Here is a 52291-nt window from a genome sequence, read left to right as displayed (position 1 = left end):
TATTTCAAGTAAGTCAAAATCTGAAGGCCAGACCATTCAAAACCTACATCGTAATTCTAGGGCCTGAGGAGGCTCTCTGGAGTTAGAAGGTCTGAAAGAGCATGGGCTCCTGGTTGGCTTGGTAGTGGGTTTTTGTCTTTCCAAAGAAGTGTAACTGCATTAGAGCTGGTCAGACAATGTTCACTGAATAATTTATCAGAAAAATTGGTCTACAATTGAGTGAATATTTTCTCACATTTGCCTAACTTTATAGAACACTTTTTGCATCAACAAAGCTGACAGTAAAACCTTTGTGTAAACCTACTGATTTAGCATATGTGGGATTATGGCAAAGTGGGATTATGACTTTACTAGTGGATTTCTACCCATCTTGCTAATTGCTGACTTTAGGATACTATTAAGTCCACTTGCTACTTGTCCAATTAATTATCCTCTCCCTTTACAGGGATTCTACTGTATGGATCTGAGTGATGAATATGATCTGATTGAGTTTCACTTTACTATGCTCCAGCAGTTGTGGTTCTCTCTGCCTGGTGCCATCTTTGTGTATGCAGTTACATAAGCATTTACATGCCTCAGTCTGACTTGGTTGGTTTAAAACTCTATTAACTTTCCAAGTTTGGATCCAACTGCAGGTTGATTCTCTTGCTTTCCTTCATCATAAAGTTGGAAATCTGGTTCCAAAGTACTGTTATCGCCTATGTAAAGAAAGAAACTGTCTTTCACTTTTGTACTGTGAGACCTGAGGTCTAAAAGCAACCAGCTTGAACTCTTGGAAATGTTTTGGAAACAATTTCAAAAGCTATAAAACTCTGCCATTTGAGGCCCTGATCTGGAATCTGATCCATATAGATGCACCGTTGTGCCCACGTAAAGCTCCATTACCTTCAGTGAGACTCTGCATGTCTGCAAAATTAAGATTGCAGAACCTAACATGATACATGCTCTAATCAGCAAACGTTGTAGTTTTAAGCCCCAGTCCTACAAAGAGAATCCTTGGGCCTATGTGGAAGTAAGTGGGGCTCTGGAAGTGAAGAGGTCAACCTGACAGTCTCTCTTCACAGTATCAGGAGGACCATAGGTTTCAGAGTCCCTCCCACACATTGTTTGTAAGAAAACATCCTTATAATAAGCTCTCCCCAAAATATTAAAATATATTGCAACACATTAGACTCTGATTCTATTCCTTTATCCTATTTCCTTTGATTGTTAATGTAGTGTCTAGGCAAAATGAAGAACTAGGCAAAACAACTGACTCTCCTCCCCCACAATTCTACTGTTCTGTCCATGTTGACACAGATAAATAAATACACATGTTTAAATTGTGTTGAAGTACCTATAGTAAAAAAAACAAACAAACAACCCCCCCCCCACCCTCATTTAAAGAGATCACATTCATACATTGTCTTGGCAAAGGGCAGGGTGCCAATTTCTCCCTATGCTATAATTTCTGCTTGTTCTTGCTGCCCAAAGCAAGTAGATTTAGACTCCCATGTGATTGAGGAAACAGGATTTCAGCTCCCGGCAGGGAAGACACTACACAATATAGCATATAGTCTGTGTGAGTATCTTTCCTGAGTTCCCTCCTCTGTACTTGGCTTACTAGAGGGTTCTTACTCTTGTTTAGGACATCCCAGATAGGAAAAAGCTGCACAGAAAAACACTAATGTCCACAGATGTTCTGCTCCAACTCTTGGATAAATTGGTTGTTGAAGTTGGATGGCCTTAACCAATATTATGAAACAAAACAATGTCTTAAATGTACTCAATTCTTAATTTATCTGTGTCATCCCAAAGTATTTTACAAACATAGGCTCTAACTGTGCAAGCTGTTCTGTGCTGACGGACCCATGTGCCAACACAAAGCCGCACTGATTTGAATGAGGCTCTGTACAAGCATGGGGGAATCTACCTGAATGGAACAGCTTGCTGGATCTCGGTGGAGGCATTAACTAAATTAGCTGGAGGAGGGAGGTGGCTTTAGCTCTTTCCATTCAAACAATGCTCTGGGTGTTCTTCCATGCTAGGGAGAGAGACGGGGGAAGAAAAATAGTAGGGAATTCTATATTGCTACTAAGGTTTTCTCATCTATGGGGTACTTAAACTATAGTGAAACTAGGCAACCTCTTAATGACCCACTGTAACTTCAAAGTGTTGCACAGGCAGGGCAGACAATATATGGAGTAAAGAAAGTTAAGCTCTGGCTAGGTCATAATAATATTTTAAAAATCAGTGCAGGCTTGTTAAGTCTTGTTCATAATGATGATAGGGCCAGCTCCTGCTTCAGCTGAAATTAATGGGAGTTTTGCCATTGACTTCAGCTGGAGCAGGATTGGGGCTGAGGCCTTTATTTTGAAGGCGGAGCCTTCCACAGCAGTACATTTGTTGTCTGTTTTCTGAAAAGTATTGCTAATTGCAACCTCCCAGACCGTGGGAAGGCTGTCGTTTAAAGGCAATCCTGAGTGAGCCTCCTTGTGACATATAAAGAAGGCCCAAAACATATTTTTCATTTCTGTTGTTTTTTCCCCCATTAGAAATGTAAGTGTGGGCTACCCAGTGTTTTCTGGCCAAGTATCAAGACAGTAAGACCTGTGCATGGGACGGAGGGGAAAGGGGTTTTAGTCAGCCTCTTTAAAACTTATTTTTGATTACTCCCTATGTATTACCAACACCAGACAAGGTGGGGAGGAAAGATTGGGTACATGCTCCGGGTCTCCATAGATTGGATGGAGAGAGTTAGGTGCCAAGAAGGGGATATACTGAAGCCAACAACCTGAGTAAGGGGCTGCCTAAGCTAGCTGAGGGTGGGATGCAGAGGAAAGGGATGAGGCTTAGGGTCCAGATCCACTAAGGCAGTGTTCTTCACTGCAAGGCCCACAAGCCAGTGACGGCTCCCCTTGACCCCATCTCCTTGTCATCCGTGGTTGAGAAACCCTGGCTCTATCCAGTGGTTGGCTTTCCAAGAAGGACATTCAGGAGCAAAAACCCGTGAAGACTTGATAGTGCTTAGTTGTTTTTTAAACCCCAGGCCCCATCTCACCCAACATGCTCAGGCCAGCCTGCCTATCTTGCCCCTGTGTGCCTCAACCCTCAGTTAAACCAGGCAGCTGTGTAGGGCTGCTACTATTTGTGCAGGGGGCAAAGTAACCCCAGCGTTACTCCCGAGGCCCCGCTCTCTGTCGGAGCCCAGCATGGCCGAGGGGGAGGGGAGAGGACGCAGAGACCAGCAGGGCCCTTGGCCCAGCGCGCGAGGCGAAGCCGGCCTGAGACCAGCTCCCTGGGCCCGGGGGATTCCAGCGCTGGCCGCCCAGCAGCGGGCTGCACAGGCCGAGCTCGGCCCGGCGGGGGCGGGGGATGTGACATGAGCACCGGGCGTGGCCGGCGTTGGGGGGGCTGAGGCTCTTCGTTGCTCCGTGTAACTCGTAGCTGCTACAGCGCGCCAGGCTCGTGTCCGCACCCGGGGACCTCCGCGGTGAGTAACCGGGGCGAGCGGCCGAGGCAGGGGATCGGGGGTTACCAAGGGGCGCAGAGCAGCCGCAGCGGGGCTGCCCTCCGTCTCCCTGAAGCCCTTTGACGTGTCCTCCCTTCCGCGCGGGGAAGACGGGAGCGATGGGGGTGTCCAGGGATGGGCGTTGGCCCGGGGTTCCTGCTTCATTTCACCAGCCTCCCCAGCTCACATGTTTTTGGCTTGCAACCTTGCTCCGGCTTTGGAACGGAGCCGGTCTCCAGTGGGCTGCTGCCCTCTTGGCCCCGGGCTCCGCATAACTTGTCTCTCCACTAGGCTGAGCTGCCCGGGGGAACGCAGGACGCGCACAGTCTCTCTTGCAGCCCTTGCACGCTCGCTTTCCTGCCCACTGATCCTCAGGAGCCATGGCAAAGGTGAGTCACTTCGCTGCTCCCCTTATTTCGGGCTTGCTAAGGTTAAAAGGCTTCTGTATTGCCGTGGTAAGTGCTTGTGTGCGTGGCAAACCCACGCTGAAGGGGCATTTGATCAAATCAATGATAGTTCCTGTTGCTTTAAATCCATTCTAGCTTTTCTTTCCCGGCTGGTGCTTGTTTAATAATCACAGCTCCATTTTAGTGTAGTGGGAACACAGTAAAAGTGCGGGAGTGAATGACGTGGGCTTTCTTAGACTTCTCCAAAACTAGGCAACTTTCTTTCTAAACTGTCCTTCTTTTCCTTTTTAAAAACGTTTGGCCTATCTCTAATAAACTCACACCAAACTCCAAAGATGCTGAAACAAGAACTTGGACAACTCATCATAACCATTGTGAAATAAACATCAGACAAAGTTTTCCTTCCAGTTTCCTTTCATTTAGCCAAGTTTTCTGTAGTGCATATTTCTGATGTGCGTGGGTGTAGCCTTTTTCTACTGGAGTAAAGAGAAGAAAAAAATTTCTTGATTTTTTTTTTCTTTCCCCCTTTACTCTCTTCTGCCATTTAAATTGTGTGGCTTCTCAACACAGACTTTTTATGCTGAACTTCTCTGATAGATCCGTAAACTGCAAATCTATTCTAATGCTTTTTCAGCCATTTTTTCCCCAGAAAGTTTTATGCCTTTCTTATTGGTCATTTTCATTTTCAATGTTTAGTTTAGTTCTGTAACATTTTTAGGCCAAATGGTTGTTTGAAAAACAACCATAACAGTAACCTCCCTATATGTTTATACAATCACATCAAACATAAATACTCCACAATGCCTGACAAGCCAAAAAAATAAACTTAAAACTGCTGCTCCATAACTTCCAACTGTTTACACAAGTTATCAAATGTATGAATATGTTCCAAGTGTGTAGTCTGGAATTATTTAATTATGCATCAAGTTGATCTTATATTAATGAGACTTACAGCAGTAGCTTTTAGCCTCAATATGCATTTTTTAACATCCCTCAATATTTACATAAATTAAGGGAAATCATTACTCATTTAAACACTCTTCTGCTAAACTTTACCTTTTTGGTAAAGTTTGGATTGAATTGCTTAGGCTCTTGTTATAAAACCCGTTTTCCTAGGGGTTTGGAATGGTTCCAAGATGCTGATTCTGCTCATGTAGTCCAATTAGGCACACGTAGGGCTTAATCATGGAAACAGATCTCTTGCACCTTTACAAAACCCCACTGACTTTGTGCAGAACTACCTTTAGCATATTTTTCTTTTTTCCCTTTTTAAAAAGCCATAAGAGGCCATTCAATTTCCTCAGTCTACTTCAAATGAAAACTACATTTTATGTTGCCATGCTCTAATAAACGGTACCTCTGTGAAAATGCTATATCGCTCTTCCCCAGTGTAGACTGATTAACAGCGAGACTTAGGTATCTAAAGAGGCAGATAAGCACCCAATCTGGCATTTAGACGCCACTGATGTTCGCAAAACCACTATTCAGGTGCTCCCTAACTATATAGATGCTTACATTTCTGCAGGGAGGCGTGAGGGGGAGAAGAGGGGGAGATGTACAAAAGCTACCAAAATCCTGCCACTAAGCTGCTCATTGTCCTTGCTCACTCCTAACTGCCAGGGGTGTCTCAAACTAGACGTTCCCTGGCCCATCTTGCTTGCAGGGCCTGAACTGGTAGGTGTGCTCAGAGCATGCCTAACCACACAAAAGACAGTGGGGGTGAGCAGGCTGGGAATTTCGGGGTACTTGTCCAATTTTACCCAATACCCTAGTGATTAGGGCACTCACCTGGTATGTGAGAGACCCAGGTTTGAATCTCCAGTCTGCCTGTTTTGGGGCAAGGTCTTGAACGCACCTATTATGAGGGTGCCGTAATCACCAAGCTATATAGGCTATTCTGGGATGAGTCTCTCTCTGTTTCCTTTTGAAGGTGTTTCATTTTGTAGAAATGTTTCTTGAGCAGAGACTTGAACCACAGGCTTAGACTCACACAGAGGACCTAGGCTTTGCGATGCCTGGGTGCCCTGCCACTATAGGTGCTAGAACTGGGGGTGCTAACGCACCCCCTGGCTTGAAGTGATTTCCATTATATACAGGGTTTACAGTTTGGTTTAATGGCTTTCAGCATCCTTACTGTAAAAATTGTTCCAGCCCCCCTTCCTGCAATCCAGTGGAATTCACAATCCTGAGTTACGTGCTCAGGGTCCCCATAGATTGTACGGGGAGAGTTAGGTTCCAAGAAGGGGATATACAGAAGCCAACAACCTGAGTAAGGAGTTGCCTAAGCTAGCTGAGGGTGGGATGCAGAGGAAAGGGATGCGGCTTACAGTTCACCTCCACTAAGGCAGTGTTCTTCATTGCAAGGCCTACAAGCCAGTGGCGGCTCCCATTGACCCTAAGTGCGGCTCGCTAAGTTCCCTGTAAGCCGTGTGGAACCTAGAGAGGTTGGGGGTGGGCGGGAACTAGGGAGGGGAGCAAGTTGGGGTTTCCAGGGCTGTTGTGGGCCTCTGCCTCAGAGCTCCCTGCTGCCAGAGGGGGGAGAGGTGCCCCTCCCCTGGAGTTCCGTGCTGCCTGCCGGTAGGGGGAGAAAGGCCCTTCCTGCTGCCTGCTGGCAGGGGAGAAAGAGGCCCCTTCCCCCAGAGGTATGTGCTGCCTGCCTGCAGGTGGGAGAGAGGCCCCTTCCCCCAGAGCTCTGTGCTGCCTGCTAGCAGGGGGGAGAAGGCTGGGGGGGGAGCCTGCTGCACCCCAAGCTCCTCATCCCTGGTCCCACCGCAGAACTTCCTGCCAGCCCATCAGTCAAGCACCTATCTCTGCTTGCAATTCTCGGCTTAAACCCTTTCCTGGAGTTAGGTAGAGGTAGAGAGAGAGAGACTCTCTCTTCTCCCCATTATAGCCTATAGCCCAGTGTTTAAGACTCTGTCATGGATTGTATAAATGCAAGTTCAAGTCTGTGCTCTGCCTAAGTTAGATCAGGTTAAAAGCACAGGGCTGTTCAGTATTATGTGGAAACACACACACGAAAAATTCCTGACAACTTTCCTCTGGTTGGCTTTTGTGTGAGGCCTGATATGGTAGGTGTACTCTGAGAACACTACTGGATCGAGCCTGATTGGGGAGATAGGATGGAAAAACACCTAAGCTGACAATCTCGTTAGGGCTCAGAGCTGCTCATTAGTTGTGGGGAGGAGTCAGGATTTAGGTGGCTTTGCGCATGTCGTGTGGGGCAGACTTACGCATATAGGGGACATGAGGTACCTACAGAAAGACAGCTGAGTGATGGTTTTGAAAATGCTGGTGGCACCTAAATGTTGAGCGTAAGCACCTTAATACCTTTGTGGGTCTAGCCCTGAGATATGAGCTGAGCAGGTCCTTGGCTGGTGTAAATTATCATTGCTCTCTTTGAAGTCAGTGGATCTCTGAACATTTATATCCACCGAGGATCTGCACCTAGATCTCTAAGGCCTGATCCATCTTTCACTGAAGTCAAAGGACATCTTGGACATTATTCCAGGGGCTTCAACCATACTGGACTGGGCCTCTAGTTTTTACATGTTGCTGTTTTTTCTCTGTGTGTTTATGCAGCCATGGAGGGCTGTATTTGGAAGTGTTCTCAACATGTTTAGCCATAATTGATCCCAGAGAGAGACAGAACCTTTTAGAAAGTGTACAGAATAAGCTCCATTTCATTGTGCACACATTCATATGTATATATACAAGTGCACACCATTTTCTTAGTGTCTGGCCCAGATAACTTCATAGCATTTTTGAAACAGTGCTATTAAATTAAAATGCAAATCAAAATAAAAATGAAATGTAAATAAAACTATTGCCTTCTAATTGTATGTGTGTGTTGAACTGAAGGTTCACAGAGTTTGAAATAGTTATACAGTGCAACATAGTCAGCTTTTAATAAAAGTGTATATATCCTTAATCACAAATAGTTGAAAATGTTCAGTAATATATTTTCTTCAGTGTTTCACCTAATCCTTTAAATATTTTGTTATGTCTAGTAATGGCAGAAAAAATATTTTAGTTATTAGCATTTTTGTATGCTACCCTTCCAGTAGAGGAAGGTTTATTTATCTTGTGGAATAGTTGTAATAACATGGCTACGCTGTAGTGTAGTACAATTTCTAGATTGAACTCTGGGCATCCTTGTTCACAAGGTGCCTTTGTAATTGGAGGAATGCTGTTGACCTTAAAGGGTTGGCTTTCCTCACACTGCTGCACTCACTAAAACTGAGAAGGGGCAACAGGGGATGGATCACTTGATCATTACCTGTTTTGTTTATTCCCTCTGAAGCACCTGGCATTGGCCACTGTCGGAAGACAGGATACTGGGCTAGATGGTCTGACCCAGTACGGCCGTTCTTATGTCATTGTACGCCAGAAATATTTTCCTAGTTTTCAGTTGACCTAGATGCACTGGAAACAATACCTACTGATGTGGGTTTATTTAAAAATAACAATTTAAAAAATGGGAGCAATAAGAAACCTTTCTGTTTATAAAATAATGGTTGGATCTGACAATCCCAATATACTTGGGTCCCAGTCCTGTAAACTGTCATGTGCTTTCTTTCAAGCACATGGGTAATCTCATTGAGTTCAATATCATTCAGTGAGATTATTTTTCATGTGCTTAAGTACATGTGTGTTTGCAGAATTGAGCCTTGACTAGTCTCACTGACTTCATTGAGGCTACTTGTGTAAGGACTCTGCATGAACAGATGTTTCAGAGTAAGCCCCTAAACGATTGCATAATTCGGTTTCTCTCCACTTCTGTTTCTTTGGGCAACTGGTGTCAGGATCAACCTGCACATGTTCTGTGCTAATGTCCAGGAACTGACTCATTGACTCCCACTTGGATACTGTGTAATTCTTTCCTTTGTCAGAAGTTTAAGTTTAGTAGAACAAACATGGGTGGAGTCTATTAACTGGAGCTTAGCTTTTCTCCTTTAAACCTATGTGTCTAGATGGCCAACATGAAAAATGACAAGAGCAGTGTTTTGTAAGTGTCTTTTTTTTAAAAAAGCCCGGCGGTCAGGGTGTTCCTCAAGGAAGGGAGACCTCTGTTCAATTTCCTGCTCTAAATCAGGCAGAGTAAGTATTTGAACCCAGGTCTCCCACATTTTGGGTGAATGGGCTATGGGTTATAAGTAGGCTAACCCTGGGCTATGGGGTATGTCAAGGTTCCTCCCCCACTCTGAACTCTAGGGTACAGATGTGGGGACCTGCATGAAAAACCTCCTAAGCTTATCTTTACCAGCTTAGGTCAAAACTTCCCCAAGGTACAAAATATTCCACCCGTCGTCTTTGGATTGGCCGCTACCACCACCAAACTAATACTGGTTACTGGGGAAGAGCTGTTTGGACGCGTCTTTCCCCCCAAAATACTTCCCAAAACCTTGCACCCCACTTCCTGGACAAGGTTTGGTAAAAAGCCTCACCGATTTGCCTAGGTGACTACAGACCCAGACCCTTGGATCTTAAGAACAATGAACAATCCTCCCAACACTTGCACCCCCCCTTTCCTGGGAAATGTTGGATAAAAAGCCTCACCAATTTGCATAGGTGACCACAGACCCAAACCCTTGGATCTGAGAACAATGAAAAAGCATTCAGTTTTCTTACGAGAAGACTTTTAATAAAAATAGAAGTAAATAGAAATAAAGAAATTCCCCCTGTAAAATCAGGATGGTAGATACCTTACAGGGTAATTAGATTCAAAAACATAGAGAACCCCTCTAGGCAAAACCTTAAGTTACAAAAAAGATACACAGACAGAAATAGTTATTCTATTCAGCACAATTCTTTTCTCAGCCATTTAAAGAAATCATAATCTAACACATACCTAGCTAGATTACTTACTAAAAGTTCTAAGACTCCATTCCTGGTCTATCCCCGGCAGAAACCAGCATATAGACAGACACACAGACCCTTTGTTTCTCTCCCTCCTCCCAGCTTTTGAAAGTATCTTGTCTCCTCATTGGTCATTTTGGTCAGGTGCCAGCGTGGTTACCTTTAGCTTCTTAACCCTTTACAGGTGAGAGGAGCTTTCCCCTGGCCAGGAGGGATTTCAAAGGGGTTTACCCTTCCCTTTATATTTATGACAGGGTATAAGACCTGTGCCACCATTTTTTATGGGAAAGGACTGACCTAGGTTACGTGTCTAACTTCAGGAGAGTTTTTCACGGTTGAGAATCCTAAGCAGAGGGAGGCATTTCCTGTTAGGCACCTAACTCCCTGTAAGGGGCAGGGCATAGGGAGTCTGGGCACCTGACTCAGGGCTGTGGCTTCTGCTTGGTGGCAAAGCACTTAAACATTAGACACTGTAAAGTTGAGTGTAAAGTCCCCTTTTGTGGATATAATCCTTGGTGTCTTTCAACCCCACATCTCCCAGTGAGATCTAGTCCTTTAGCAAAACTTGCAGCCCAAGTTTGGGAGTGCAGAAGAAATAAAAGGATTGTTACATAATACACGATGGAAGCAGAAAAGATTAACTTTTAAAAAGTTGTTTCTTGATATTGTGGTGTGTGCGCGAGAATTTAAAGATAAACCATCCACTTATTTTGAAACTTACATTATCCCACTTTCCCTTGTTGCTGTCTGTCTGCAGGCATCTGTGCTGGAATGATCTAATTGCAGGCATGCCTCTCGGAACTTGCTGTCTCTTTAAAGCGTAGCATTCCTATTCCATACAGATAATTTGAGCTGGTACATGTAATTTCTAAAGAACTTAGTGAGTGAATTGGTGAACTTGGTAGGATTGAGAATGAGAAGAGCGTTTAGTGTTGCTATCATGATATTCTGTCTGTTCAAACCCTGGTTGTTTCATATTTTACAACCTACAGTGTAAGTTCTTGTTTAGTAAGAGATCACATCAGATTTCAAATAGGTTTATAACTGAAACTCATGTTGTTTGTGATTTCATTACTACCCATATACTTAGGGCTCTCTTCCTAATACATGATCTAGTGCACAAAATAAAAACTTATTTTTGATATATTGGTGTTATGATGAGCCTTTTGTGTGTGTGTTTGCAGCAGTGTACACAAGAGTATCAAGAAAGGCACCTAAAATCTTTATGGAGCTATAGTAGAAAATAAACACAAATAGGTTATGAAACAGAAGTCCCATATGAAATATTAACTGTCCCTTAATTCACTGATTTTAGATTCACTAGTGAAAGTCTGGAATTCATGAAATCATGTTCCATCTAAAAGAGCTAGACTGCTCCTTTATGAATGTTAAGCTCTATTTAATGCAAAAACTTTTGTCTTCTGGTAACAGCTTTAGAGTGTCATACGTTTGCATAGGGCTATAGTTTTTTTTTTTGTTTGGGGGAAAAAATTGTACATCCCTGATTGGAGCTCAGAGACGCTCCTAATTTCCTGAACTTTATACCCTTGGGGGAGATCCTCCTCTCGTGTGACTTGTCATAGTTTCACTGAAGTCCAATTTTATAGATAATTGACTTCAATGGAGCCATGGCAGTTTACACTAGGATCGTCCCTTCAGTCTTCAATGTTCCATGTCTGTGGCCATCATCTTTCCAGGTGAGAAAAACTGAATGTGTTTCCATTTGGAGCCTGTCAATGCCCCTCCTTCAGTGGCCAAAATGAGTCACTTGAAAAATGCAAGGCACTTCCTCCGTCCCCTGGCCTGAGTCCACTGTCACCCTAACACTCTCAGCCCTTGTCTGCTGGCCTTGGGAGTGAGAAACCTGGACTGAAAAGTCAAATTACTAATAGACCGCAGAACTGGCCACCTGTGGAAGATTTTAATATAGAATTTTTTATTTTTTTTTTTAAATCTAGCATGCTCACATTAGCTTGCCACAACATAGTTAGATTGCTGGGTCACACTGATAAGTTCTAAAAAGGTGAATGAGTAGGTTTCTATAACACAGGGCTGAAAACACATGAGTTCTGTTTTACATTAGTGCTTGCACCATTGCTGGAAAATGATTTTGTATTATGGGTACACAATTTCTTACTACAGATGCAGCCTCTAAGACTGGTATAAGTAAGCTATGTAGAAGGGTAACCCTGCTTCTGTCTAAAAGGCTGTGATATGAGCTATGTGGCAGGGCCATTTTATAAGTCCAATAAATACATACAGTGGCAGTATAGGCTATAGCAACTTTGCTTCAGAGTGGAATGTGTAGCATGCAAATTAACTCTAATACTCAGAATGTTTTTCTAGCTTACATCTATGCCAAAAAATTTCAGGAATCTTTGGGCAACCTCAGTAAACCCAGAGACTTTCTACAGTACGCTTTGCAAGTGAGAATTATGAAAGATTTGCTTTCGTTAACAAAACTAAAAAAAGATACTGGAGAGAGTGACTCTTGATCAAAGATACTATCTTTATGTTTAACTTGGCTAAAAGATGACTAAGGAACTTAGGATCATTAAAAGGAGGCTTAGAAATTGTTCAGGGCCATTCCAGTTAGGTATAATTGGATAAGCAAAGGAAAACCTGAGGCTAGAAACCAGAAACCACTTTCTAAATGTGAGGCCTAAGAGACTGTGGAATAGTCTCCCAGGGGAAATGGTGATAGTCTTAGATAATTCAAACCATGGAACTACGTAAAGCCCTAGAGAATATTCTGTTGAGTAACCCTGCATTGGCAATTGGTATGGACAAGGTTACCCGATGGAGGTCTTTTTTTTAAATCTGTCTGATTTGCTAAATTAACTTCTGTTTGTTAATGTGATCAGTAGGGACTTTTTTCACCCACTTATTTCCAAGGGCTATTGAGAAAAGACAATGAATATATGCTGTAAACCTTATAGTAGAAACACTGCCCATTGTTTGAAATTGAAAAAGAAAATGCTACAAGGGGAGTATCTCATCCCTCATGTATGTTGTGAACAGAAGTCTATTAGAAATGTTGTATTGTGCTGTTAAACAAGGTGATTCTGTATATGTTTAAATGCTGATATGATGGTGGTGAATTTGTTTGTTTGTTTACCTTAGTGCTTCTCAGAGTGTGAGATGAGATTAACTTGAGACACATGGCAACGCTCCCACTAGGGCATGATGCAAACTTGGCTTGCGAAACTATTACTTTCAGTGTGCACTGAGGCTGGTTACAGCTCAAATGCCAGTTCTATGCCTTCTCCTTTCCATTCTGGCAGATTTCCTCCCTCCACTCTCCACCCCCCCCCCCCCCCCCCGCCAATGCAAAATCACTTCCACCAATTTGTAACAATAGCATAGCACTGAGTAATTGAAATTGCTAAACTGAGGTCAGGACTTCCTCCCAGAAGCCAGGTGGCTATATGGCTTGTAAAATATGGTTGAAGAGAAATAAACAAATTATTTTCTGGGTTTCTACTGTATTTGTATGTGTTTGCATGTGTCCTTGTTGGTATTTTGAACTGTACCTGAATATTGACTGGAATTTTTGGGGGAGGGAATATTCAGCTGATGCACAGACAGCTTATTGACAACAGACTGGGCTAGAATAATGAGGAGCAGGATTTGGTATAAGAAACCATGTCTTTGAAAAGGCCCTGGGATTATTCAATACACTGCTGAAGGTTATGTGAAATGAACATCTAGAATAAGACAACATAAATACTTGCCCTGGGAGTAAAAGTGTTATAAAATTTAATTGAAAATGTACAGCGTTTTTATAGGTGTTGTTTTTTTAAGCATCTGATTGGGGTTAATAAAGGATTATATCCCTACTATGGAAACCTGGAAGATAGTCATGTACAGCAGGGTGGATTTGATTTAAATGACTAGTCAGGAAGACTCGATTTAATCATGGTTTTCTACAAAAAGTGCATTCTTCTTGATTGTTATAACCTTAATACATATTCTTCACAACTCAGAGATAGATGTAGGTTTCATTTTTAGAAGGTACACACTAAACACTTTTAAACACTGATTTATTTTGAAAACTTTTCAGATTCGTTTTATAGCTATATCAGAAAATGAATGATTGTTCAGTTATTTCATTTACCAAAGGTAATTGAAGCAGATATTTATGAAGTCATTGGGAAGTGAATATCTCCAATTCAACAGGCTAATCATTAATATTTGGAGGATTTTCTTGCCATGCTGTATTAGGAGGAGAACATCACCAGACAGACATTTAAATTGTTTTATTTAACTAAAACAACAACATTAAGTATTCTGGATATTTTTCTTCACAGCAAACAGAATATTTTAACAAAACAAACATATGTCCCTTGCTTCTCACATTTATCTCCAGACTTCTTCTCCTTGTCCTGATCTATTCCGCCTCCAACAATCTTATATTCGTTGAACTTTTTGAAACTTTGCACTTTTAGAGAGAGGTAAGGGATTGACTCTGTGTACACAAATTTGCAGAGGGACAATAGAGTTGAGGTCCGTTATTTCTCACCTCTACTTATTTAAAAACATTTTTGCTGTTAACAAGCATGTTATCTCTGGAGAGACAAATCCACAGTTCGAGAACTGCAAAAACTAAGCATCTCTGATGGCATCTTCTAGACTGAACACTGAGTCCCACTGAGTAGATAGAAAGATTTTTCTAAATAATCTATTCAGAAGCCTGTGGAGTCCCATAAAATTGGGTCCCTAATCTATGAACTATTGGAACTCATTTACAAAACTTTTCTTAAACATTACATAAATATATTGTCTCGTACTATAGAATTAGAATGTATAATCCCTATTCCATGATGAGATATCTTTGAGCTATAATGATCTTAATTAAAACTATCTTTAGATAAGTTTTTTCCTCAAAAAGCATTTTATCAAAAAAATCAGATTTATTTTTTTATTTAAAAAAAATCATTGATTTTTTTTTTTATCCACCCTGATGTACAGGGAGATTAAAAAAACCGAGCAGATATTAGTTTTTGGGTTTTTTTTAATCAAGTTGGTTTTCAGAAGAAATTCTAGAGATTCCTTTTGGTTTCATCCACTTTCACGGCCCTTTATAGCTCTACCCTTCTCGACTTGCTCATTCCTGTTTCTTACTACGTCCATCCACCACCTCTGCTCTGCCAGCAGTACCAATCTCAATTGTCCACTTCTCCAATAAATGCCTTACACGTGGGATGTCTTCGTCATGCTGATCGCTGCCTTTCTGCTGTGATGCCTACAAAGAAATCTCCCAGTGAATGATGCCTAGGCTTGGGGTAGAGGGGAAAAGGAAAAAAAAGATACATATATATATATATATGTATGTAAATTGCATTTGCTCTGGTGTTTCCTCTCTTCCCATCCCTAGTATGTCACTTGTCTTACAATTGCAAGATTTTGAGGACAGGGATTTTGTCTACCTAGCACAATACAATGGGTTCCTGCTCTGCAGTGTTTAGGGGGCCCAATCAGAGATATAACTGCTACATAGTAACTCCTATTAAATTATATGGGACTTTTCCATAAGGATGGCTAATTCTCATGTATTTGATTCTAAAAGAGAACTTCTGAAGGCGATGTACCATGGAAACAGTGTAATCATTTGTGTGTGTGCACATGCCCATGTGCTGACCCTTTCATTCTTATGTTATGACCTATATTGCCTATTGTGACTTATTTCTTACCAAATTTAGCTGGGCCATTCAATAACAAAAGTGCTCATGTGAAAGGAAACAGGAAATATAGTTGAATACAATTGTAGATTTTAAAGTGTCATATTGTTTTTTAGAAGAGTATCATGAAACTTCTTAAAATGTGGTGCTGTGTGGCAGATCTATAAAATCTTGTTCTTCAGATAAGTGATGTACCTCTTGCTTTCTATGTCTGGGGTCAATTCTTTTAAAACTGCATGAGTGTCCCTAGGATTCTGTGTACACTTCTTCCTAGGACATGTCCTGTATGTAAATATAAAGCCACAAATGTTAGAGGTGCCATGCCACCATGTTGCTTTCAGGTGCTAATGTTTAAGGCCCTGGTCTTGCAAACCACTTCACACAAATGGACTCATGCTTTTGGTAGCTCCTGCGTACACTGAACTGAAACTACATTAGCATCTGTCTAGTAAGAATTGTGTATAGATATTGTAGTGAGAACTGGTTTAAACAGCATTTTTCTAGCAAAAAATTTAACATTCAGATCTCCATCCCAAATCACAGCTGGGATCCTAATATGAGCAGATATGCAGTGGACTCATTAAATAAGCTGGTATCTGCTGCTTCATGGCATTTTTCTCCTCTAGCTCTCAAGAGGCACCGTGAAGGACTTTGCTGGTTTTGATGCCAGAACTGATGCTGAGGCTCTTCGTAAGGCAATGAAAGGATTGGGTAAGAATTATGGATATGACTGCTCAGAGGGAGTTATTTCTATCAGCTAGGTGGGAAGCACTTCGTTTTCCTTTTCTGACACAATATAATGGCTGTGTACTGAAGTTTTACATTAGCTAAAACAAACAAAGATAAGAGATTTTTAATTTTTACATCTGATGGAATTATAACCCTGTGAACACAGGAGTCAGGGTTTATTCCAGTTTTGGTTTTGCTATCCTCAAGAAAGTTCACCCCTAGCCTGACACAGGGAGATGCAAGTCACTTCCCTTATTCAAAAGCAGGGGCGTCTGCAGGAAATCAAGTTTGGCCCCTTTTACAGGGGCACATTCTGTTCCCCCATTCCCTGCCCCAGCTTGCTCTTCTCTCCACACCCTTCCCCCTGGCTCCGGAAGGAGCTTGTTCTTTCCTCATGCCCGCCCTGGCAGGAGTTCACTCTTCTCCCTCCACCCTGGCCCTGGCAGGAGCTCACTTCCCCCCTTTCCATCCTCACTCCTGGGGCTGGAGGAGTCCTGTGCCCCGGACGATTGCTGGGGGGTGTCCGTGCCCCTGCTCCCCCCCTCCCGCCCCGTTTGTGCACGACCCTGTTCAAAAACTGCTGCCCTAGCTTGCATTCCCTACTCCCTTGGTCTTTATGAGGCTAGTGGCAGGAGGGAATCAGTGGAGGTTTAGGGAGTTCCTTACTACACTTCTACTGCAATCCACCCTTTCCCTCCTCTAACCAGACCTCCACATCAGGAGTATTTGTGGGGGTAATGCAGAGCTGGAATAAGTTCTGTATCTTACAGAGAAGCCCCCTTTCCTGGTTTTACAGAAGTACAGAGTATGATTCATTTCTGTGGCTGCTGTCTGTCATGTTGGGAGCTGTGCCTGCAGTGGTATCCTGCCTGAGAGCAGCATGTTAAAACTCCATCCATTTTATTCTCATACCAGTGTGTCAGAATCTGATGGCATGGCTTGAGGTGTACTGAAATTTTCATCAGTGGCTAATTAAGTACACTGCTGTCTGCTTTTTATCTTTGATTTAGTGACTCTTCATAGTGTTCAGCCCTCTCAAAGTTTACACCATTAGATTTTTAGAAAAGTTTTTATAGCTGTTCATGTTCTTTTTTTTCCTCCCTCTTCAAATAACTTCAGGTACCGATGAAGAGGCTGTCCTGAAGATCCTTACTAGCAGAAGCAATGCTCAACGCCAACAAATTGCAGCGGCTTTTAAAACCTTATTTGGCAGGGTAAGAGGAGGAAGAAAGTACTTTAACAAATCAGACACTCTCACAGTCCGTCCACTCTTCCGTAGAATGTTCATTTAATGAGACCCTGTGGTTCTGTTGTTTTGTCTGACTTTTCCTTTAAAACTATATCTTAATCACCAATGAAATAAGAATATTCAGTTTAGATTATCACACAGACATTACATTCTCTTTTCCATGTGCTCCTCCTGTGGAGTCTTCTGACCCAGTATAGTCCAAACAGCATCTTCACTTTCCTATTACTCTTTGTGTGCTTCAAGCATTGATCCTCATTCCTGATATACAGAGAATATAAGAGTATTTTGATGCCAGAGGTGATTCTTGATCTAGTGGGACAGAATTCTCTGGTGCCTTGATTTCTGTCACATTTTGTAACTATCCAGTATTGCAAAAAGAGAGTAAAACTTAATTTGTTGGTAGATTAAAAGCAGTGCATTTAAGACAAACACAAATAAGTAATTTCCTTATCCTGGCACTGTTGGATAAAGTGCACCTCTCCTTAAATCTTCGATCTGTTTAATCTTTATTTCAAATAGCAAGTGCAGTTAGAGAATACATTTTTTGTTTTGTTTTTAACTTTCTACCCCACCCATCTACCTGATAGCAATCACAGTGCTTTTTTATTTTGTTTAGCTACCAGTCATGCTAAACTCTACTTCCTAAATAATTGTAATACTGGAGGTCCCTGGTATACATCTCCCCCTTATCTGTTGTTTCGCAAACCTGTCGCTCATCAATGGGGGAACGTGTTCCGATTCACGTCTGTCCCGATCTGCATATGCGTTGTTTGAAGTACTGTACTGTAAGTTGCAAATGACAGATATATGGACTGATGTGAAGTGGAACACATTTCCCTATTGATGAGCGATGTATGTGTGACAGATGTGCGTAGCCCCAGTGGGCTGCGGCCCACCCACTTAACATCCAGGCCCACCCCACCCCAGCTCTGTTCCCGCCCCAGCACTTGCCTCACTATGCCTGCCCAGCGTTCCAGCTGGGGAGGGGGGTCAGGATGTGGGGGCTTCCAAGCCCCTGACCCTGTCTGGAGCGCTCGGGCAAGCCCCTGAGCCTGCGGAACAGGACAAGCCTCTGTGCCCAGAATCCGTTCCCTGACTGGAGCACTGGGCGGGCGGAATGGGGCAAGCCCCTGACCCCACTCCCTGGCTGGAGTGCTGGGCTGAGCAGGGCTGGGCCGAGCGGGGCAAGCCCTTGTGCCCCACTCCTCCGCCGGAGCCCCGGGAGCAGCAGGGCAAGCGCTGAGTGCTGGACGGGGTGTGTGGTGGGGGTGCACTGGTCCACATTTTTACTGGGCCCCCCCATTTTTCCAGGGGCCCCTGGCCAGAGCATCTATCATCCACTCCCTTCCCCCCCCCGCAAGGCTGGCTGGTGGGAGGGAGAGGCCGCCAAATCACTCCTATCCTTCCACCTCCATCATTGCCCGCCCACCCAAGTGTCCCCTCCTCCCTATGCCACTGCTGTTCCAGCAGGTCCCTGGTATACGTCATTTTGGTATCGGTATCTCTTTTCCAGAACACAACCCCCAACATATACCGGGGACCTGCTGTAATTGGCATGTAAGATGCTAAAAAACTAAGAATATCTGTGTGCATTATAGGTAACAAGGATAAATAATTGTTCAAGCATTCTAAAAATCAAAAGCTTGTACTAGGAAAACCAGTATACAAGTAATGAAACAAACAACCGGTGGTGACTAAAGAGAAGGGATTGTGGGCCTCAGTTTCAAAGTGCCAGTGACTCCGTTGACTCCAGTTGGAGTGATGGGGGCTTGAAACTTCGGAAAATTGGCCCTGCCATATGAAGTCTTCTCCAAAGCTAGATAGAGATTTCCAGATCTGTTTGGGGATTTAGACACTTTGTTGAAAAGCTCAGCCATTGTTCTTGTGTTCAGTATGAATTAGATAGTTCAGTTGAAGAGGAGGGTGAACATTTAACTGTTAAAAACAGTATTTTTTAATATGCAAAAATCTCCTCCGTTTGCTGAAGTTGTATTAGTTCATTACTTTTATCCTGTTAGTATCCTGCTTTTTGCTTTCATCTAATAATTTTAGTCCTCAAATGAGGACCACCAGAGTATTTTCTAAAGCCCACAGACCAAAATGTATTAGTGTTACAAAATACCTGTGCATTCTCTACCTTAGACTTTCAGCTACACTTCCCCCGTCTCAAGAAACTTAGCAACAGCTCAGCTGTTCGCTAGTTTGCATGCCTTTTGAAATGATTTCCTTCCTAATTGTAGCACTGTTTATTCTGTGAGTTAGGATCTTGTAGATGACCTGAAATCAGAACTGACTGGCAAATTTGAAACCCTGATGGTGGCTTTGATGAGACCAGCGCGACTTTTTGATGCCCATGAACTGAAGCATGCCATTAAGGTAAAAGGAGTGTGAGGAAATGAAACAATTGAATGAAATATTTCTTGCTCCTATCTTGTTGCTTTAAGAATGCTTCTGTTTCCTTTATTTGAGTTAGAGATTTCATATTAATACTAATAACAAATACTATAATGATTACATTCATGTTTCTAACATTGATTTTCATGGCTTGAATTGTTTTTAACAACTCATCAGAGGTAGGTAGGTTAGAAATCAAGAATTACAAAAATGTCAGTGTTTTCAAAGAAACACTTGATGTTAAAAGATCAGTGTTAGTGCAGTTGGGCATTAAAAGGTATGCACCTTGAGACTTGTCTTACTTAGTAGCAGTTAATTTCAGCATAGTGGGTTTTTTTGTGTGTTTTTTGTTTAAAAAAATAACTACTCCTTACTGCATTGTTCAATATAATGTTTTATTGTGCAGCACGCAGAAAAGACAGTTTACTCACGTTATACTAGGAATCTCAAGGTCCACAGATTGTTCAGGGCAGTTGATAAAAGTTAGGGCAGTGGTTTCCAAACTTCTATTATTAACCGCTGTTTGAGAGAGTCTCTTGTGCACCGATATGGTATCAGCAGTGGTTGGTTGGTTTTATCCCTTCATTGGGTATCTGTATTACTTACTTACTTTCCTTGTATAGATCTGCACTAATCTCTCCAGGTCCCTCTGTAGTATGGTCATATTCTCCTCCATGTCTCCCTCTGCCCCCCTTCCATTTTTAGTATGGTCAAAAGTTTGACAATGGGTGAATTTACATCAGAGAGTGATGAAGCTGTATGTTGAGCAAAGATGGGTTAGTCAGTGACATGCTCTTGTAAATTGGTGCTCTAAGTAAAAATTTATGGGCAGGTGTTCATCCTTTTTGAATCAGGTCTAAAAATGTACTATTAATACATAGGAAGAATTAAACTCCTGGAAGTTGGTAACAGTTCTCCTTTTGGCTAAATGCATTGCTTCCTTTTGGGGGAGAAAGAATCAGATAGCACCAGTTTAATATTTTACCTATCTAGTTGTACAGTATAAGAATGTTATTCAGTGTGCCTTGACTTCTTTTCTGAAGCACTGTTACTATTTGTCCCTGACATCATCGACCTTGAAGGTCAGGGATTAGACTATGGATGTCTCTGAATTGTTTGTAGAACTTACTAATTAAACCAGAGAACATTGAACTTGACATGGTACTATCTAGTGCTTGGCCAAGTGACCTGGAAAGGTAAACTCCCAAGATCTTTGTTAACACACTTGCTAATAGATTAGCTATGTAAACTGCTTTTCCAAGGACCTTCCTGCTGAGTATAGTATCCTAACCAAATATGGACTTTGAAATATGGGATTTTTTTGTAACCGTCTCAAATAATATTTGGAGAGGGAAGGAGAAGGGACATTGAACATAGAAACAAGTAGAAGCCTGGCTGAGAAGAAGCAAAAAAACCCATGTCCTCCCTCCCCAACCCTGATTGATGTTTTTTTTAAAAAAAAGGGGGGGGGGGGAGCAAAGAAAAATTGGCAGAAAGGAGGGTTGTAAGAGAGCAGAGATGAATAGTGAAGCAAGATTTTTTTCTTTTCCCTCTCACGCTCAACGTTAAAATAGAATACATGATTTTAAAAAAAGCTGGTGAGATTAACATTTTTTCTTTTTAAAAATAAGTGGGCTAGATTCACAAAAGATACCTAACTGCCACTTTAGGTGCCTAAATCCCAGAATCAGGCATCACTGGGATTTGCCAACCTCCCACTCAGATGCTACCGAGACCTATGGGCACCTAAACTTGTTCATCACCTAAATTTTTGCAGTAAAAGTTCACTTGGCACCTATATTTCTGCCTCTCTCTGCATACGCTCTGCTGCCTCACCCTAGGCATCTGGATGCCTAAGCTCCAGTGTTATGCATGAACTGCAGGAAGACAAGTGCTCCTTCGCCTAAGTTGCTTGCAGGGCCTGGTCTGGTAAGCATGCTCAGAGCTCACCTGCCAGATTAGGCCCTCATAGGTGAGCTCATAAAATGGGGGGAGGGGGAGGACTTGCCTTTTGTAACCTTTAGCCCAGTGGTTAGAACACTTACTTGGAATGTGGGAGATGACCCCACCCCCGGATTCAAGTTCCCTATATGCCTAATGAGGAGAAAAGGATTTGAACTCTCGGGTGAGTATTGTAACCACTGTCCTGTAGAATATTCTGATGGGTGATGGAAGGGCCTCCCTCAGTTTCTCCTGTTGAAGCTGTGGATAAATAATGAGTGATGGGGTTGGCAGGGAAAAGAGAGCGTCATTTTCAGGACTGCATTCTCTGTAGTCTGGTAGTTAGGGCACCCGTGTGGGAGGTGGGAGATCCAGGATCCAGTCCCCCTGCTCCAATGACTGTGTTTTTATTTATCCACAGCAGAACAGTTTCAACAGGAGAGACTGAGGAAGCCCAGTGTCCGAGTATCCCATAGCTCACTGGCTAGGGCTCTCACCGAAGAGGTGGCAGATCCTTTCTCCCCCTCAGGTGGCAGGGGGACTTAAATCGGAAGCTGCCCACAACCCGGGTAATCCCTCACCTCTGGGCTAAAGGTTATAAGGGAACTCCTTCTTGCAAAAACGGTGCAGGTGCCTAATGCCAAGAGAGGGTTTGCAGGTCAGACTCGCAAGCAGAAAGAGGCGCTTCCTTGTAGCCCAACTTAGGTGCTGAGCACTGAGTGGGGTGGGGCTTAGGACCTACCCCTCACCTTGGCATCTCCTTGTCTTGTTCTTAGGTGCTTTGGCTGCGTAGGCAGGGAGCTGCTGGCTTTTGTGCATCCCAATCTGAGGTGCCTCTTTCCACATTCATTATATAGAGAGCCCACATGCTTAAGTCAGGTTTTGTGAATCACAGTGATTTTTCTAGGTGGCTAAAAGTTAGGCATGGTGACTAGGGTGACCAGACGTCCTGATATTTAACTCTTTGTCTTGCGTCCAGACCGATGTACCATCGGGATGCCATTTGTCCTGATATTCAGTAGGGTTCCCAGGCTTCCAGTCGGTGCAGGGCTGGCAGGCTCCCTACCCAGCTCCGTGCCCCTCCCCAGAAGTGACGACATCTCTCTCTGGGTCCTAGGTAGAGGAGAGCTGGGGGGCTCCGCAGCTCCCATTGGCCAGGAACTGCGGCCAGTGGGAGCTGCGGGGGTGATGCCTGTGGGCAGAGGCAGCGTGCAGAGCTGCCTGGCTGTGCCTCTGCCTAGGACCCATAGGGAGATGTTGCCGCTTCCGGGGAGCCGCTTGAGGTAAGCGCGACCCGATCCTGAACCCGCACCTGAACCTCCCACACCCCAACCCCAGGCCTGAGCCCCCTCGCGCACCCAAACTCCCTCCCGAAGTCAGCACCCTGCTTCCATGCCCCAACCCCCTATCCCAGTCCTGAGATGGCCCCCGCCCTTGCAGCAGGGGCCAGAGCCGGGGCCGTGCAGCTCTGACCCACGGCATGTGGTGCGGGCCGGAGCCAGAGCTGTGTGCTCCCCTCACAGCTTCCTAGGGCTCTGCACCCCCCTTACCCATTGCTCCAGTGGGGGCTGTGAGCCTGTGGCTGCCCTCCACCTCCCATGTGTCCTGATATTTTACTCTTGCAATCTGGTCACCCTAGTTGCCACACCTTTGTCAATCTAACTGTATGTGTTCGGATGATGGTTCATAACCTGATTGACCTCATTACTTACAAATATATCTCAAAATTTCTGTTTAGAATTTTCTCATTTCAGAGGAGTTGTAAATGCCTGCTGGGGCCAGGTGGCTGACTGTTTCTTGTTTGAAGAAAATAATTTTGAGCTAGGGCTAATTAGCATTCATTTTGTATCCCCTACAGGCACAGCCAATCCAGGCTTGCATAAATAAGGTGTTGCCTTGGGTTTTGTAAATATTATACTTAAAGGAGTGGAAAGTGACTGTTGTGCACATTGTAATGAGAGCACGTGGACTTAAAATTCTTAGGTGCTTGAGTAGGCAATTTTATTTAAAAAATGTGTTCATGATGAGTAAAAGGTTGGTTGTAAATGTAGTGCAATTGAAGTGATCTAGCCATAGTTCCTGGGTTGACTCTGTGTATGCGGGTGATCCTAGTGAGACCTTGTAAGACAAGGTGAGTACCAGAGAGTTGCCCAGGAAGTACGGTTACATTATTTCAGCTGCACGAATGTTACAGATCATGTTACCTAAATAAAATAGAGCTTGGTGTGCTTGAGCACTGAGGGTCTCATTCAAAGTTCACTGAAGTCATAGAAGTCTTTCCATTGAGTTTTCAATCAGGCCCCATTTAAAGTCAAACCAAACCTTAAAAACTGAGGTTTTTTTCAAATAGAAGAGTACACAGCTGGTAGAAAGAAAACAGTGTGCTCTCCCCACCCCAAAGTTTGTAAGGTAGAATACTGCTGTTGGGGTTGTTTAAGAAATAATTATCTTTTCTCTCAGTTACTGAATCCAGTGCTTTGTATTTGTGCCCTTAATGTAGGGAGCAGGGACCAACGAGAAAGTGCTAACTGAAATTCTTGCCTCCAGAACAAGTGCAGAGCTGCGGAATGTAAAACAAGTTTATCTGGAAGGTAAAGTTCAGTCAGTGTTTAAAATGTGTCCTCTCTTTAGCCCTCTTAATATTTTTAGTGTCTGTGTTAACACTGCATACTTGATAGCTGAGGGAAGAAATGAGGATGGCAGTACAAAAAGAAGACTTATCTTACAATTGGAATTGTATTCTGGTGGGATGGAGACCCTTGCACGGCCAGAGGCTAGTGCTCAGACACAGCTGTACAGTCCAACTTTTTTGGGCCAAATTGTCGTTGGGATGTAACGTTTAATATTTTTCCTTTTTATAGTGGGATTTCACTTAAATTTGGCACTTTTCTGTTGATTTTATTCACTCTAAAGTGTGTGTGGGGGAGCCCAATAATGGGGAAGGAGGAAGTTGGCACCACATAACAAACTGAAACTCTTATCTAAAATCAACTGTTTGTTGTTAAGATTTTTGCTGAGCACCACCCAGGGCTATCTTTCTTTTGTGCAATCTAAGGCTATTCATGCTAAAGCTAATGCATCTCTTCCTGTGTTTCTAGGGATGGGATGAACCACAGAGAGTACAGTGACCCCAATAATGAGTGATGGGTCTTTTCCCATCTCCAGGTGGCTTTTCCTTTGATTTGTAGAGACTAAACCTTTTTCTTCCATGGTTAGGGGGACTTCCTAAAAACAAAGATAACTAGCTAAATTAACTATGTATGCATCCAGGCTCCTGTATTGGAGGGAAGGTTTCACGTCTGAATATGACTAGACACTCCCTGCTTAGTACAGAATTCTACAGTATTGTTTGCTTTTAGAGCATGCCCTGACATTGGAATGAGAACAGAACCTGGGTCTGACTTTGAATAATAGTTGGCTTAGTGATTTTATGCTGACAAAGGCCAGATTGTACCTTCTGCCTCATCTTCTCAGTGCTATTGGGTTATGCAGATATAAATGAAGGCAGCATACAGCCCTTTGCTTATAAGGCTCCTTAAGGCTGATTAGACATGATGATGATGATCAGATTAGGTGAGCCTTTAACTTCCTCTGTCTCTTGGGGACTAGTGAGGGCATCACTTCTTTCCATTAGAAAGAGTTGAGAAATTCTGTAAGGTGGTGTTCTCTTGCAGAATATGAAGCCAACTTAGAAGATCATGTCACAGGAGACACAACAGGTTACTATCAGAGGATGCTAGTAGTCCTTGTTCAGGTAAGTCTTCATTTTGTATGTGCGTGAGCATCTGTGAGATTGCAGTATTAGACTGCAGAATTCAGGGCAGTGTTTGCTTATTTCACTACTGATGAATAACTCGGAATCTAAATCTGTTTTACAAAGAGGCCACTCTGAATTATTTTCATACACCTATGGACATAAATCTTGGAGATTGGTATAATTGCTTGCTTACTCCACCCAGAGAGTTGGTCTACACCAGAGCTATATGGAGGGGCAGCAGCAGGGTGCCGGATTGACCCCAGTGAGTGGATTGGAAGTGATGGTGGTTCAGTTTTAGGATCCAGTTCTGCTCTGGTACCTCCAGTGACAGGTGTAACTCACAATTTGCAATGGTGTCTTGAGAAGCTGTTAGATAACAGAGAGTTTGATACGTACATTTTTGTTTATAATTGGGGGGGCAGAATACTTAATTCACCCTGCTGTGTGCTAGCATTTTATTGCTGAGGGAAGGGAAATAAGACTGCAGAAAAACATAAATTACTGATTATTTATTTGGCATTGAATCTTATGCTCATTATTTTGGACCACATTGTTTTGGACTAAGCATTGGATATTATTTTTAGGCTAATAGAGACCCTGATGGAAGAATTGATGAGGGTCTGGTTGAGCAAGATGCTCAGGTAAGTGAAAAAAAATGTTAGTGTGTTTCATACAAGTTAATATACAAATAAAATGGGTGCACAAGTGGGGCCCAGATGTGAGAGAGACTTGATTTTGGAAATAACTGTTGCTTCCTTTCTGTTGCAAGTGATGTGAAAACAGAGGTGGTGCAAGCTGCAACATTCAGATCCAGATTTCAAACACGAGTTTTAGGACTCTCTTCCCCTCTGTTCCACGTCTTCCTCAACCCAATTTTGCCAGTTATAAAATGAGAAGCCTAAATAGTATGGCAGTGGGAACTACAAATGTCTGAGAGAAATGGATGTTTCTAACATTGGATGTTCAAATGTTTGTCACTTGCAAAATTTGAGGGCATTCAGATTCATTCATTCAGATCTGATGTTCTGATACAGGCCAGCCTTGACATAAAAGATTTGTGTAGGACCTGCAATTTACTAGATGATGCAACATGAGCATTACTCATGTTTAGGGATGATTCAAAAGAAGGTGGAGTTCTCAAAAGAGAAAGTGTCCCAAATATGTTGCTTTATTGTAACCACATGAGTCCCAGAGCTGCCGCTGCAGATACGACTGTCTGAACAATTTTCCAGAGAGTGGAATACTGCAGTGGAATTATATTTTCCATAGCTCTGCCTCCGACTCTTAGAACTGCACTCCAAGGAGGAGTAGGAGTAATATAATAATTGAAATGGTACCTCTTAGCAGATCCAGTTGGGTTTGTTGTTAATTATAGTAGTGGTCAGATTCTCAGCAGTTTGATTGCAGAGTTCGTTTAATGCATGTTGCATCTGGGCTGTTTCACATAGTTTTGGGCTGAAAACTTTGTCCTGCAGGTTGTGGGCCTAGATCACAGGTGGGCAAACTGTGGCCCGCAGGACCCTCCTGCCTGGCTCTTGAGCTCCTGGCCGGGGAGGCTAGCCCTCGGCCCTTCCCTTGCTGTCCTCTCTCCCCCCATAGCCTCAGCTCGCTGTGCCGCCAGCACTCTGGGCGGCGGGGCTGCAAGCTCCTGCCAGGCAGTGCGGCTGCGAGAGCTGCCAGCCTGCCCCAGTGCTCTCGACTGCGCAGCGGCATTGCCGGCTCCGGCTGGGCGGCACGGCTGCCAGTCCTGCTGCTCTGAGTGGCATGCTAAGGGGATGGGAAGCAGGGGGGTTGGAAAAGGGGCAGGGGTTCCCAGGGGCAGTCGGGGCAGGGGGTGGTTGGAATGGGTGGGGGATCGGGATGGGGAACAGGATGGGGTTGGATAGGCATGGGAGTCTTGGGGGATGTGTCAGGGATGGGAGTGTGGATAGGAGTTAGGGCAGGTAGGGAGGGTTGGATGGGGGTTGGGTGATAAAATGATCTATATAATTAAAATTAAAATTTTAATCAAATGAGGACATGAACTCCAGTGGCTAGGAGCTGTGGTTTTGATGCACAGGACTGGAGATCTGGGCCTAGGTCATAAATCAGGTCAAGAATATAACACAGGCAGAGGAAGAATATGAGAGCTTGTTAAATTTATGTCAAGAAATTTGTGTGTGTGCTTTAGAGTGCATGTTTTTCTTGACTTTCTGATGCAAAATACTTGTGTGTCTGGCATGTATAGGTTTGGTATGTGTATATTTTGATGGTGCCTGGTGAAGTGCTGCATTTTAAGTTCTTTTAAGTGCTGGCTTCCTAGCCAGAGCACAGTCTAGCTTTCTGCTACTATATACATCTTGCCCTTGTTAACACTTTCAATAAATTGATATTTTGTAAAACTTACTAAGTATGGGACCATGTGGAAATTGGATTAGTCAAAGGGAGACCTTGATTGCAGCAGGTCTGATGGCTAACATGGGTCTTTCAAATATAATATAATTTTATTTTTAGCGGGGAGGGAAGGTATGTTTCTAAAACATTTGTTGGAAGGGTACCTCATGTTTATATGAAGCAGGACTATTACTGTACATGTGCCATGTATCTCAGGGCATGAACGGGTTAATGAGGATAGAGTATCACTCAGATGGCAAAACTAAAACGGGGACTAAGGGAAAGAGGTGGGGGTGATGGAGGATGATGGCAAGAAATATCTGTTGTGATGATGGAGCACTGGTGTGCATGTTGATATGGCATATCCAGTTTGTCCTCATGTATATTTTTGGGACATGTCACTCAAGCTTCCTCCCCTCCAACTGCAATTGTTATGGAGCGTAGAGTCCTTCAAGTGAATGTGTGAAGAAATTACTAACATTGTTTTGGTTTCTTGAAATTATAACAGGTCTTATTTAAGGCTGGAGAGCTGAAATGGGGAACAGATGAAGAAAAGTTCATCACCATCTTGGGAACTCGAAGTGTCTGTCACCTAAGGAAGGGTAGGTAAAGTGGTGCAAGTAGACCTGAAAACCAGAATCTCAGCTGTGCCTGGTGTGTGATAGGCGCAGCCTGTAGGAGAGGAGCCATGAAGGAACTGTTTCTGGCTCCCTGATCTTGGGGAGGGTTCTATGCATTTGTGGCCCACTAGTCTTTACGACATCCCTTAAAGGACTTCTCTTTGTGTCCCCTAAGTAGTTTCCTCTTAGGCCAGGTCTACACTTACAAACTTCCAGCAGCACAGCCGTACCGATACAGCTGTGCTGCTGTAAGAGCACTCATGTAGCCGCGTTATGCCGATGGGAGAGAGCTCTCCCATTGACATAATAAAACCAGCTCAACAAGCAGCGGTAGCTATGTTGGTGGGAAAGCGTCTCCCAGTGACCTAGTGCAGTGCACACGAGTGCTTATGCTGGCAAAAGTTATGTTGCTCAGGGGTGTTTTTTCATACCTGGGGCAACAAAAGTTTTGCTGATGTAAGTGCTAGTGTAGACGTGGCCTTTGAAAGTAGCAGTGAAAAGCTGCAGTTTGGAGGAAGGGGGTGATAGATCTGAGGGTACAGCTGGAGTGTGTCTGTATCTGTGCTATTAGTTTCATCTGAAAAAGAGCATAGCAAAATGTGTGGTGCTCATTTTCCATAATGAGTCATCATGTGACTGAGATCAGCCCATCTGTCGGATAAAGGGCATTTTTAATGTATTTTCCCTCAACCCCCGCATGCTGTAGCTCCCCCGCCCCCCCCGCCCACCTTCTGGGTATACTATGTCTTTTTTTTTTTTTTTTTTTCACCAAATTCTGATGCAGAAGGATGTGCAAATTAAGATGGGGAAACACTTTTGAGTGGAAGGTTTTGCTTGATCATTCTTTTGTGTTCAAAGGATTTGCAAAACTAATAGAATTTTGTGAATCCCTTCTCAATTAAGACCAGTTTTGTTGTTTATGTAGCATCCCAAATTGTAATAAGCACTTTAGAAATGTTTAATTTGAGTGGTGCTCCAGTGGCACTTCTTGCGTGCTTGAAGTTAAGCACATGTGTAGTAGGCAGAATACAGACCATTTCAGAAGGGAATACAAAATGAAATGTTCTTCGTTTATGGCCTTGCCTGCCTTCCACTTTGCTACTTATTGTTTCTTACTCCATTGCCTATTTTCACTTTTGTTTTCTTCCACAAAAGTAAAAGGTCTTTTGACCTTTTACTTGTGCTTTCTCCCTTTAGGGTGATTGACCTCTAGAAATCAAAACAGGCCTTACTCGTTGTAGCTAACAGGAAGCCTGTGCTAGAGGGATTTATGAGGAGAACTTGGCCATTGGTTTACACAACTAGGGAGCAGTAGATCGGGGATCCTCTGTTCTATCCCTGGCTTTGAGATGGGAGTCAGGATAATAACCAAATGCACCAGCCTACACATATTTGACACATTCGGCCTTTCAGATCTGGCCTTTCAGGGTGAATATAATTTATGTTTGGCATATTAGAGATCTGGGTTCTAATCCCAGTTCTATGATAGCTTCTGAATTTGTACAATCTTTGTTTTTTAAGGTAGTGATGGCTTGATTGCCTTCAAGGCATTGGGGTATGAAGCCTTGGCCAGTAATAAGTGCTGTGGGGTACTCTGAAATATAAACAGTGGTCAGTAGAGATGACTCCTGAATTTCTAGCTTCAGCTCAGCCTGGGGGAGGGTGCAGTGTTGGGTAGTTGGATGGGGAGGTTGTCTCACATCTGTGGAAAGTGCTCAGATTTGATGGTGCAGGCAGTTTGATTGAGTTTAAATGCAGAATGTTCCACATAATCAATATAGATGAGAGTTTTGTTAGGGATGTGAGGTAGCTTGTTTCTTTAAGGTGGTGTCAGTGTTGTTTTTGTTTAAATATGCTACTCATGCCAGCCAGACTGTAAACTACCATCAGGAGACGTGGGAGACTACATCCTCCTCGCTGAGGAATTGTATTGTACAGTAACAGTCTGCTAGAAAAAATATATTTTAAAATAAGGTGGGGGAAGAGTGTCTGGAGAATGGGGTTTGAGCAGTGGATAATATATGGTACTTGAATGAAAATAGCATACACTGTGGGGGACAGTGGGAGAAGTAGTAATGTTTACGTACATGTAATTAGTTTGTACTTGTCCTTGGTTTTTCAGTGTTTGACAAATACATGACCATCTCTGGCTTTCAAATTGAAGAAACCATTGACCGTGAAACCTCTGGGGATCTGGAGAAGTTGCTTCTGGCAATTGGTAATTAACAGTCTTACGACCGTTACACTATTTGTAGGCGCTATAATGTGAGCTCTGAAATGATGACATGGCGTTTCCTGTAAAGGGATTAAAACAGTGCTGAGTAACCTGATCAACAGCCTGAGTGAAGTTGACACCTGTATTCTCAAATTGATGACCTAAATTCTAAAATCTCCGGTTGCACAGGGGATTACATTACTATTTATTGTTGCCATGCTGACTCAGTGTAAATCCAGTTGAACTCTAATTTAATAAAGCTATTTAAATTATCTAGGATGCAGGTATTCCAGAAATGGTTTCATTTAGTCTGTGCGAGATTAAAAAATGTTGTTTTGATTGTTGATTTTAAAAGAATGACTTTGGTCAAAAAGTGACGCACGCTCTTACAAAATAAGTAGCTCATTTGGAATCTTATTTTTTATTTAGTAAATAAGCTTTTCCTCTTGTTACGGGAGAATGAACTGGATTCTGTTCAGCCACATGCATCATCAAAAGCACTGTTAACGAATATCTAATTGTGGGACCAAACTCTGCCCTCATTTGCCCAGGCCAGCCTACTGAAGATAAGGTGTTGGCACATTTGTAATCTGAGGGTAGAGTTTGTCTAGCGGGATCTGTATTGCTGATGAGATAGGACTTCTACCTTTCAGATCCCACGTAGGACAAGCAGAAAAATATTTGGGTGTAAACTGATCGTTCTTGTTTTGGAGTCAGTGAGCCACAGACATAAACCCATGCAAACGAAGCAGTGGGATGTTGGAAAGAGCATGATAGCCTTAAGAACGTTTTCTGCTCCAAAGCTTAAATTTGTATTTATTGTGTAATTTGAAAGTCAAAATATTTACCTCCCCTCAGATTGTCATATATGTTCAATAGAAACTGATTATTAATGATTCGTTTTCTCAGTGAAATGTGTCCGAAGTGTACCTGCCTATTTTGCTGAATCTCTCTTTTATGCCATGAAGGTAAGTACTTATTATCCACAGACCCTTTTTCCACTCCAAGTAATGCCTTTCTCTCTCTCTCCCCCTCCTCCTCCCCTCTCATTCTTTCTCTCTCTCTTTAATAAAAAAAAGAGAGAGACTAGCTTAAATTCACCCAAATTTTGCCAGGCTGTGACTAGTTTGGATAAATTGACAATATGGTAGGCACTATAATCCTCAATATGGAAACACTACCTTTAGAGACGATATATATCCCAGTATGCAATGTTCCATCTTGCTATCAGGGGCCTTCTGCTGGCCTGAAAATGGAGCATCTTCTGCTGAAAGCTGTAATTTCTGCAGGTGACATATTTTGAAAACAAGGATGACTAAAAGCTATGTTGTAAAATCTGCAGACCTCAAAATGGCTACCTCTTTTTTTTTTTAAGATGACCATTTATAGACCCATATTCCAACTTTATAAAGTAAAATTCTAGTTCCTCATTCAAATGTTTTTTGAAGTCCATCCCATTTTTGAGAAGTAAAGAGGAGCCGCCAAAAGGAGAGGTTTAAACACCAATCTGGCTTTACTGATTCCTTCATTCCCCTGCTTTCCTGTGACTTCGCTTCTCCCACCCTCCTCACTTAGCTACACATGCACACTCCCTTTTAGGCCTTGTCATCTTGGGGAAAAAAAGATAGTCAACATGAGTTAAAATCCTATTGAAGACAGCGGGCAGTTGGTAGTTTTCATGTGAGCTAGCAGGTTAATGACTAGGCTCTCCATAGGTTTTTTCCTTCGTGAAGATAAAGCCTTTGTCTAAAATGGGTTTATCAAGAAGTAAAATTATATTAATAAAATGTCTGCATGAGTAATTACTTGGAGAAAATCATGAAGTGATAGCTGGATTTTTAAAGAACAGTTGTTCTACTACCTTTATAGAAAAGCCCTATAAAATGTAAATGAGATGAAAACATAGGGTTCCCTAGAAATATAATGAAATTTTGAAGAAATACTCTACAAATCTGTGGCATTTAGTAGAAAATCTTTCTATGGGTGTATTGAACCATATTTTAGGTTTCTGTTGCAGGGATATGATTCTTTATTAAATTCTACAGGCTGATTAAAAAAAAACCTATAGAAAGTATGTAATTTTGTATTAAGGTTCTACAGATTTTATCTGGAAGGAGACCACTTTCTCATAATTTCAGCAGACAAATTTACTAATATAATTAATCTGTCATGACACAGTTACCCATTCAGGGACTGCACACAGGGCTCAGTCCTACACTGCACATCTGAAAGAGGCAAAGGTGGTTTCCACTCCTTGATCCTGGTCAAAAAGGGGGCTTTTTGGTTCTTGGCATAATTTGAGAGCGTCCTTAGGTCAGCCATCTAAAACATTCAAATGTGTACCATGAAAACCACCGCCAGTCACAACCAAAAGTTTGAGGATTGACTGGACATGGAGAATAGGGGCTAGAGATAAGGGTAGGGGGCTCATCTGGGACCTTGTTGAAGCATATTGGTTTCGAAACTTGCATTGCCATTGCCTGAGTTGATCCTGACTGGTTGATCATTAGCGGGTTGGGACTTCAGGGCTTACAATCTGGCACCATTCATCCGTGCTAAAACTCACTAAAGTATGTCTGCACAGCAAAAGCTAGCTTGGGTAACAATAGCAGTGAAGACAGTGGAGTTCAGGCTGCTTTGCTGGTAGTACAAATCTGGTATGGACACTGGGTATATGCTCAGCTCAGTAGCTTGCTCTGAAGCCTGTGCTGTGTTCATTGGTATTGTTACGCATGCTAGCTGGAGTCAAACTAGCTTGGATAGGCTTGCCTGTGCACAGCTTTTGCTGTGTAGACATCTCAAAACTTTTTTTTAAAGCAAAAAACACCTGTCTGAACAGAGTACATGCACAGTTATGCTACATTCACCACAGTCTCCATTCATGTGAGCAGTCAGATAATTTTGAAAATCATTATTTCTACCAGTGACTCAGACTTTTACAGCAAGTCATGTGCCTTGATTAGTCATCACTGGGCTTTGTGCTCCAACTTTCAGTGGAAAAAGTCAGTTCTTAGGATGGAATTGGGGATCTTTTAGTATGATGCTGATCTTGATCATAGTATGCCAATACCATACTGTTTTTGATTTTTGGAGCTGGATCATTTCCATTTGTTTGGGCACTTATGGCATGAAGCTACAAGGTGGTGAACTTGAACTGGGAGGTTCTGAGCATCCTCAACATCATAGACGCTCAGGGCACACAGCACTTCACAACATCAGTTCTTTACTTCACATTGAAATTTTAGTGCCTTATGATACAGACCAAAACATCTTGTACTGATAAGGTAGAAATACAATGCAGTGGTTCTTTGAAGACCCATATACATTCTCACTATATGAGGAATGTATTTACAGTACCAGTTATAACCACACTACAGAGGGCTCTCAAACTTTTTCTAGATCAGAATACCTGCTCAGCATAAATAGATGCTTTAAAATAATATTTAAATGTCTTTTAACATAGGGAACTGGCACTGATGATGATACTTTGATCAGAATCATGGTTTCAAGGAGCGAAATTGATCTTCTGGACATTAGACGTGAATTCAGAAAGAATTTTGCGAAATCTTTGCATCATATGATTCAGGTAAATTCTCTCAAATCCAGTTCACTGATAAAGAAATACTTTGGTGAGAATAGTATCTATAAGTGGTATAAGACTCCTCCTTTAGGGCTTAGGTAGTGTAGGTAACATTTGAAGAACAATATTGAATGAATGAATGAATTTTTGTAAAGGGCTTAAATGCTGGAGTAGTTTGGAAGGGAGATATTTCCTAAAAAGGAGAACTTCAGATTTCCTTGCAAATGTGTAGTAGTGGGGTAGATCTGATAAAATCAGAGACATTTTTTTCCTTTCCTGCCTTTTTTACACTTCTTTCCTGGTTGGAGCACCTTTCCTTTCATTTTGTATGTCTCTGAGAAGCTGTTAGCAGCAGAAGGAAATCAACTGGGATTATAATCCTGCATGTGATTCTGTTCCATTATTTTTTCCCCCATGGTGCAAGCAATGTTGTGCAATGGAGCTGGACTGCAGTTACAATCTAGTCTCCCTTTACATCATTACCAAAAGGAAAGTTTTATTGCAGACAAAGGCAGAATAATAATCATTTACGTGAGAGGGAAGGGAGTTGGTAAGAAAACCAGATATTACAGGATTTCCATGTGTTTGTTTTAAAGTAAAAAGCTGTTTAATATAAGCCATAACTCTTTTCCATAGCACAATATTTGTAGAAGTATTCTTCATATAGTATTGTCTCCATTTTCATCTCTTTCTCAGTTATGTTTATACACTGCAGTCCTTCAATTCTGCTGTGTCAAATTGCTTTTGAAGTTACCAAATGGAGCCCCGCCATCCCCACACACAAAAAACAAGTGGGGCCAGACTCCCTTTCTCTGGAGTCAGTAGCAAAACTTCCCATTTGACTGCCATGGGAGTAGGATTGGACCCCTCCTAACTTACTGAAGGTCACCTCCAATATGTAAAACGTTTTAATTTGTATTGCTTTGGGCTAGGATGGTTTTCCCTTGGTTAGTTGGTTTGCAAATGGAAGAAACGACTTTGTAACTTGCAGTAAATGGCCCAGCTCCAGTATTGCCATTTGAAATCTTTCAGGAATTTTTATTTAAACAAGAAGTCTGGATGTTTAAAAGTAGCACGTTAGTCAGAGAATCTCCTTATGTGATTCCTGAGCAGATAGTCATACAAATGGATTTCCTGTGGATGGAAACTCTGTTATTTGTTAGAGTATTTCCTGGGGTTGACTTTTTTTGTTAAATGTCTTTATGGTTGTGACTCACTGTGACTAATACTATGTTTCGTACACAGAAAGATACATCTGGAGACTTCAGGAAAGCACTCTTGCTCCTCTGCGGTGGAGATGATGAGTAACGCTGTCTGTGATATGAAGGATTCAGTCCTGCTCCCGCCTTGCAGCCCCTCAGTTAGCATGTCTAGCTATGTTTTGCATGTTAGTGCTTTATAGCAGCTTAGAGCCACACTAGCATCCTAAGGGTTAAAAAGACCCAATGAACATCTTGTTATTGAAGTTATATGCAGTCTTTCTTCCTACCGGCATCCAAGTAGAAGTCCGTCTATCCCAGCCCACAGGAGTTTGTGAAGTGGCTGTTATGACTATGCGAGTGTTCTCGTCTTCATGGAAGATAGATTCTTGGCTTAATGCACAATTTTTTTTAAGATGTTTTGCTGAAGCAGAGAAAATCCACACATTCCAAGAAGAACTGAAAGAAAATTTAGTCCTTAACCTTTTTTTAAACTTCATTTATGGTAACTCATTTTAATGGAAATATTAAGGTAGCTTTAAAATTGTGATCTAAAGAAAAATATCTTTCATGTATAATAATATATATTTGGTGCTATTAGAATGAATCTGCTAAGCAACAATGTGAGCTATCAATGGAAACATAACATACCAATAAACTTCCCTCTCCAACACAGTTGTATCTATTTTTACAAGCAAAAAACCCATTCTTTCTTCAGATTGGTTAAATGATCTTACTACCCTGTACGTAGTGTTTTCTGTTTTCATAGTGTTTTGGAAATGGGTAAGTAATAATGTGATAGGTGGCTTCCTGATGGATTTATTGATTGGTGTCAGGGGAGAGCTTTAGGCACCCAGATGGTGTATTTGATCCTGTAAACCAGGCACAAGATGGCAACATTGTTGGTAGAAAGTATATTCGATCGGGTACAGGATACTGCATGTGAAATCCCAGGGATGTACAATTTCTTCAGTCCTTTCTTTCTTTCCTTTGCAATGGAGGTGTCTCCTTGCTGCCTGTCCATGCCCCACATAGGATACATGCCAAGAGCACATAAATCTCCATGACTGTGATTGCACCAAGAGTCTTCAGTCTTGAATTTTCACTTTTTCTTCTGTCCATCCCCCTCAAATCTTTCCCCATTTTCAGTCACCGCTTACATGTTGGAATGGGCATGGAGAGGGTAGCTAGAGTAACACAGTTTTTATTTACAGCAAATTGCACAGTGATATTTTTTTCCATCTGGCACTTGGGGTACATATCAAAATTCCACACCCAGATCTTTCCTAATCCTTTTATTCCCTTATTTTTTGAGGGAAGGAAGTCCTTAAAATTCTCATTTAATGTTCTACCTTTAAATTCAGTACCATTAGCTTAGCATTCATGAGCAACCCCGTAAGTCAAATCAATGTGTGCGTGTGATAGAGAATAAAGTTACAACCAGAGAAACAGTTTCTAGCTTCCAAAAGATGTTTATAAACAGCTGCTCAAAACTTAGCTCGTAAGTCACTCAGTCACAATTGCAGAAACTCCACATTTTTTTAAAAAAGTGCTGTTGAAATTGACTCACAGCAGAGTATTTCAGCTCTTTAAAACCAAAATCTATGCAGTATTAAAATGTAACTTTCTAATGAAGGATTGAAATCATAACCATAAAACTCAAAACATTTTAAAGTAAACGTAAACTGACGTCTAATCCATTGAAATAGCTTTTTTCCCAAGATGCTCTTCCCCCTCCTCCCCCAATATCTTTCTCTATTTATCTATCTTCCCTGCCTCTACCCAATTTTGAGAAAATATTGTGTTAATCTTGACTGATAACCAACAGAAATAGTTGCACTCTGTAGTAACTATGAAAGTAGTTTGTTTTATTATCCCTAGTCAGGCACTTGTTTGGTCGATATGTGAGGATAGGGAAGGACTATCATCTACATTTTACCAGCAGGGAACTGACACACAAATTCAGTGACTTGCCAAAAGTTACACAGGAAGCCAGCGACAGTTTGGTTATTGAATTTAATATATCATGGATTGTAATAAAGTGCCTTAACCACAACTCCTCCCCTTCCCCAGATAGTGATGCAGACTGGTATCAAACTGGGCCAGAATCTGGGCAATGGAGAAACGACCTAAATATTCCATCAGATCTAGATGTAAAACATTATGGTTGCATGGTTTAAACACTTTTCAATCAGGATATACATACACTATGCTTGCATGTTTGTATGCATTACAATGGTCTGAGAATATGAGCAAATATTTCTCAAGTAATACAGTAGTATAATACCTAGCACTTACATAGTGCTTATAAACTAGCCCTGTTTCACAAAGGAAAGGAAGAGAAATTATATACTTCTACACCCTTGGATATATGGGTGTAGTTTTGTGTACTATGCATATGCTAGAAACCCTCTTGTAATTAATTTCTACACAGCTGGGCAGTGTATGAAGTGGGGATCTTAGAAGGTGGAGGAAGTATGATTTGAAAATGTTTAGTATGTAGCTAAGTTAGCCATCCATGAGTAGTCCAGTCTTCCTTAGCTGAAAATCACAAGCTTAGCATGATTATTGTTTAAAAATGTACTGTACTTGTGCAAAGTGGCTTTTCTTAAAAACAGTTATAATTTGTCCAATCAAAATACATTTTTACTGGAACGCTCAAAGGCACTTCTTAATGAGGACTATTCTCTGCCAAACTTCAGCCATCTAATCCAGCTGCTTCAGGACTAAAGCTGGCTTTTGTCTTCTATAAAAAGTCACAATGAGAAGTGGAGGGAATATGGGTGTTTTTCACTTTGTTCTCAAACTGCTCAATCATTTTGCCTGACTTCAAAAACAAAACAAAAAAACTCTTGTGAACAAAGATTAGAGTCTAGGTTAGACATTTTTGGGAGGTTATGAATAACTCAGAATGGAGTTAGAATGGAAATGCTTAGGCAACCTTAATTGTAAAGTGGGAATACTAACAACAGCTACAATATTTCCTCCTTTGGGATATCAGATTGGAGTTCTGTAATGGAGAACTTCTTGACATGCAGTGTTGAATGCAAGGATTATGTAGCTTAAATTCTCCTGTAGACAAACCTGTTTCTTTTCTCAATCTGAGGGATGAAGACACTGTTTGTTTGCTTTTCCTGGGGGTGGCATCTGTTGATATTGGTGAATAGGTATGGTTTGTTCCCGAAATAGCTACGGTTTGTTCCTGTAGCTGGTCCTTGGAGCAGCACTCGTGAGTAAAATTACAAGACGGAGAAGGTGTGATAAGATGAAATTGCAAATCTGAGTAACATCTTTTCAAATCTAAATGTACTTTCCCCACCGGTGCCCTGCCACTGACCGTTTCATACTCTGTTACACGGTTGTGTATTCTTCTTCTGTGCCTTTGCCATTGCTTTTCAAAACGCCATTGCTGTACAGCTCTAGAGGGTGCCTTGCTGGTGGCCTGTTTGTGCTGCCAGGCCTTCCTGGTCATTGTTGTTCCATCATAGGATGGTAAAGGCAACATGTGGCAGCAGTAATGTGAGCCAATAACTTTCAAAGCACACTTCTGTACCTCAGTTCACTTCCAAAGTCTTCGCCTACAGCCCCACTGTAATGGCAACCAACATGTATAGCTGTGTGGGGAGGAGAAGTTTTGGCTGGAACACTGGGGACAAACTCCAAGTGATACGGCGTTAGCAGCATTAATTGAGACAATACAGAACCTTTGGGGTGGTGGTTCTTTTTTAAGATCTCCATTTGAAAGACCCATCTTAGCAGCAGCCTGCATTGTACTGTCCATTTATCTCTAAGGGTAGAAGGGTGTGCGGTGAGCAGTTGGCACTTGAAGCTGTGTTAGCAAGGTGCGAAGGTCATAACAAACCTGATGCTTGCAGATTTAAACCAGGTGGTCTTACTGCTAGGATTTATGAAGAAGGAAATCACTTAAAAGGCGCAGCAGATAATGGTGCTGGTATAACAGGTTCTGGTTGGGCCTCACTTGCAGTGTTTGTCACCTAAGAATCTTTAATAAATAATAATAATTAATAATAAAAAGGCATTTGCAGAAGATGCTGAGCCAGAAAGGTATTTTAAATTACATGTTTTTGTTTTAAATTTTAACAGATGGAGAATAAAGTCTGACCACCTGCACCTTTCTTCGTGACTAGGAAATAAAACTGGAGGGAGGAGGTCTATTTAATTGAGGCGTTCTAGTATTTGGTTTATAGATGAGTACTAATGAGTGTTGGGTTGTTTTTTTTTTAAGTACTACGGATAGAACGACTGGGAATTCCTAATAACTAAACATCTAAGAACTTTTAAACTACATTGTGAATAAAATATGAAAGTAATCTCTCGGTAACAACAAATTATTTTGAGTCACTGGAATATTATTTCAGGTTTCAGAGTAACAGCCGTGTTAGTCTGTATTCACAAAAAGAAAAGGAGTGCTTGTGGCACCTTAGAGACTAACCAATTTATTTGAGCATAAGCTTTCGTGAGCTACGGCATCCGATGAAGTGAGCTGTAGCTCACGAAAGCTTATGCTCAAATAAATTGGTTAGTCTCTAAGGTGCCACAAGTACTCCTTTTCTTTTTGGAATATTATTCTCCCTCCCCATTTTTCTTGTTTCCTAAAATTGTATAATTTTGTAGTGTTACGAATTTCACAATTCTGTCTTACACTGAGAAGTATCTTATAGCTCGAGTAGTCCAACTGGAATCTATTGCTCTGTTCTTACAGTAAAGGGCTACTTGCTGTTAGGGTGGTAGAATCAGGCCCCTAATTTGTCAAGGGGCACTTTATTTTAAAGCAAACTTAAAATTCCAAGCTTTCCAGTCTGTGCCTCAGTGTTTCTGTCTCAAATTTACCTGTTAACCGAAATAAGACACTGCAGCATAGCCTATTTTCATAATGAGATGTTACTCTTAGTACTGATTTGCTTACAGCACATGTGAAATAGTCCTTGGGATTTACCCCCCCCCCCCTTAGTCAGACAGGTTCTCCATTGGTTTGTAATGAGGCATTAAGTATGAATTCATTCTATTTGGATTTCCAGTAAATTCTTGTTAAAACTAAAGCTCGGGATCTATTATTTACTTGTGAGTTATGTGTTGTAATTCCTCCATGACATAAATCAGCCTTTTAGAGTAAGTACTCCTACTGTGTTCTTTAACTATGGACACCAAGTAGAAATAGAATGAAATACTTGCTGTGCAGCTCAGAGTTCATAAGAACTAAGCAGGATCATGTGGCGGCACATGTCACTGGATAACAAACCAGCACTGTTTGATATCAATGTTCCTTTTATCCCTTTGATTCCAGGACAGCTGGAACTTTTGCTGGCTCTTATTTACCAATTAAACCATTGCATTCAAAAGGGACTCCTGAAAAAGCAACAAGGGAAGAATCTGATTTAACCCATACTTCATTTCACTTTTCTTGAATCTAGATACAAGTGAGTAGTAGATGGGCAACAAATGCCTGGGATATTGCTGAATAACTCATTAGGTTAAGAGACAAAGTGGATGAGGCAGTATCTTTTATTGGACCAACTTCTGTTAGGGTGAGAGACAAGCTTTCCATCTTACCCAGAGCTCTTCCGATCTGAGAAAGATAATCCGAGTGTTACAGCTAAATACAAGGTTATGCTAAAGAGACGGAGTTAACATGTAAGAGACCATTCTAGGTGAAGTGGGCAGTTAACACTGCTGCAGTCATAGGACAAAAGAGGGTTAGTGGGTTACAGATTGTTGTAGTGAGCCATAAATCCAGTATGTTTGATTTTTAGCATCTAACAAAGATATGAATTTAACCTGGGCTTGTCTTTTGAAGGTGTTGTGTAGGTTTCCTCTGAGCACAAGGACTGAGAGATGATATGGAATAATCATTTTGAGAAAAAGTGTTCGCGCATAGGTGATATGTCTGCAGGTTTTGCATCTGTTGTTCTGGCAGGGGCTAGTGTTCCTTTGAATTGGTGGATCCTGGTCTGTGGGCAGCTTGCTTTTAATGATGAGATTGAAGTGTTGTTTGAAGGCAAAAAGCGGGGAATAAGGATAATAATTATTTCAGAATGTAGTCCTCATTGTGTATGGGTTGTAATTGTCTGGGTTCCAGTGTGGGGTGGTGGGTGACAAGTAGGGGTGTGCGGTTGCATAGGTTTCTTTTCTTCTTGCATTGAAACAGGTTCTTTTAGGGTATTTGAGTGGTGTGTTCCATGATGTGATCTACTTCTCTGATGAAGTATCCTTGTTTTGATGACAGCGATTTTAAGTGTGTTAAGGTGTATATCCTGGACTTTCTCCTTAGAACATATGCTCTGATATCTGAGTGCCTGGCTGCAGATAAGATTTCTGCGTGTGTTTGGGTGGTTACTGGATCAGTGAAGGTAAGTGTGGTGATCTGCTGATTTCTTGTCTGTAGGGTTCCATTGTTGAAGCTGATTGTGATGTCCAGGAAGTTCATGCTGCGAGAGACAACTGGCGCCTGCTCTGTGTGTGTGTGGGGGGTTGTATTTAAAGGTTTGGCTTCCCAACAGCTTGAGTCACTTCCCCCTTTTTACCCTCAGCGGCCCCTCCCTGTGCCTTCCAGTGTTTAGCTCTGCAGGAAGAGGCAGCAGCTAACAACTGGATGCTTCAGGGAGAGCCACTGGCTCTATCGGCAGAGCAGAAAGGTTCTATAGCAGTGGTGGGCAACCTGCAGCCCGTCAGGGTAATCTGCTGGCAGGCCACCAGATAAATGTTTGTTTACATTTGCATGGCCGCCTGCAGCCATAGGCGCAGACTCTGTGGGTGCTCTGGGGCTGAAGCACCCACAGGGAAAAATTAGCGAGTGCTCCACACCACTGGCAGCTAAGCTCCCCGCTCCTTGCCTCCTTCTCCCCCAAGCGTGCCGCGTCCCCACTCCTCCCCCTCCCTCCCAGCACTTCCTTCCCCTCCGTCGCCTAACAGCTGTTTGGCAGCACTTACGACTTTCTGGGAGGGAGGAGGAGGAGGCAGAGAAGCGGCAGGGCAGGGACAGGGACTTGGGGGAAAGGGGTGGGGCTGGGGTGGTAAAAGGCAGGGTGTGGCGGGGACTTTGGGAAAGGAGTGGAAGGGGGGTGAGGCGAGGGTAATGCAGGGGCAAGAAGAGGTGTGGGGGGGTCAAGCACCCACCGGGCAGAGGGGAATTCGGTGCCTATGCCCGCATCTCCCGGTGGCTGCAGTTCACCGTTCCAAGCCAAGGGGAGCTGTGGGAAGCAGCGTGGTGGCTGCTGCTTCCTGCAGCCCCCAGTGGCTGGGAATGACGAACCGCAGCCACTGTGAGCTGCAGGCGGCTGTGTAAATGTAAACAAAGTGTCTGGCAGCCAGCCAGCAGATTATCCTGACGGGCCACAGGGTGCCCATCCCTGCTCTATAGACTTGATTTAGCAAAACACTTGCCAGTGTGCTTAAGTTAATTGAATCAATAGGCTGTTAGCATGTGCTTAAAGCCTCTGAGTTGGGGACTACAGTAACTCCTTGCTTAACGTAGTTATGTTCCTGAAAAATGCTACTGTAAGTGAATCCAATTTTCCCATAAGAATTCATGTAGATGGAGGAGGGGGTTAGGTTCCAGGAAAAAAAATTTCACCAGACAAGACATACATTCATTTTATTTATATAAAATATAAATATACTCACTCTCTCAAGTTTTTTAAACAATTTAAACAAACAATTTAATACTGGTACACAGCGATGATGATTGTGAAGCTTGGTTGAGGTGGTGAAGTCAGAGGGTGGGATATTTCCCAGGTAATGCCTTGCTGCTAAATGATGAACTAACGCTCGGCGGAGTCCTCAAGGGTTAACACATTGTTAATGTAGCCTCACACTCTACAAGGCAGCACTGGATTGAGGCAGAAAGGAGGAGACAGAATAGATGCACGGCAGTGGCTGCAAACTCTTCCCTGTGGAAACTGAACGTGATGATGAACCCTCGCTATCCCACTGGAGCGCATCACACACTCCTCCGGATGGTGCATGGATGGTTGAATACGCACCAACTTTCCAGAGTGCCGGGGAGGTGCGTGTGTGTGTGTGTGTGAGAGAGAGAGAGACAGTCAGAGATACACATTGCCCCTTTAAGTACGCTGACCCCACTTTAGGTATGTTGCCCTCTCAAGTAGATCAACAAGTTCAGACAGGAGCTGCTGCCAGCAAGCTCCCTCTGTCCCGAGCCCTGTCGTGTTCCCCCTGCTTTGCGGAGATGGGGTACAGGTAGAGGAGCGGGGGAAGGGGGACACCCTGACATCAGCACCCCTCTTCTTCGTAGCTGCCCAGTCACACAGGGAACTTAGGGGGGCTGCCGGCCCATCCTGGTTCCAAGCCCCCACCAACTAGGTCCAATGGGCTGGTCTTTCTGCAAGCAGCAGACAGAGCAGGCGGCTGTCAAAAAACGTTATAAGGGAGCATTGCACAACTTTAAACGAGCATGTTCTCTAATAGATCAGCAATGAAATGATGTTGACCTGGACGACATTAAGTGAGGAGTTACTGTATATGCTGTTTACCAATGCTCTGAATCTTCCAGTCCCACCCTTTAAATAACATTAACATGTGTATTGAAATAAAAGTGAGAGACATGTATATGAAGATCAGGATTAGGACTATTAAGTGTATTCATCTTGTCATAGTCTCTGCTCTTAGGGAATTTATAATCATGCCACTACTTCAGAGCTGGCATGTGAACCTGATTCTCCTCTCTGGAACATTTTAACTGTTAATGATTCAGTAAATATTTTTTTCTCAAATATCCTCCTTCACTCTATACCCTTTAAAGAGTACTATTTGCTAAGCTGTATGGAATAGTGGTGCGCTATTATGTCACTTTTGAGAAATCTGGGTTCAAATCCTGATTAGGTCACAAGTGTTAGTGTGATGTTTGCACCAGTGTCAAGAAATCACTGCACAGATGGGCATAATTCACAGCCTTTGCTTTTGGGAGCACCATGAATAACAGCTCAGTAGGGAAGCCTCCAGTCTTCTGCCACTATCCACTGAGAAGTTTCTCTTTTCTGTGAGACCCAGACTTGCATCCCTTTCAAACAATGTTTTATATATTTTGGTCATTCTTTCCTTCCGCAAAATTAGCAGGGGAAAAGTATTATTTTAAAGACTCGCAGATAGTCTTTTTAATACCTGCAATATTAAAGCAGAGCTTCTTATGTCTGAGGGAGGTTAACTTTAAATTTTCTAGAATGGAATTTAAAATATTTCACACAAATCCAGCACTTGCATAGTTTGCATTGTGGCCAGTGGGTGGTGCTATTGTTTTACATATTCAGAATTGTTTTTCTCGAGCCACTGGTTCAATGTTTTTAGTATTCTCGCTCTTCAGACTATTTCCTGTTTACTATAATGACTTTGGTCATCACATTAATGTGCTTTTTTTTTTTTCTGTTATAGCACATCCTTAACCTGGAATCTGGGCCAGATGGGCCATTCAGGTCTTTTCCTGTGAATCTAAAATCCAATTCTTTTTCACGGTAAAATGAGAGATTAATGTGTGGGTATGGAGATGTCCAATACACACTGACATGAATGGGCGCTATGCCCCTAAAACGCTGCATACCTATTGAACATTTATCCCTGAATTTCTCAACATATGTACACAGCTGTGCCTACCTCTCCCCTGCTCAACCATATGCTCAAATAAGTTTTTGTTAATCTTGTGATTAAATACTTTGGATTCAATGGAATAAGTTTTGATGCCTGCATTAGTGTGTATGGCTCTGTTCCAGCTTCCCTTTGCCAAGCTACTAACACGGTTTTATAAATCTGTGGCTTAACAAATGCTGTTTTATAGCTTTCAAGCTTCAGTGCAAGCTTACATTGCAGTGTATGGGGAAACTAAAAGGCTTTTGGCATTATATTATTTGAGAGACGCTTATCAATTCAGTAGGAAAGAGCCTGCTACTATGGGTGAAGGTGGGAGGAATGAATGAACAGATGGATTTTTGACTTTCAAATGGTTGAGAGGAGATAAGATGTTAACCACACGAAGAGATTAAGACATTTTTGTAGGGCAAAATTGCTCAATGGGGAGAGTAGGACTGTGAGGCACCTTGTTACTCCCCTGCCACCAGCAAGAAGATTTGCATAATTGGATGTCAGCTCCCTGGCAACTCCAGTCTGTAAGTTACCCAAACAATCTCCTCAAGGCTCTGCCAGCCCTTACTTTGCCTTGCAAGATAACAGAAAGTGCACTGCAGTCCTGAGTGCCCTTGAAGCATTCCCCTGCAGTGTTCAGCCCTTAACACTTGGACTCCCCCAGAAATGACCAGGTAGGCTGTTCCCAAAGGAACAGGACACACACCAACTTGTTGCAGCTGATTCTCATCCCAATCAAATATAACATTTACAGCACTGATGTATATTTATGGTGAAAACAGTTATAAAACTATCAAAGACTAAGGCCTTGTCTACACTACACAGTTTTGCCGACAAAAGTCAGTTTTCATCAACAAAACAGTGGAGGTGTACACACAACAATGTTCCTCCTGCTGATTTAACTCTCCTGCTATGCTGACATCATGAAACCACCTCGACGAGCAGCAGAGAGCTTTTTGCGATGAGGTTAGAGCAACACAGTGACAGTGTAGACAATGCCCTGGCTTAGGGCCTAAGTGGCTTCCAGGAGGTATCCCATAATGCCCATCATGACCACTGTGGTAAGCAGTTTCTAGTCCATTTCTCTGTAGCTAGGTACCCAGGGCAAGCACCCCACCCCCTTTAAAGCCCCAGGAATTTTTGAAATTATACTTCCTGTTTGCTTGGCGTGGACAGCTCACATTGCATCTTCCTAGCTGACCATGCCAGCTTTCCGCAGCAAACACACTCCTGCCTAAGTACACCAGAGTTGCTGGATCTATTGGGTCCATGGGGAGAGAAGGCTGTGCAGTTGCAGCTCCAATCCAGCCGTAGGAACTTTGACACCTACAAGCAGATTGTTCGTGACATGGATGAGAAGGGGCAGAAAAGGTACCTGCAGCAGTGCCATGCTAAGAGCAAGGAGCGGAGGCAGGTGTACCAGAAGGCAAGGAATGCTATCCATCATTCTGGTGCAGCAGTGAAAACATGTTGCCTCTAGAAGGAGTTGCATGCCATCCTCTGCAGCAACCCCAGCTTAACTACCAAGAGCCCCATGGATACTTTGTGGGGACTGGAGGCAACAGCCAGGAGAGTTAACCCTGAGGACAAAGTGGTGGAAGAGGAGGTCGAGTTGGAGGAGGATGTAAGACAGACAACAGGCTCATCAGGTGGCGTGGCAAGCCAAAACCTCTTTTTGACTCCGGAGGGGTCTAGCCAGTCTAGCTCTGGCACGCCTGAAGCAGGAGAGGGGAGAGCTGGTAAGTACTGATTTTTCTTTGATAGTGCATGGTTACATGAGGTAGAGGGGGTCCTTTATTTTGTTATATGATGAATGTGAGAGAAGGGCTTGAAATTAACAATGCTAGGCACTGTTTGCATCTGTTTCTCCTTCCCCTGTGCGCATGGGCAACGGGTCACATAAGCTGGGGGACCTCCCCATACACCCAGGTGAGGCCCCACCCACTGCTGTGACCACTCCTTGCGTGCAGCTCAAGTCCTCCAGCTCCAGTCCCCTAGTACTCGACGAGGGCCCTGCGCTGCCGATTCTCCTGTGCTCCGGAGCTGGGGGAGGGGCACTGTGTCTGAGCGCCTCCCGCACTCTGGAGGTAAACAGTGAGTGGCAAAATTTGCAGATGATACAAAATTGCTCAAGATAATGAAGTCCCAGGCAGACTGCAAAGAGCTACAAAAGGATCTCTAAAAACTGGGTGACTGGGCAACCAAATGGCAGATGAAATCAATGTTGATAAATGCAAAGTAATGCACATTGGAAAGTATAATCCCAACTATACATACAAAATGATGGGGTCTAAATTGGCTGTTACCACTCAAGAAAGAGATCCTGGAGTCATTGTGGATAGTTCTCTGAAAACATGCAATTGTGCAGCAGCCATCAAAAAAAGCAAACAGAATGTTGGGAGTCATTAAGAAAGGGATAGATAATAAGACCGAAAATATCGTCTTGCCTCTATATAAATCCATGGTACACCCAGATCTTGAATACTGCCTGCAGATGTGGTCGTCCCATCTCAGAAAAGGTATACTGGAATTGGAAAAGGTTCAGAAAAGGGCAACTAAAATGATTAGGGGTATGTAACGGCTTCTGTATGAGGAGAGATTGGGACTTTTCAGTTTGGAAAAGATACCACCAAGGGTGGATATGCTAGAGGTCTATAAAATCATGACTGGTGTGGAGAAAGTAAATAAGGAAGTGTTATTTACTTCTTCTCAAAACACACGAACTAGGGGCCACCAAATGAAATTAATAGGCAGCAGGTTTAAAACAAACAAAAGTATTTTTTCACACAATGCACAGTCAACCTGTGGAACTCCTTGCCAGAGGATGTTGTGAAGGGTTCAAAAAAGAACTACATAAGTTCATGAATAGGTCCATCAATGGCTATTAGCTGGGATGGACAGGGCTGGTGTCCCTAGCCTCTGTTTGCCAGAAACTAGGAATGGGCAACAGGGGATGGATCACTTGCTGGTTACCTGTTCTGTTCATTCCCTCTTGGGGCCCCTGGCATTGGCCACTGTCAGAAGACAAGATACTGGGCTAGATGGACCTTTGGTCTGACCCAGTATGGCCGTTCTTATGTTCTTATCAGAATGTCATGTGGGACTGTGTCAAACTCCTGGAGCTGGGGAGGCAGCGGCTGTGCGCCACCCATCCTCTGGGGCTGGAGAAGCTGGGGCCATGCACCTGCCCTCCCGGGGTCCTTTGGGGCTGGGGGCGAGCTGTGGGACTGGGCCAGTGACAGCGGTGGGGGTGTGGGCGGCGGCTCTGGGCTGTCTAGGATTGCAGGAAGATTTCCTTGGCTGAAGTTTCCTTGGCAGAGCTGCTTTGTTTCTTCCTCCATTGTAGGAAACTTTGCCATGACAATTGGCAATTACTTCAGCAGGAACCAAAGCAGCACACAGGTGAGCAGCATACGGACTTGGTCTGTAGCCACAGACATGCAGGAGATGCACTCTTGCATCCTTGGTTACCCTAAGTAGTGTGATTTCAGCTTCGATAGCCCCTGGTTGTGGAAAATGGTGATAGTGTTCAGAGTAGTGTCCCCAGGAGCTTGTACTGATCCCCTTCTGAAACCACCCAGGCCCTCTGTCCCATCTTGCACCCTTGTGTGTTTGCCAAGGGAAAGTGAGAAAGAGGCGTATGTCACTTTTATGATTCAAGACTGTGAATGCATTTCATCCCTAGGGACATTTTCCATAACTACAGCTGGACTTTCACACAGCTGTGAGATTCTCATTTCAGAATGCCGGTCACTCTCCAAGTGTCTTGTAAGAAATGTTAATCTGTGTATTGCTGTTTAATAAAAAATGAGTCTTACAAAGAGTGATTCTTTATTTGTGACCCACACATGGTGTTTGCAGCAGAAATTTATACACAGTGGCAGTCTGCACATTTGCAGACTACAATTAACGCTCAGACAGGAATCATTACAAGGGTCATTCAAGGTGGCAAGTAAACAATGCCTGGTTGAATGCACTACAGAAAGACACATTACTGGGGCTCATTATCAAAATGCTGCCTCAAAGCCTCTCTGATTCAAATAGCCCCCCACTGAGCCCCTCGATCAGCCAGACACCAGGGCTATTAAAAACCAGCTGCCAGGCGATCCACCCCATGGAAGTGTTTCCCCCTTGGCTTTACAAATGTTATGTAGAGCACAGCAGGCTGTTATGACCATTGGAATATTTTCCTTATTGAAGTCTAACTTGCCAAACACACATTCTACTGTCATTCTGCACCTGCTGAGCCTGTTGTTAGAGCACTCCTTGCTGCTGTCAAGGTTTCTGACGTAAGGCTTCATGAGCCATGGGAGCAAGGGGTAGGCTGGGCCTCCCAGGATCACTATGGGCATTTCAATATGCCTTATCGGAATCTTCTGGTCTGGAAAGAAAGTCCTGCATGCAGCTTTCTATACAAGGCATGTTCATGCACCTTCTCTGACCACACAGTGTTGATATCAGTGAAACAACCCAGGCGATCTACCAACACTGGCAATATCATAGAGAAGTAGCTCTTTCTGTTGATGTACTCAGTTGCAAGATGGTTGGCCAAAATTGGGATATGCATGCCATTTATCATCCTGCCACAGTTAGGGAATCCTTTTGCCACAAAGCCATCCACCGTTTCCCACACATTGCCAGAGTCACACTCCTTCATAGCAAGAGGAGATTAATGCCCTGCACACTTGTATCACTGCAGCCCCCATGGTGGACTTCCCAACTCCAAACTATTTCGCAGCTGACAGATAGCAGTCTGGAGTTGTCAGCTTCCACATGCTTTTCCACCATTAGGGCAGCTCTCATAGAATCATAGAATATCAGGGTTGGAAGGGACCCCAGAAGGTCATCTAGTCCAACCCCCTGCTCAAAGCAGGACCAATTCCCAGTTAAATCATCCCAGCCAGGGCTTTGTCAAGCCTGACCTTAAAAACCTCTAAGGAAGGAGATTCTACCACCTCCCTAGGTAACGCATTCCAGTGTTTCACCACCCTCTTAGTGAAAAAGTTTTTCCTAATATCCAATCTAAACCTCCCCCACTGCAACTTGAGACCATTACTCCTCGTTCTGTCATCTGCTACCATTGAGAACAGTCTAGAGCCATCCTCTTTGGAACCCCCTTTCAGGTAGTTGAAAGCAGCTATCAAATCCCCCCTCATTCTTCTCTTCTGCAGGCTAAACAATCCCAGCTCCCTCAGCCTCTCCTCATAACTCATGTGTTCCAGTCCCCTAATCATTTTTGTTGCCCTTCGCTGGACTCTCTCCAATTTATCCACATCCTTCTTGAAGTGTGGGGCCCAAAACTGGACACAGTACTCCAGATGAGGCCTCACCAATGTCGAATAGAGGGGAACGATCACGTCCCTCGATCTGCTCGCTATGCCCCTACTTATACATCCCAAAATGCCATTGGCCTTCTTGGCAACAAGGGCACACTGCTGACTCATATCCAGCTTCTCGTCCACTGTCACCCCTAGGTCCTTTTCCGCAGAACTGCTGCCTAGCCATTCGGTCCCTAGTCTGTAGCTGTGCATTGGGTTCTTCCGTCCTAAGTGCAGGACCCTGCACTTATCCTTATTGAACCTCATCAGATTCCTTTTGGCCCAATCTTCCAATTGGTCTAGGTCCTTCTGTATCCTATCCCTCCCCTCCAGCGTATCTACCACTCCTCCCAGTTTAGTATCATTCTGGTGTCCTTCCACCACACCACACCGCAGGGCAGGGCTGACTTCCACACACAGTTTAAGGAAGGTAGCTTTGAGTATACAACAGTTCTGCAGTCACTGCTCGTCATCCCATACCTGAATCACAGTCCATTTCCACTGCTCAGTGCTTGTTTCCTGAGCCCTGTAGCGACGGTCCACCGTGTGCAGCTACTTTGTGAATGCCAACTGCCATAAATATAAAAGGAAGGCTAACCACTTTTAAATCCCTCCTGGCCAGAGGAAAAAACCCTTTCACCTGTAAAGGGTTAAGAAGCTAAAGATAACCTCGCTGGCACCTGACCAAAATGACCAATGAGGAGACAAGATACTTTCAAAGCTGGGGGGGGGGGGGGCGGAAAACAAAGGGTTCTCTCTGTCTGTGCATTGTTTTTGCCTGGACCAGAGTAGGAATGCAGGTTAGAACTCCTGTAAAGGGCTAATAAGCAATCTAGTTAGATACGTGTTAGATTCTGTTTTGTTTAAATGGCTGATAAAATAAGTTGTGCTGAATGGAATATATATTTCTGTTTTTGTGTCTCTTTGTCACTTAAGGTTTTGCCTAGAGGGATTCTCTATGTTTTTGAATCTGATTACCCTGTAAGGTATGTACCATTCTGATTTTACAGAGGTGATTCTTTTACTTTTTCTTCAATTAAAATTCTTCTTTTAAGAACCTGATTGCTTTTTCATTGTTCTTAAGATCCAAGGGTTTGGGTCTGTGTTCACCTATGCAAATTGGTGAGGATTTTTATCAAGCCTTCCCCAGGAAAGGGGGTGTAGGGTTTGGGAGGATTTTGGATGGGGGGAGAAAGACGTTTCCAAGCGGGCTCTTTCCCTGTTATATATTTGTTAGACGCTTGGTGGTGGCAGCAATAAAGTCCAAGGGCAAAAGGTAAAATAGTTTGTACCTTGGGGAAGTTTTAACCTAAGCTGGAAAAATAAGCTTAGGGGGTTTTTCATGCAGGTCCCCACATCTGTACCCTAGAATTCAGAGTGGGGAAGGAACCTTGACACCAATGTCAATCTTGAATTATTTCTTTCCATGGCACACAACAGGGCAGGCACCTCAGATTCCTGTTCAGATTCACAGCTCATGAAATACTGCAGGATCAGCCACATTGTGCTCATAATGCTCATCTCAACACTGGAGAGCAGTGCAGGATCCATGCTTTCAGGCAGAGATGGCAGGTGCAAAATTTATGGGGCAGTTGAAAATCAGCACGAAACGTAGTCAGAATCCCTTGGAATTATGGGATACAGAAAATTGCATCATGGGGTGGGGATCACGCTCCCATGATACACTCCAATCCATTCCCAGAACTCCTAGTGGCAGAAGGTGGTGATTCGCACAGTGGGATAGCTATCCACAATGCACTGCTGTCTCTGTCACTGCTAAAGCACTAGCTGTGGATGTGCTCCACTGGCACAAAGAGCGTTGTGTGAACATGTACAAGCGATGTAATCACAGTAGTTTGTGATCGTCGAT

At 43.0% G+C, this 52291-nt stretch overlaps 1 protein-coding gene across 1 annotated transcript; it reads left to right on the top strand.

Annotated features, from left to right (window-relative positions):
* The first annotated feature begins 3257 nt into the window (after nucleotides 1–3257).
* ANXA5 (annexin A5) lies at nucleotides 3258–36165 on the top strand. The gene is made up of 13 exons (XM_073341026.1): nucleotides 3258–3472; nucleotides 3782–3879; nucleotides 16064–16148; nucleotides 17286–17380; nucleotides 19678–19791; nucleotides 24251–24341; nucleotides 25425–25504; nucleotides 26092–26148; nucleotides 28389–28482; nucleotides 30623–30718; nucleotides 31625–31683; nucleotides 34179–34301; nucleotides 35541–36165. Exons 2-13 carry the CDS (start codon nucleotides 3871–3873, stop codon nucleotides 35601–35603), a joined length of 966 nt encoding a protein of 321 aa, XP_073197127.1. The 5' UTR covers nucleotides 3258–3472; nucleotides 3782–3870; the 3' UTR covers nucleotides 35604–36165.
* Nucleotides 36166–52291: the final 16126 nt, after the last annotated feature.

The sequence above is a fragment of the Lepidochelys kempii genome, chromosome 4 (genome assembly GCF_965140265.1).
Source record: "Lepidochelys kempii isolate rLepKem1 chromosome 4, rLepKem1.hap2, whole genome shotgun sequence".
In the NCBI taxonomy this organism is placed as follows: domain Eukaryota; kingdom Metazoa; phylum Chordata; order Testudines; family Cheloniidae; genus Lepidochelys; species Lepidochelys kempii.
The sequence above is the reverse complement of the archived record's forward strand: the minus strand, read 5'-3'. Positions and strand labels throughout refer to the sequence as shown.

Excerpts from the sequence above, each read along its gene's own strand:
- ANXA5 (XM_073341026.1), top strand. Across the intron at positions 26,149-28,388 it reads TGGTTGAGCAAGATGCTCAG|GTCTTATTTAAGGCTGGAGA; the intron begins GTAAGTGAAAAA and ends AAATTATAACAG. Across the intron at positions 28,483-30,622 it reads TGTCTGTCACCTAAGGAAGG|TGTTTGACAAATACATGACC; the intron begins GTAGGTAAAGTG and ends TTGGTTTTTCAG.